Source organism: Rhipicephalus microplus, chromosome 4 (assembly GCF_043290135.1).
Source record: "Rhipicephalus microplus isolate Deutch F79 chromosome 4, USDA_Rmic, whole genome shotgun sequence".
Lineage (NCBI taxonomy): Eukaryota > Metazoa > Arthropoda > Arachnida > Ixodida > Ixodidae > Rhipicephalus > Rhipicephalus microplus.
This window is the reverse complement of record NC_134703.1, coordinates 78,573,971-78,646,059: the sequence shown is the minus strand read 5'-3', so window position 1 is coordinate 78,646,059 and position 72,089 is coordinate 78,573,971. Positions and strand designations below refer to the sequence as shown.

Genomic DNA, 72,089 nt, shown 5'->3' with positions numbered 1-72,089 from the left:
CTCTCCTCGTTGCTCATTTATATTGCATTTTTAATTGCCCTTTTCGTCAGCCAACATGCCGCCAAATTCTTGAATCGATTCCGCTAAGCGGGCCACCTAGAGGGACACCGAAAGCATATTTTTGACAATGACCTTCCCCATTAAACACGCGCTCTTCAGACCCCATCCGCAATCGTATACCTTCGATATCTCGGAAGTAGGCCGCCCGCTTCTACTCCTGCTTGTAACTGCCTTCTCGTTGAGCGTCCCGTTCATAGGTGTTCGGGAACTGACGTATGCCGCTGTCGTCGGCGACCCTTTGTGGTAGCCGGACGTGGCGACCGTCTGACCAAGGAGGATTAAAAGGTATTGCATTTTTTTTTAATCCTCCTTGTGTCCGATGCGGCCACCACTTTTGCAGCACACCGCTTCAACTTTGCGTTTTTTTTCTTTTTTTCACTCTCCGAGAACAACTTTGAATCACTACCACCTGACTTGAAGGGAAGAGAGAACTGCACTACTCTGCCTCATAGTTTTTTTTTTTTTTTGCTTTTCAGACGCCGATTATCAACAGGGACACGCGACACCGCCAAGAGATGACGTCACCACTAACCCCTTTAAAACTAACACGCCAAGAATGACACGGTGCCTTTGAAAAAGATAGGTCCTCCTATCAGAACTTCGGCCAGTTAGTCTGAGGCACTTCCACTGTTCACCCATATTATCCCACTGTGTGTTAGAAAGGCGTGTTGACTGTCTTTAAGAGGGTACTAAAAAGAGTCAACGTGCATCTCTGAAGGGGCTGCTACAGATGCGACTCCCACATGTATAAAAGGAGAGTCAAAGGACAGCTTTTTAGGGGCGAAACTCCTATTTGTCTAACGTTATATTGCGTAAGGCGTAACCGAAAAAAGAGATGAGAAAAAAAGGAAGGCAGTATCTCCCGAACAGTATAATAGACGGCACTGACTCACAGAAGTACATACAAACTGCTGTTGAGTGAGGATATTATAGATGGCATTGTAACGCTACTCTCCGACTGGCTGCTGCGCGGGCTGTGCCTGGGTGCGCGAGGAAAGAGTGCCTCTCTTAGCCTCCTGGATCGTCACCGTACGTGGTGTATCGTTGATGGAACATGGACGAAGCGGAATGGGGGGTCTCGGCGGCTCGTTCTCGTCGCCAAACAGACGTTTCGCCTCACTCATCATCATTCACTCCGTCGAAATGATGCGATTTTTTAGGGGCGAAGCTCCTTACGCCATGGGTCGTATGTCCCGTGCCGTAGTCATAGTAGCCACCTCTCATCTGGTCCTTAGAATGTCCGCTGGATGGTGGTAATTGTATATGATGAATATATGAAGAAAAGATGTTAGATGGTGGTACTTAGAGTGTTCACTAGATGGAAGGACGGACGGACAGACAGACAGAGAGATAGACATACAGATGCACGGACGGACGGATGAATGCATGGACGAACGGACGGACGCTTGACCCCACTCATCATCATTTACTCCGTCAATATGCTGTGATTTTTTCCCCCTACAGTGCGCTACGCTCTCGTTTCGGTGGTTGTCTCGCGTATAGTAGGTGGTGCAACTAGAGTATATACACAACGGGATGTGCCGAGAGTCTGAGCTTTCCACCATGAATGGAAGTTACTCAAGCGCTGCTCATCAGCGTTGCTAAAAATTTGAAACGTATTCAAACACACATTTGCATGTACACGTAACATTTATGGGGCTGTTATATTGCACTGTTAGGGAGTCTTGGCAGTAACTACAGTTACTAGTAACGTGTTACCGGTAACTGGTTACTTATTTCGGTAACTTGTAACTGTAACCAGTTTCGGTAGCTTGTAACTGTAACCAGTAGCTTATAACAACAACTTGTGACTGTATGACTGTTACTTTTTTACTGAGTAACTGTAACGGAAAATGCCGATACAGTTACTTTTGTTTCCATAAAAAAATATCCAACAGCACTCGTTAAAGGCCTATGATAAACGCTTTTCACTTATTCGAACATTTTCTTTACCATGTCTTCTACGCCTTTCACCTTTCCACAGTAGTGCTTCCCTCGAAGTTTAGAAGGTGTCGCTAGGAGGAATATCTTCGGTGAAAAAGACCGTATTTAGGGTTCACTGGTGAACCGCGTGCCGCAAATCAACCACGTTGCAACTGAACAGCTTCCTGAGCTCCCGCCTCCCCTACCCTTCTTTTTTTTTGGGGGGGGGGGGGGAGGGAGCACACATACATATTTTTAACACTTGAAGTTCTAGCTCTGTTATTGGTGTGCCGGAGGTTCATTCCTTCATCTGAGGCTCCTGGGTAATCGTGTTTAACGCCGGTGATTAGGAAACAGCAACGTGAAACGGCTGTAAGGCAAAATGCCGTGATCTGACTAACTTTTGAAACCTTTTGAAACCTTTTGATTCTAGTAGGTCTAGTTCGACTTAACAGAACAATTATTTACGAAATGACAAAACTTTTCTCGTCTTATGCAGGTGGCATCCTCAGTGTACAGCGGTGATAAAACAAACAAAAAAAAACAGGCTTCGATCGCTTCAGCAGTCGTAGATGAATTTACAAAGGTTCCCCCAAGTAACGCCCTCCTCACTATCGCTTCCTTTCGTGAGGCATTATCGTCGCATTGTTTAAGTCTAGGATGTCTTGTCCAGTAGCATTCAAAGCTCCGTCTAACATGGGCGTATCCAAGGGGTGGGGATCCAACCTTCCCCATTTTTTTTTTTAATTTTGCTTGCGTACATATACGTGCACACATGCTCACGCACGCACATACCTTCTTAACGCATACTTGAACCCCCCTCCCCTCCAAAAAAAAATATCTGGGGCTACGCTTCTGCCGTAAAAAAGCGTTGCGTATAGTTGACATTAGTAACTTTTACTTTTGTGGTCGTTTCCTGATCCTGTGCTGCCTGTTTCACCGATATAGTTGTGCCGCTTCGTGATCCCCGCGTCTTAATTGAATATATTCGGGAACTGATCGGGCCCAGGTATGTAGACTTTCAATTTCGCGAACACGTGTCGCAATGGTTTGTACGCTTAGCGGACGCAATACTCTGTAAACAGGTCTGGTACGCCGTGAGAAACACGGAATGAACGTGAATGATCAGTGTGCTTCGTATTGGCTCTCTACGCACTTTTAGTGCCTCTTGGTACGTTTTTATTGAATTAATACTATAATTTGGCATGTAATCTATGCCTTACTTTGTACGTTAACGTAAAAATAACGGCGTTACTTTTTCCCGGTAACTGTGACAAGTTACTTTTGCAAACTCGGGAACTGTGACTGTAACAAAAATGCATTTTTGGCTTAGGTAATTGTAACTGTAACAGTGTTACTTTTTACTGGTAACACGCCAATGACTGCTGTTAGCGTATCGGATTTCTACCCTCAAGGCTTCTAGTTCCTGTCCAGTATTCCGAACACTTCATATTCAAAGCATCTGTTGGCAAACAAGAGGTACTTTGACCACACCTACCTATCTGGATACTTATTAATGCGAGAAGGCACCACAGATGCACCGCCATTGGAAGCCTTCACGAAGGCCGGCGGTACAGAAGAGCAGCCAGATCCGTTGACTGCAGTGCAAACAGTACAGCGAATCACAATGAAGTGCCTCTTTGAAGTGAATGCCTATGGGGAGACAGGCTTTGTGGAGGTGATGACATATACGCACTGCAAATCTACTCAGTCACATGACAGTGACATGAATACTTTATCACTGAGAATCAGACGCAAAATGCGCGATATGACAACACAATAAAAATCAACAGCAAGAAAGATGGAGGGCCTTCGTCTTCTTATCACTCTTTACTTAACAAAATCATTTATATGGTGTACGAGGGAGAACACTTATTTTGTTAACTTTACGTCTGAAAAAAAAATGGGTATGATATAGTAAACACAGGTTTTTCTTGTCATAACTGGTGGTTATAGCTACTCATGAACGTGGATACATTTGGAGAAATAAAAGCAAATAATCAACTATACCTGGATAAACATGCACCGTACGAGTCACAACTAAGATAAATTAGGGAGCCTGGTGCAAGCAGGGCTCCGTCTGAAGAAGCTGCTATAGCAGAATGAAATTAGAGTAGGCATGCGTCAGTTTAGTCGGACGAACGATACTTTGCTCGGAGCAACGATGAATAAGAAAAAAGAAGCTTTCGAGACACACTGCTCGCATACATTACGAGATTAAAATGAACAACATATTTAGCTCGTGATATGCACTACTTAGTAGTAGACGCGAACTTAACTCACGTGGGCCGTCGAACACCCAAGAGCATGCTTAGAAGAGCTTAATGGCCGAGCGTCTGCAGATCTTCGGAAGCCCTACCAACGGTCATTAACATAGCGCTGCCTAGGCCGTGTAATGGATCACGCTCCTGCGAATGTCTACACTACAACTCACGAAATGCGTGCAGTAAAGTGATCAGTTACGTGTTTCCTAAAAAAAACTATTCACCGTCAATCTAACCAGCCCCACCGAGGTGCGCGGTGGTCTATAGTGTCTAAGGTACTCCGCTGCTGACCCGCAGGTCTCGGGATTGAATCCCGGCTGCGGCAGCTGCATTTAAATGGAGGGGAAAATTCTGTAGGTCCCTGTGCTCAGATTTGGATGCACGTTAAAGAACCCCAGGTGGTCAAAATTTTCGAAACGCACCACTACGGCGTCTGTCATAATCATATGGTGATTTTGGGACGTTAGGCCTCACATATCAATCAATCATATCAATCGTTAATCTAACTATGCGCAACGACTAGAGTGGGAGCATTCCAGAAGGATTTCCAAAGGACAGAGGGCACGTACGTTCTTTACTTTCATAGATGGTCCCCTAGGGTTCTCACTGCGAAATGAATTAAAAGCTGCAGTGTCTTACTTTCGCCGTAGTGCACGGAATTCACAAAAAGGAGCATGTAGCTCGCGAGCGGTGCATTGCGCGGGGCCATTAGAGCACTATATGGGCCATACCAAACGGTCGTTCGCCGCACATTGACTTCGATTTCCGGTGATCGAAGCGCAGTTCGCCAATCGCCGAACGGTCATGCTTACCGGAGCGATTGGAGGGGGTATACATATATACTATACTGAAGTACAGCCGTGGTTAGCATGTAGTTAGGGTATATCAAGAAAAAATAGCCTTTTTTTTTCTCACACAGTGAAGGGGAAAGGATCACAGGCCAAAAAACTACAATACTGTAGCTCGAGTGTGCCTGAGGCCTAACATAATGCATAATTCTACATATATGGCATGAATAATGCTCCATATATGGCAGAGACATAAAAAACACGGTCAGCAATTGCAGTATTAACGCTGTACAAACATGTATAAGACTACATTAAAAATAAAAGCATACGTGTTTCAACAAAATTAACTTGCTCAGTGGTATAACATATATAAAACAGTAACAGAAAAGGCTATTTATTGGCTCCTATGAAATATTCTTTATGTCCTTCAGGTGTTAGGGTGAGTATTTCACTATCATTTGTTTCGTATCGCTATCATATCATTGGCGATGGGAAAGTAAACTGGTTGTACAAGGCCAGGTTCTTCTTTTGCCAATGACCAGTCACTACTGGTAGCGATATATCCAACAATACAGCTACTGGCACCTGCTTTATCGTCATGGTTCAAGCGCTGTAACATTCTTGGGGCCACGTCCATAGAGCTGCTATCACAAATATGAGCAACTGTGCACATATTGTTGGTAAGGTCATGTGCCAGGCAATTCAGACGTTGGACGCTGTGGAGAGTGCCTTCGTAACCTGTGCTTAGTCGATGACATTGCATTGCTGAGTAACACAGGGAACTAACTGCAACCCATGATTACTGAATTAGACAAGGAGGGCCGAACGGTAGATCTTAAAATTAATCTGCAGGAAATGAAAGTGATCTATAACAACCTCGTAAGAGAACAGTGAGTGCTTCGGTATAGGTAGCAGTGCTCCGGAAGTTGTAAAGTAGTACGTCTACTTAGAACAGGTAGTACCCACGGAGCCAAACCACAAGATTGAAGTAACTCGAATAATAAGAATAAGGAGGAGCACATTCGGCAAGCATTCTCAAACTATGAATAGTAGATTGTCACTATCCCTCAAGAAGAGGGTATGTGGCAGCTGCATATTACCAATACTAACCTACAGAAAAGAAATTTGGAAGATTACAAAGAGGGTTCAACTTAAGTTGAGGACGACGCAACGAACGATGGAAAGAAAAATTATAGGTGTAACCTTAAGAGATAAGAAGAGAGCATAGTGGGTGAGAGAACATACTGGGGTTAAGGACATTACAGTTGAAATAAAAAAGAAGAAATAAACATGAACCGGGCACGCAGCGTGTATAGGCAGGATAACCACTAGTCATTAATGGTAACTGACTGGATTCCCAGAGAAGGCAAGCGGCTGAGGGGGAGACAGAAAATTAAGCGGGCAGATAAGATCAAGATGTTTGCGGGTATAGAGTGGCAGCAGAAAGCACAGGACTGAGTTGACTGGTGAAACATAGGGGAGGCCTTTGTCCTGCAGTGGACGTAATTATGTTGATGATGATGCTGTGCGTAGCAAATTAGCGGCCCAGCTTGTACATCCATACATTTCATGTGGCATGAACACGCTGACAATCAGGCGCTCGGTACAGGCCTGAAACACTGTTAGCAACGCTTAAAACCAGGTTGCGATAATAACGCTTAGAGGGAGAACAGGAACAGCTGATGTGTATAGCTGGCCACTGAGGAGTGAGAGGCAACGAACTCGCCCACGCACGGCCCAAGAATTGTACCCCGCCGTACCTGCGACACTGGCATACCTCACCCACCATCATCTATGCGTATGGACCCGTTTCTAACATAAACATAAATTATGCAACACCAAAGACTAGAAAGACACAAACTTCCACACCCGGGTACAAACCTCACGCCTGCAGACACAGTCCTACCCCAGTCCAGTGTAAGATAGATTTCGAGACACACGCACCACAGTGCAGTTTCGGTGCCAGTAGAACAGTAACCCTGTACCACATAGTATGTGAATGTGCACACAGTCCACCCATGCAACCCAGGACACAAACTAACATAAAAGGTACCTCTGTCCAGCTTGGATCCGAAAACTCTAGAGTTCCTCGTTAACAGTGGAGGACAGCGGCCTGCGCCAATGGGATCTTGGATTAACACTCTCCGTTCCTCTCACGAAGAACACCGAATAGACGTTTCGTTCTTAGATCCCTCAGTGAGAAACACGAGCTTATGTAACGCAAGTTATAGGCGTTTTTTTTTTTTGTTCCAAATATTGTATACTTAACAGTAAGTGACATCCAGAAGTTTTCTGGTCCCAGTGCAAGTTTTGTGATGAGGTGGCAAACTTGGTCCACATGGTGGTGACATGATCGAGTCAGAACGATTAGTTATACACTGTAGAATACTGGGAGGCCCAGCTCTGCAGCCCAGACCCCAACGTCCAGCAAGACATCATCAGTCAAACCTTCGCTGCTACCTGTGTCTCAAGGGCTTCCGGCCAACGGCTCGGGACGATGGGCTATGCCTGACGCGATCGTCTGTTTTTTTTTAATAAAGATTCTTCTCTCTCTCTCCATCGAAACTCTTGAGACATTATCAGTAAAGTTGCATCTTACTCCTGGCGTCCTTTACGTGTTTGCGCGCCAAGAGTCGTCCAGTGCTTGCTTAGCCAGGCAGACCACTCTCCACGAGAAATAAAAAAATGACGTAAAAAACATATATGCGCCAGGCTACCAAAAGACATACACACGATGTTCATGTGATGCGCGTGCACACAAACAGAGGCGATGCCCACGTATAAAGAAGGCTACGTGTCACCGGAAGGTGACAGCCTCAAAAATTACTTTGAGCCACGCGTCAAAACTTGAGCACGGTCCTTTTCTTTTTTTGTGTGTGTGTGTCATATTCGAAGCTGGAAATCAAGCTGGACGTCCTCGGGTTGTTGTTTTTTTTTTTTTTTGTCATACGGCGCGTGCCCTATACCTGTATACATGTTGCTACGTAAAACATATAGAAAATATTTTCCACTGTAACGATACGTGACACGTATAGGAAGATAAAGGAAATGTAGGAAAGAATTAAAGTAAGTTACAACCTCAAAAAATAAGAAAAAAAGAAAAAATAAAGATGTAAAAAAAGGCCTTCTTATAAGATCAGTGTATAGGACTTTCGACATACGAGCCGCATCCATGAGCAGATCTTTACGTGCGTTCGCCTCACTGGAATGATGTTTTATTTCTTGCTCAATAACGTTCGTCTTGTATATCGATGTTCCTACGCAAAGGCGAGTGACACTGACGTCAAGTACGCAGGGAAGAGAAAGAAAAAAAAAAGTCAGAAAACGTCGTTGGCTTGGCGGTGGGATACAGGCCAGACCTCCCCGCCACGTGCGTCAAAGACCTGTCTAGCTGCAAGCGTTTCGATCTGGCTGCCTTTGTTCTCCGAGCGGCATATCGATCAGAGGCCGCGGGATCAAGCCTTCGGGCCGCCGAAGTTATTCTGCCATGCCGCTCCAGTCATAACCACGCGGCAGAAAGCGAGTTGCCGGGGGCAGGTGCGTGGTCCCCGCGCTGGGATCGTACCTGCTTGCTTCATGCCGTGTGCTCAGATCTGCGAGTTTGCTGCTATTTTAGATGTAACAAGATTAGGCATAGAGATGTAGCAGCAACCTTGTCGCGTCCTGAGATGGTTCTTGAAGCTGTGAAGTTCGTCCCAACTTGATCCTTGCGTCTATGCGCGGGCGTCGAGTTGAGAAGTCCGGATCAAACAACATCCAATGTTTATGTATATCGGTGTCCTGCAACGTCCCGCCGCGGTATGTTTTAATGGTGTGCGCAATCAGCGGTGCAAGCTACACCGGGGTCTATATCCACTGGCGTCGCGGCACAATGAACGTGAATAAAGCTGTATGACGGTGTTGGCGCAATGGTAATCTACATCCTCCTCTCATAGGAGAATACTGTGTGACTTTGAGAAGGTTGACCAGTATAAATCAATCAATCAATCAATCAATCACTATTTTATTTTTACATGATAAAATATAGAAAATAAGGGTATGCAAAATGAAGTTCCATAGTGTAAACTGAATTGGGGCTTCTTGTAAATAATTTACCTAAATATTTTGTCGTCAACAAGAGCAGCGGAATTAGTACGATTGCGAAAATACAAATATAAGCATGATATACAATGATATACAAATATAAGCAAATGAAAGAAATCAATGCACTGAAAGTAAGCTTGTCTGCAATATAGTGGCAGTATAGTGTTGAAAGCAGCGTGTGGCGGTACTAATGACAGCTGATAAGATCAGGAATTTGACAACATGGCGCGATTCGAGAATGAACGTGCGTTTGCCCCCGGTCGTACCAGTTACCGCATGTGGCTGATACTCACTATCGGTCAGCTCTCAACACTTACCCAGTTAGAGCCCATAAAATGCTGTGAACAATTACGTGCATACTTGTTGTATCCCGTATCTTTCGTTATAACAGCACGCACAAGAAAAGAAGGGCTAATTCAGTTTGCATTTTGCCATTGAAATATGAATCGAATTAGACAGTTCTTTGCACAAATTACCACGTCGCACGTTCGTTTACTTATTATTTGTCATATTACTAGTTAGCAATTTGTAATTTACATCGTATACAATATTGAAATTGAATTATTATGCTAAGCCTCTTAAAAAAGTATACGGGGTTATAATATGAGCTCGCTGTATTGGGGTACTCAGAGTGAATTTTAGACGCCTAAGGTTTTTTTCTGTCACATTCCTAAACCTGAGCACAGCGTTGTTTTTGCACCAAATCGTTGCGTCTCAGACTAAGGTCACAAAAGTACACGGTGGGTCTGTAGTTGCTCCTGCTGTATCTCGTGTAAATACTCTTCCTTGTTTTTCTCGTGTTCGTCTATTTACTCGGTATCGATATCGCGATCATGTGAGTGTCAGCTCCAACTCAACTTGCCATCTTTTTCCTATACACTTAGAAACAAACATGACTGCAATATTTGTATAGGAAGTATGTTCCTCACCGTAAAAATTTCTGGCAAACAAATTTTTAAGAGACACACGATATTTACTTCAGGCCCAGTTCTCTATAGGCTCATCTCCTCTCCAGTCCCCCCGTGAAGTATAGTGAAGAGCAGTGGCAAGGTGGCCTTGCGAAACTTCAAACCCGGCATCCAGGAGGCCATCCAGGTTTGGGAGAAATACCGTGCAACCTGCCCTCTCATGACCCCTTTGTCCACTGTCGTTGAAAAGAAAACTTTTACTAGCTACATAGATAGCGAACACAGATATGTTACATCAGCCTCAGGCAAGTGATGTGGTTAGGTGGATAAAATAACCCACTTTGCTATCTTTGTTGTCCACACACTCGTTGAGAGAAGCTGATGCGCTCTGTCGCATAAAGAAGATTAGAAAATCGACCGCCACGCGGCATGAGCCAACAGCACGACCCAGGGACACTGAAGAGCCCGCGTGACGGGCCATCGCCACCTAGACGGCGTGGCCCGGGCTGGATAGCCGCACGTAATTGCGATATTCTGGATCAAAAGGGACGGAAATGTTCTGCAGGGATCTCGGATGGCTGCAACAGCGTGCCGCTACCCTAACGACAGCCTTTTCGCAAGCTTCACTGTTGTGGCCAAAGGTCCAGTGCGCCATGTTTACTATAGTTCTTTTGGCTTTCAGCTTGTAAAACAGAGATGTGGTGCAATGATCATGCGAACCTCGACGCAGCTTGGATCGCACGGTATGTTTAAGCGAAAGCGCAGGAACACAAGAAGAAAGCCGCATGCTGCAGAAAAGAGCAAAGGGGGCGTATGAGACAACCCGGCTCTGCCAGCCGGACATAGAAATGATGAGTGGTCGGCTCTTCCCGTTTAAATTTATGACAAATTGTGAGTCCAGGCTTGTTGGTATTCTGTGTTAGTTTATTAATAATACATGTAATAAACGCGAGGAGAATGCAATGAAACATCTTCTCAACGTGCGTTTCAATTTTTTGTGTGTGTGTGATCGTTTGCTCAACCACATAATATAAAATGTGCCTGCTGCCTTCATTCTTACGGGAATACGAGAACATGTTTACATATGCGCAATGTGTTGATTCTTAACACTGTTATCTGTTTTCCATTCTATTAATAGTATCTGGAGTTTTACATCCCAAAACCTAGAAATGATTATGAGAAACGACGTTGTGGTGAAACCGAGAACTTGGACCATCTGGTGTTCTTTAAGGCGCACTCACACCGCACAATACACAGAGTTCAAGGCCTTCGCCTCCATAGAAATGCGACCGGCGCGGCCAGCATCGAAACCTCACATTTCGGGTGAGCAGCTGAGTACCATAACCGCTATACCACCGCGGCAGACGATATCTACACAATACATGTGGATTTACACAGGTGTAAGAAGGAGGCCTTGGCTGCTTACTGTTTAGTAGCACACGTATACAGATAGCCATGGTGTTGGTAATGTATGTGTGGCCAAGATCACCTAACTAATGTCTTGAAATTTGTAAAAGGTAACTCCGTTTGTTTGATCCTTTACTAGTTTTTACAGAACCGCGAGTATCGCAATCGGTGAAATTGGATATAAGAGTTCGTTTGTTGTCTTTTCGACGAAGAATAGCCCGCTGTGGTGGAACAATAGCTATGGTGCTCAGCTGTCGACCCGAAGGCCACGGATTTGACCCCGGCCGCGGCGGCCAGATTTCGATGGGGGCGCAATGCTTTAGGCACGAGTACTGTGCAGCGAGTGAAGTGACCTTTGTGCGCTCGGTAAATACAACTGAATCGCTCCGGTAAAAGCCCAAAGCGTGTGATTCTCCCCACCGCGAGATAAGCGCGCGTACGCGTGAGCGTCTACCCCCCCCCCCCCCTTCCGCGGGACAAAGCATACGTGGGAGATGAACGCATGAGCGCGCGTCGCCGCGTTGTGATGATCTGGCGACGCGCGCTCATTGAGCCATCTCTCTGGTAATGCTAAAAACACGATAGTTCCCTCGAGATTGCAATTACCAGCGGCGAGTAGTAGATATAAATAGGTTGCCAGTTTCAACCTCAAAGCAGGCGCTTTTCTGTGGTTCAGTGGCTAACGCCATGCACTCACAAGCAAGAGGTTGTACATTCGATTCCGCGTGCCGGAGTATATATATATATATATATATATATATATATATATATATATATATATATATATATATATATTGTTAAGACGTTTATTGGCGGACACTCGTTGATGCTTCACGACAGCGACAGTCAATGCGGGGACCGACTCTCTGCACGAGCTGCTCTTCTTCTTATGAAAAGGGCGACCCACTAGAAGGCACTCGAGAGGACGACCCACTGTTCGAAGGCTTTGCCACAACTTCCTCGGGTACGAAAAGGGAGCCGCCTGGCGACCTAACAGGTGGTTACAATGAGCGGGTCATGGTAGGCCTTGAGGCGCTCCACGTTAACAATGTCGCGTCCTCAACGGCGCATGTCCGAAGATGGTTCGATTGGTTCAATCAAGTAGTTGACAGGGGAAGTGCGTTTGACGACACGGTAGGGGCCTTCGTATTTGGGCAATAGTTTTGAAGATAGGCCAGTTGCAGTGGTAGGGATCGAGAGCCAAACGAGCGCTTCAGGGAGGAACGTGGGCGCAGTAGTGCTGGCGTCAGCGCGAATGCTTTTTTGCCGCTCTTGATCGTGCGCAGTAAAGGTCTTTGCAAGCTCTCGACACTCTTCAGCAAGCTTGGCTGTAGCAGAAATAGGCGCCCACTCAGACGGATCTGGCCTGTACGGAAGTATCGTGTCGATGGTGTGCGACGGGTGCCTTCCATATAATAAAAAGAAAGGTGAAAAGCCAGTAGTGCTCTGAGGGGCGGTATTATATGCGTAGGTGACGAAGGGTAGAATGGAATCCCAATTTGTGTGATCGGCGGCGACGTACTTGGAGAGCATGTCGCCGAGCGTACGGTTGAAGCGTTCGGTGAGGCCATTCGTCTGCGGGTGGTAAGCAGCAGTTTTGCGGTGAACAACGTTGCACTCTTTGAGTATGGCTTCAACGACTTCAGACAGGAAGACGCGGCCTCGGTCACTGAGCAGTTCCTGGGGTGGACCGTGTCGCAGAATGAATCGTTGGAGCAGAAAGGAAGCCACATCGCTAGCTGTAGCCGCGGGAAGAGCGGCCGTTTCGGCGTATCGCGTGAGGTGGTCCACAGCAACAATGGCCCAGCGGTTACCAGCCGACGTTAGTGGAAGTGGCCCATACAAATCGATGCCAACGCGCCCAAACGGCCTGGCAGGGCAAGGTAGACGTTGCAGACCTACCGGCGACAGGTGCGTTGAAGTTTTGCGGCGCTGACATTCTATGCAGGAGCGAACGAATTTCTGCACGTAGCGGTACATGCCGCGCCAAAAGTACCGTTGGCGAATGCGGTGGTAAGTCTTCGATACCCCGGAGTGCGCACATTGCGGATCGGAATGAAAGAACTCGCATATGTCAGAGCGCATACTGCGAGGTATGACTAGTAGCCACTGGCGGCCGTCACCGTTGTAATTGCGCCTGTGGAGGAAGTCGTCGCGAATGGCGAAATGGTGGGCTTGACCACGCAACGCGCGAGTGGATGGAGTGGATGTATCAGCCAGCAAATCGATCAGTGAGGCGATCCATTGATCCTTGCGCTGTTCAGTAGCAATGGTATGAATGCTAATGGAAGAAATGGCAGGGTAAGACGCGGAGTTGTGGGCATTGTCGTCAGGCAAGGGAGAACGTGACAGGGCGTCGGCGTCAGCATGTTGCCTTCCATTGCGGTACAACACGCGGATGTCATAGTCTTGCAGGCGAAGTGCCCACCGGGCGAGACGGCCTGAGGGATCTTTCAATGACGACAACCAGCATAGTGCGTGATGGTCGGTGATGACATCAAATGGGCGACCATACAAATAAGGTCGGAACTTCGTAAGGGCCCAGACGATTGCCAAACATTCCTTCTCGGTGACGGTGTAATTAGTCTCGGCCTTAGTAAGCGTACGGCTTGCATACGCCACGACACATTCCGGGAACCCTGGTTTGCGCAGCGCAAGGACAGCGCCAAGGCCGACACCACTGGCATCCGTGTGTACCTCTGTAGGGGCCGTAGGGTCGTAGTGGCGGAGTATGGGAGGCGACGTCAACAAACGACGGAGCGTTGTGAAAGCGTCGTCGCACTGTGATGACCACGAATGGAGAGGCCCGTTACTTCCAAGGAGCTTCGTCAGCGGCGATATGATAGTCGCGAAGTTTCGAATGAAGCGCCGAAAGTAGGAACACAGCCCTACGAAACTGCGCAGTTCCTTGACGGATGTCGGCTTGGGGAACTCGGCCACGGCCCGAAGCTTAGCTGGATCGGGAAGAATTCCGTCCTTGGACACGACGTTGCCGAGTATTGTCAGCTGCCGAGCTGCAAATCTGCACTTGTTTAGGTTCAGTTGCAGACTGGCGTCACTCAGACGCGTTAAAACATGCCGTAGTCGCTGAAGATGCGTCGAGAAGTCCGGAGCGAAAACGACGACGTCATAGAGGTAGCACAGGCACGTGTGCCATTTCAGGTCACGCAGAACAGTATCCATCATGCGCTCAAAGGTGGCGGGCGCATTGCACAGCCCAAACGGCATGACGTTGAATTCGTACAAGCCGTCGGGGGTGACAAAAGCGGTCTTCGGTCGAGCGTCCTCAGCCATAGGTACTCAGTACCCTGAGCGCAAATCGAGGGATGAAAAGAATTCTGCTCCTTGCAGGCTGTCAATAGCGTCATCTACCCGCGGTAGTGGGTACACGTCCTTACGAGTGATCTTGTTGAGGCGTCGGTAGTCCACACAGAACCGCACAGAAACGTCCTTCTTCGTGACGAGAACGACAGGAGACGCCCAGGGGCTGCTAGAGGGTCGAATAACATCACGGCGAAGCATGTCGTCGACATGCTCGTTGATTACATGGCGTTCTGTGGGAGATACGCGATATGGACGCTGTCTCAGTGGTGGCTGTGTGCCTGTGTCGAAGCGATGCGTATTGGTGGATGTGCAGCCGAGAGAAGGTTGGGCGACATCAAAAGAAGACCGGAATTCTTCCAACAGGCCCAGAAGCTGGGAACGCTGGGCGGGCGTAAGGTTGTCGGGAATGGAGGGACCGAATACATCATCGGATGATGAAGCAGATGTCGGAACAGCACTAAGCGTACTGGAACTTGAGAGGTGCATGTCATCGGGTTGATCCATAACTTGTTCCATAACTTGTTCGTCTTCGATGGGTTCGACGCTGCCGAGACATTCCCCTCGCACCAACGTAACGCTGTATGGGGATGAGTTCACTACAAAAATAGTGGTGCTGCCGTGAGTGAGTTGCACGGTCGCGAAAGGAACCAGCAAGCCTTTTCTGATGAAAACACGATGAGATGGCGAGAGGAGTGCAGTGGTGTCAGAAAGGCTTGCGCAGTAGACCGACACCATCGCGGACGAGTTTGCAGGCACTTGGGTGTCATCTCTGACGAGTAACTTGCTTGCAGCAGATGGACTGTCGGCCGGCGTCAAAGAAGAGGATTGGGTGAGTTCTATTTCTGCTGGTGCGCAATGAATGACGGCGTCATGGCGGGAGAGAAAATCCCATCCTAGTATGACGTCGTGAGAGCATGAAGGAATTATGATGAATTCGACCGCATACATCACGTCCTGAATCATAAGGCGGGCTGTGCACATCGCCGTAGGGTGAATGCTTTGGGCGCTGGCTGTACGGAGGGAGAGCCCGGAGAGTGGCGTGGTCACTTTGCGCAGTAATCGGCTAAGTTTTGCGTCCATGACGGATACGGCTGCTCCAGTATATACAAGGGCAGATGCACGAACGCCATCCACAAGTACGTCTATCACGTTCGATGGGCTTTCCTGAGGGCTTCCGCAGTTCGACAGCGTCGCAGTCTTTGCCTCGTGGACTGCGACGACTAGTTTTCCTGGTCGCCCTCGAGTGGACGTGGCCGCATCGGCGACAGTGAGCGACGTCGCGGAGATGGTGAACGGCGGGTAGACGGAGCGGGGCGGGACGACGGTTACATAGGTGGCGGTTGGTCATAAGAGCGGCTTGATTGGCTGGTAAAGTTCGAGGCGACCTGCGGTTGCTGCACACGATTGCAATAGCGTGCTACATGACCGACGCGACCACAAGCAAAGCAGATGGGGCGATTGTCAGCAGTGCGCCATCTGTTCGCGGGTCCCATCCATGTCGCAGAACGCGTTGGGCGAGCCGGTTGCTGATATGAGTGCATGGTGGGCGGCACTCGGGGCACGTGGGTGACGTCGGCGTATGTAGGCGACACAGTTTCTCCGAAGGCCTGGGGCCTCGCGGTGGTTTCGGTGTAACTTAGAGGGCAATCCACAGAAATCGGTGGAGGCGACCTGGCTACAACTTGGGCGTAGCTGAGTGGCGCAGATACAGGAGGCGGCTGGTGGTATTCTGGAACGACCTGCGCGATTTCCTGCTGAATGGCTCGGCGGAGCGGAGGTACAAGTGTACTTGATGGCTGCTGAGCTTGTTGCGACGGAGCGAAAGCCAGTAAAGAGACCTGGCGGGCAACTTCCTCACGCACGAATGACTTGAATTCGGCGAGCAAGGCTGTGTGGTCAGGAACCGCTGACAAAGCCGAGAGACCAGCATCACTTGGTGGCGATCGAGGGGTCATCAAGCGCTGCCGCCGCAGCTCGTCGTAACTTTGGCATAATGTGATGATTTCTGCCACAGTATGAGGATTCTTGGCCAGGAGCATGGTGAAGGCATCGTCGGCGATGCCTTTTAGAACATTTGTGATTTTGTCAGCCTCTGACATGTTCAGGTCGACTTTCTTGCACAAGTCAAGGATGTCCTCGATGTAACTTGTGAAGGACTCACCAGTCTGCTGTGCTCGTTCACGTAAACGCTGTTCGGCTTGCAGTTTACGAACGGCAGGGCGGCCGAACACGTCAACGACAGCGGTCTTAAAAGCGGACCAAGTCGGGAAATCAGATGTGTGGTTATTGTACCACATTCCGGCCACACCCGCAAGGTAGAAGAACAGGTTACCGAGTTTAGCTGCCTCATCCCAATGATTGGGGACGCTCACACGTTCGTACATGGCAAGCCAGTCATCGACGTCGGTGCCATCCGCGCCGGTGAAGACAGGAGGGTCGCGGATGCGGGGGACACCGGGACATGGCGTCGGTGTAGGAGGGAGCGTTTGCTGAGCGGCGTCCTGGTGCATGGTAGAAGGCATGGTACGGGATCGAAGCTCGAAGGGCATCGAATGCGAACCAAAGATGTTTGAAGGGGACAGCACTCTCCACCAAATTGTTAAGACGTTTATTGGCGGACACTCGATGATTCACGACAGCGACAGTCAATGCGGGGACCGACTCTCTGCACGAGCTGCTCTTCTTCTTATGAAAGGGCGACCCACTAGAAGGCACTCGAGAGGACGACCCACTGTTCGAAGGCTTTGCCACAATATATATATATATATATATATATATATATATATATATATATATATAGACGCGTACACATCTACTGTGAATGACGGCGGTTGCTGATGCCGCCGGCAAACTCCGGCCGAGCATTCCCATATAATTGATATCGCATTAATATAGGTTCCATCCACCATGCCGCATTGCACTTATTTTCCATGCTTCCACTCCACGCTGCGGAAACGGAACGCGATGAAGTGTTGCAAAACACTCCGAGCTTCTGCCACTTCGGTGGACGTCAAACGTGGCGCATGCATCGAAGGACGACCAGCAAAGATGATGCTGTGTACGCGTGGATAATAGTTACGTTTTTATTGTTTCGTCCTACCCATTACGTTATAACAAAGGGCAGCTCTAGTTCGACGCGCATAACATACATGGATAGTGGTACAGTTTTAATTCTTAACTTGTCACCGGCTATAACAGCGCAATCACTGAAGCCATGTAAAAACTCCTTTAGAGAAACAAAGACGATGGGTACATACATACATACATACATACATACATACATACATACATACATACATACATACATACATACATGCATACATACATACATACATACATACATACACACACACACACATACATACATACATACATACATACATACATACATACATACATACATACATACATACATACATACATACATACATACATACATACACACACACACACATACATACATACATACACACATACATACATACATACATACATACATACATACATACATACATACATACATACATACATACATACATACACACACACATACATACATACATACATACATACATACATACATACATACATACATACATACATACATACATACATACATACATACATACATACATACATACATACATACATACATACATACATACATACATACATACATACATACATACATACATACATACATACATACATACATACATACATACATACATACATACATACATACATACATACATACATACATACATACATACATACACACACACACACACATACATACATACATACACACATACATACATACATAAAGAGGAATAAGCGATCATTTCATTATTTGCAGGAAGTTCAGCCGCGTGTACTTGTGTCATTATCACGTCAGCGGCGTTTCGGCGCCTCACTGCTGTAATTATGCGCTAAAAAGTGGAGCGTCACCGCCTACATGCAGCAGCCCCAATGTATTTTTTTTTACAGGCACGTATCATTAAACGGGCCGAGTACCCCGGAGAGGGACACGAGCGCGCAGCTGTGGCCCACGAGCTGCGTATAGGTTTTTACGAGCGTCAAGGACCGGCAAATTGTTCATGAACGAACAGCCAGCTTCTTTTTTATCGCCAGTGCATATACAAAGCTTTTTTCCCATTTTTTTTGTATTTGGACTTTTCTCGATCATTTCTTGTCTCTCTGCAAAAGTCGTATTTTTCTCTTTTCCGTTGTGCTTTATACCTTTATTTAGTTTTTTTGCCACCTCTTGCCATAATCTCGAAACTTCGTCCACTAAAGCAAAAAAGATAAATAAATAAATAAATAAATAAATAAATAAATAAATAAATAAATAAATACGGAAAGGAAGCCGAGACAACCACGCAAGAAGTACGCACGAGAGAAAGAACAAACACTCATAGTCGCGTTTAAAAGCGCGCATACAGATGGACCGAGTTGGGCGATCGTCACCGGGAACCATCATTTTCAACGTAAACTTGCGGACATCTTAATCAAACGCACCTAACTCCTGAATGGTACTGTAAGACGACTGCGTGACAGTGACAATGGCGTCACAAAGCACCTTGGCCTGTAAGCCAATACAGTGAAAGGATGGCGATGCCGCTACAGAGCTAATCGAATAAACGATCACGATGTTATAGGGCGACGAAGCTGCGATTAAAGAATGACGACCACGGCACATTAGCGTCTGAGCTTATAACTTGTCGCCCCGGGTGGCTTCGGTTTTCACCGTTTCCGGTGCGCGTTCACGTCACATGATGTAATGGTCTTAAACTCTAAAAAAAAAAAAAGAGACAGTGCTACTTACCAACTTTGAGGTAATAAGATGTCACAATATTCACTACCTAAGTATACCACAAAAGTTCACTGCAGGTAGTATACTACAATCACTGCAGGTAGTATACCACAAAAGTGTACTACCTTAGAAGAAACCAGAGGTTTCTTCTAAGGTAGTACACTTTATGTCTGTGGTCTACTACCTGCCGTTACAACTTATGTAGTGAATGTTATGACAACAATTTACTACCTCAAAATTAGTAAGCAGCACTGCGTTTTTTTAAGAGTGTATCAGGTTCAGAAAAGTCAGCAGACAGAAACAGGGATGCTTTGAATGTTAGCAAACACAACGCGCCGAGACTATCCATGAAACAATAACACGAGGACTAGGCTGCAGTAGAGAAGCCGAAACGCCTTCATTTGTTTGTAGTAGTTATTTTAGTGTTTATTAAACGACGGTCAGTGCGCTTCGTTTCACCGCCTCATATTTTAGCCCGACCAGTCACGCTTCTGTCGAACCTTCGACTTCAGAGGCTATCCTCGAATATTTCGGCTCGAGTAAAACATGATGCACGCTCAGGTCACGTTATCTTCAAGAAATAACACGATTCACTCGAGGAAGCGAGAGACGGCTGAGTGGTGCATTTATTCAGGTGACTCTATTACAGCGTGAAATCGTTGAGTTTGCACACTCGCAAAGAAAACTGAACAGCGAAAGAACACTTTTACTTTGCCGAATGGGAAATGTGATCCACCATCAGCATTTTTCCTTTGCTGCCTTCTGCTACTTTGGTAGGTTTTGGCAAAGGAGACAACCTTTGCGCGTTGATCCGGGACAAGTGGGGTCGCAAGAACGAAAGCGTCTCCAGTCGAGCGGCGGCGTGCTGAGATTATGCCAAAGTTTTGCGAGGTTTTTGTTAGAGCGGATTCTTCAAGCTTCACATGTCCCTATTACTTTCTGCCACAAGCAAGACAACCATGGAGTAATATTACATCTGCCTTTGTTCTGCCGTGTTACTCGTCACCTTGCCCCATCTTTGGTTTCCTGAAACGACCCTGGCCACAAGCCAACGCAACGCGTCTTTATAGTGTGCCTAAGACGGGCAACGTTTGCGTGTCAATTTTTTACTGTTCATAATAAAAAAAAACTTGGCAAACGCCCGAACATTGCTAGCACTCCAGGGAAATTTTCACTCGTAAGCAGCCACCATTGCTTTGAAATAAACACATAAATGCCGCATGTAGGTGCCCCCTAATACATGCGCGTATATCTGCTCGACAGTGCTAGGTATATTGGTACTCAACTTTATCGACGTCCTGAAGAAGTCGTCTGCCTGTTTTCATTAAGGGAGGACAGCGGGCTGAGCTCATTTTGGGACGGCAAGGCCAAGACTTACCGCCGCGCCATGGGTTTTCTCAGAAGGCGCATGGCGTGGTGGTGAGGTTCTAACAACTCCAGGTTGTCCAGTGGACTGCCTGGAGTTGGAACCAGCCGTGACTCTTGAGCAGTGAATACGGTGTCTTGCGAGATCTCTGGATCTGTGTGATGCTGTAAAGAGGGGTAATCTCAGAGCATATGGTTACGGGGGGGGGGGGGGGGGGGGGGATTAAGAGCAAAGACGAGGGAAAATGCGATTTTTCAGCTTTCATGGAACAATATTCCAGCATTACTGACAAGTGCTTCCACGGGGTAGCGAGATTTTACGCGCTGTGCAAAGCATTTGAAAATGACCCGAAACACGCCTGATCGCGTGTCTGCACCGCTGCAACTCGACCTTTAAATGACGTTTTCTCCAAATCCTACTTTTTGACAGAAAAGGAACATTTTCTGTGTAACCACTGAAGCTATAAAATTCAAACTTTTGTGACTTTCTTCTGAATACCATGCGCCCTTTATGAAGCAAAAAATATTGTTGCCACCAAAATGGCATTTTTTACGAAAGTTTTTTTTTCGAGTGTACGAAAACCCTTAAATTCTAATCATAAACCATTTTTATTGTAAACTAAAGAATGGTCATGCTTACAATCATTATATTGGTTTAGAAAGATATCCAAAAAAATTCACCATATTACATGAAAAATATTTTTCACAAAGGTTCCTTCAAAAACAAAAATGGACAAGTATTCTTTCTATTTTTAGAATGTCTTTGTGTTTTCCTGCCTAATCCACAAAACGTATATTAAAATTTCCATTCAAGACACTTGAAACATTTTGTAAAGCTAGCTTTAAAAATAACACAGCGATGGACAGTAGTAGTTGCACAACTTTAAAATTGCTGTATCCACTGAACAGGGGATACGAAGGGGAGACTATCGTGAAAGGACTTTAAAAAATCTGGAATTTGTTTAGCAGTGGCACTCGCACGTCAATATTTATGGGCACTCGTGTAGTTTTTGGGTTACATTGTGTGTCGTCATGCTGCCGACGCGGATCTCAGAGGCCACGCAAAAATGAGCTCGTGGTTGAGTTCTGCTCCTCCAGGTGGTGCGAAGATCCCAGGAGAACAGTGACATCAGTGGTCTACAGGCTGGCGATGCAGATTATAAAGGAAAGACTGCAGGCATGGATATAGGATGAGGGGGTGCTGGGGGAACTGCAGGATGGGTTTCGGAAACACAGGAGGGTGAAAGACAATCTGTTCTCACTGACGCAGTGCATCGAAATAACAGAAAAAGAACACAGGCCCCTGTGGCTAGCATTTTAGGATATCAAGGGAGCGTACGATAGCGTGGTTCAAGAGGAATTGTTGGGAATACTGGACACACTAGGCGTGGAACATGTAGTGACTAATCTTATAAGGGTATCTATAAAGGTAACAAGGTAGTTATAAAGTGGAAAAAAAACAGGTATCCAAGCTTGCAGAGGTAAAACGGGGGCTTAAGCAGGAGTTTCCCCTGTCACCCTTATTATTCATGATGTACCTACAAGGATTAGAGGCCAAATTGAAGGGAAGTGAACTGGGCTTCAACCTCTCTTTAGTCAAACAAGGAAAACTTATTGATCAGGCACTACCAGCATTAATGTACGCAGATGATATAGTGCTAATGGCCAACAACAAGGAAGATTTGCAGAGATTGATGGACATCTGCGGTAATGAGGGAGATAGGTTAGATTTTAGATTCAGTAAGGAAAAATCAGCAGTCATGATTTTCAATGACAACGAAGGTAGTGAGCTTAGAATACAGGAGGTCACGCTAGAGATAACAGATAAATACAAATATCTGGGCGTATGGATAAGCAATGGGACCGAGTACCTGAGGGAACACGAAATATGCGTGACGACTAAAGGTAACAGGAATGCAGCAGTTATGAAAAATAGGGCACTGTGGAATTACAATAGGTATGATGTTGTGAGAGGAATATGGAAATGGTTCATGGTTCCTGGGCTGACGTTCGGCAATGTGGTCTTGTGCATGAGATCAGAAGTTCGAGCAAGATTAGAAATTAGACAACGTGGAATAGGTAGGCTTGCTTTAGGAGCTCACGGGAATACACCAAATCAGGCAGTACAAGGTGATAAGGGATGGACATCATTTGAGGGCAGGGAAGCTAGCAGCAAGATAAAATTTGAGAAGCGATTGAGAGAAATGAGGGAGGAGCGTTGGGCTAGGAAGTTTTTCAGCTACTTGTACAGGAAGAATGTCGATACAAAATGGAGGAAGCGAACCAGGAAATTGACTGGTAAATACTTAGAAAACAGCAGGTGGACAAACCAAAAAGAACTATCGGTTAAGAAGAAAGTGAAGGAAACGGAGACTGACATGTGGAGAATGGGCATGATTAAGAAGTCCGCACTAGAGATCTATCGAACTTTTAAGCAGGAAATTGCCAAGGAAAGGATCTATGATAATACTCGGGGTAGTTCTCTACTGTTTGAAGCCAGGACGGGAGTACTGCGAACCAAGACATATCGGGCCAAATACGAAGGGGTAGACACAGTATGCAGTGCGTGTGGAGAGGAAGAAGAAACTGCCGAACACTTGATAATGTTCTGTAAAGGGCTTCACCCTTTAGTTCAGGATGATGACGCAGAGTTTTTCAAAGCACTGGGGTTTAGGAACCTGGAGGGCAAAATAGACTTTAAGCGGGTAGACTTAACTAGAAGGAGGTTATCTGATTGGTGGTGAAAGTCAAGGCACGAGTGAAAATTAAACTCTTCACTGCAAAGTACGAATCTTCAAACTCACTTTTTAAGGAAAAAAATAAATCTAGTTTTTGGTTCATTAAGTATTACGGCTTGGTGGCGCTAGCCACCGCCCGATCTAAAGGGTACAGCCATATCCATCCATCCATCCATCCTAGCTAGAGAAACTCCTGCTCTTTAATAAACTCATTCGTTTGTGTTCCATAATCCTGCCGGTCAATAGGTTGCTTTATGCAACCTTATGCTGCAATATCGTATGCGTCCATTATGGCTCTTAACTTGAACAAGAACAATTATATTTCATGCCAGTTTTGTTTCTTAAGACCAATTTCATGAATATTCGGGAAACTGGAAATGAGTAGATGACTTGAGCTGCTTGGAAGAGAGGCGAAGGTGTCATTCGTTGGTCGTGCCCTTAAAAATGTTTCATAATGAAAAAAAGGCAGCTTCGTACCAGGAAGGTTCTAAAACCTCCTTACTTCGCCCAAGTTGTGCCAAGGCTAAAAAAGTGCGCAGCTGGACAGGCCTTGTTACTTCCTCTCTTTCTTTATTCTTCGTCTTTCCCGGTTTTCTGTGTATTTCTCTCTTTATTTCTATTTATTTCTATTTTATTTATATGTTTTTTTTTCACCCTGTTTCTATATCTTGCTTGCGTCATCTTTTTATTCTCATTTTTATACGTGGTATTTCTTGCGTTACGTCAAGTGACGACAGCATGCTACAGCCCGAGCTCCTAAAGTGACCCGCACGTATACGGGGAAATAAATACTGAAAGTTCATATAAAGTTATTCTAAGGAACTTTCTTGGGGATGTCGACCCTACCAAGCCATGCAGTTCAGCCGGTGAACCTTGATTACTTTAAGCGCTGACGTCTGGTAACCTTTTAAATTTCGCCTTCGACAAAACCGATTTGGTGATCATTCGTAAATAAATAGCAGCGTGCGAAACAGTTGGGTGCATCATTAGTTTTTCTTTTAGCGTTTTTGAGCCTTCATGCACCTTTCGCAGTGAAGCTGAAGAACAAATTTGGATGTTCAAGATCAGTAACGAAGCTATTTCGTCCATATCCAACTGAACCACAGTGCACAACTTTGGCATGCAAATGGGATACGATTTGGGATTCGAATGTCCGAAATATACGCACCAAGGCACTTGTGCAATCAGAGAGTGAAAAAGAACTGTCGCAGGAGCTACAGGCCTATATAAGCCTTTTTAACTAGCTAGCGTTTTAAGTGGCCTTTCTAAGTTTCGCAAACAGGCGAACTGGCAGTGAAGTGCAATGAATAGAATCGCACGCAGTCTTATTTTCTTTTTATAGACAAAGTACGAGAGATAGTGAGTGAGTGCAAAATAGATAATGAAAAGCAGAGAGCCCAGCCAGACTGATTGTCTGGTTGGCTGCTTTGCACAAAGAGAAAGACGACAATGCACAAAATAGGTGAATTGATTTGCAGCAGTTTTTTTTTTTTTGCCTTTTATAGACAAAGTACGAGAGAGAGTGAGTGAGTGCAAAATAGATAACAAAAAGCACAGAGCCCAGTCAGACCAATTGTCTGGTTGGCTGCATTGCACCAAGAGAAAGACGATAATGCACAAAATAGGTGAAGACTGAACAGAAGAAGAAACGAAAAAAAAAACGTTGTATTGAAAGAAATCAAAGAAAGGTGATAACGTCATCGTATTTCGTAGAATGGCGTGTATGATTCGAATGAATGAGACCCTCACATAAGCAATGCAACGTTTGTAGTACATATTTTCAGTAAGTTAAGAAAAGTATAGCATAAATTCTCAACTATGTTCTTTTAATTTTTGTGAACATGGGACTTCAGGGGGATATCGTAAAAAGCAGTCGATCTTTGTGGTGAAGCTGCTTGGGCCATTTCTGGGCACTGTTGTGCTTATAAGTCATAGTAATATTTAGTTGTAAGCAGTGTTGGATAGATACAAAAAGATAGAACAGCTGTGAAGTGAAACAAACTGGCTCTTGAAGCAATAACTCTGGGAATTGTGTTCGGCACTTTGGAGAACACGGCCCGATCTCGTGAATTGATGCGTACATTCTTGAATATGCAGCAGCTGGCAGCAATCACTCGGAGTAGTTGCAAACAGTCACGCATATGTGCGCGCCGCCCACCTACTCTCCAGTACAGAAAAAAAAATGTGAACGATTCAAAGCCTACACACTTTAGATTTACAGATTGCGCCCGGCAAAGTGCTGCTCGGGAAAATTTACGTTTACCTCAAAATACGTAATGATGCAGAAGATGTACCTTCACTTTTAGAGCATGATAGAAACTGTTGAATTAACAATCTATACCACTTCTAATGGTATTTATGCGAAACATTCAATGTAAAGTAAGCGGTTTCTTCGGTGAACCATACTGAACGACAAGTTATGGCTGGACTCACACAATCCTTTTAGACAGTGTGATTAGAGTCTCACGACAAAGTATACCCTTCTCTTTCATTCTTTCGCATCCCGTTTCCACTTTTCAGTATAGAATAGCCGACCGGAGTTCTTGTAACCTCCACGTCCCCTCCCTACCTTTTCCCGTGTCTTAAACATACATTTTCATGGCTAAGCTGTTTGGAAAGAACAGCGAAAGTCAAGTCATCGTGTGCAACAGCAAACTACAACATTAGTTTGAAAACGCGCACTCCATTTCAGGCCAGAACCTTCATCGCTCTCAAGGGGCAGCCGTGTTTGGTCATGGGCTGCAGGTCAGTTCTTTAATAACATTTTTGCCTACACTGTTCTATCACCATCAGCTGTGATGTCACAAAGCCCACAGATACTGCGCTATCCAAGGACATATGTGATAACTGCATATACTGTTAACTGATAACTGACTAAACGCGGGTGCGTTTAGCCAATGTGCGTTTAGTCACATTGGCTGGGCCACAGAAATCGGCAAACCTTGTCTTGCACGTCATCAGGTTGTCAGTTGCCGTGATAGATAGATAGATAGGCAATTGAGCAAGCCAGAGCGATTTCAAAAATTATAAGGCAGAAAATACCAAAACGTTGTAATATTCTGTTCGGACGTGATCACCTTTCACGTCTTCACGTCATGACGTTCTGGTAATCGAAACCGGGAACGACTCAGGAGCGTTAGTATATCAAAGAGAGAGAGAACGATTATAAGAAAAGTAATTGATTGATATGCGGGATTTAACATCCCCAAACCACCATATGATTAAGAGGGACGCCGTATTAAAGAGCTCCGGAAAATTCGACCACCTAGAGTTTTTTAACGTGCACCCAAATCAGAGCACGCGGGCCTACAACATTTCCTCCTCCATCGGAATATAAGAAAGGTAGGGAGGTTAACTACACTAAGTGCAATTCGCTACCCTACACGATGAGAGATGGGAATGAGGGAGTAAAAGAGAGAGAGAAAGAGAAGGAGGAGATACACATTGCACATAACACATACTCCACACATACTGTGCAGGTTTCACAGGTGGTCGCACAGTGATGTTGCCCTCAAGAATTGTAGAATGGCTTCTGTAGCTTTCTGGGCTGATGTGCTTGAAGGCCACGCACCCAAGATCTTCTCCACAGTAAAGGGTCAATCATCCAGTTTTCTTAAGGCACACTGGAGGGTCCGGCAATCTTCTTTTAAAGTCTGAAGAATGGCACAGGACATGGTCGAGAGTTTTTACCCAATGGCAGTTATCAAAGTTGGGGGAGCCAGCCATACCAATGCGATAACTGAATGAATTGTTAAAGACAATGCCGACCCACAACAGACACAGCATTGTAGCGTCACATCAGAAAGTCTTTGATTGCAGCTGTAATTCGAATAATAAAGAGAGGTTCTGTGGGCGTCGAGTAGAGTTCGGTTGAAGATTGCAATGCATAAGTGCCGTATTATGCTCGATGTGGTGAAGTTCTTTTGGGGCATTGACCCTTGACAGGGGTATGAGCAGTGTGGGTGCTCCGTTGTGGGCACATGGGGCGGCGTTGTCGACGAGGTGGTTACCATTGATTCCACAGTGACCCGGAAGCCAGTGAAAGACTATGTCATGCCATTGGCTAGTGGAGCGATGACTGATTTCATTGATCTGAGACACCAATCGACGGTGGTTGCTGCGTCGTAGACTTCGCTCACATTGAGGGGCCTTGCAGTCGCAAGACTGCAACCGCTTAACAAGAGATATTCGCATAACAAATTTTTCGCGGCTAGAAGGGCGGTGAGCTCGGAGCCCGTAGATGTCATGACGTGTGAGGTCTTGAAGATGGCAGTGCTTTACCGAGATAAAACTTGAACCTCAAAGAAGCCCATCCAACTTCCGGAGACTGAACCATCCGTTTAGATATGAGTTCGGCTAGCATACGATACATTCAAAAGGTCCAATGAGATTTGCTTGAGGGCTGATTGATTGATTGATATGTGGGGTTTAACGTGCCAAAACCACCATATGATTTTAAGAGACGCCGTAGTGGAGGGCTCCGGAAATTTCGACCACCTGGGGTTCTTTAACGTGCACCCAAATCTGAGCACACCAGCCTAGAACATTTCCGCCTCCATCGGAAATGCAGCCGCCGCAGCCGGGATTCGAACCCGCGATCTGCGGGTCAGCAGCCGAGTACCTTAGCCACTAGACCACCGCGGCGACGGCTGCATATGACAGGCCAGCCTTTTTGAATACACCCGGCACTTCTAGATGCAAATGAAGTCTTTGCAGGCACTTTTCAGGCTTCTTCCAAGAATAGACAGTATTATTTACATGGTCCTGATGTCGTGAACCTTCGATTAGCGAAATGAAATTAAGAACTCAAAATAAATGTGTACCATTTTCAGTATTTCATTCAACGTTTATTCCGCGTCTTTTAATTTTGATTTCACGTTTCGTTGAGAAGGATGGCAAAGATACGCAGTTCGTTAAAAATGACGCTGAACAAACTAAGCTCACATGTCATGGCGCCCTATATCTGCGTCATGTGTATATATTTTCTAAAAACGCATGTTTCCTCCATTTTAATGCAGCGCGTGGGGGGGGGGGGGTAATACGTTTTTATTCTTACATTGCACATAGTAGCAATACTTTATTTAGATCAACACGCATCGCAGTGCAGTTTCCAAAGAGCAAACAACTTCTTGAAGCTTTAATGTTACAGCGAGCTTTACAGCTGTATTTGAAGCAAGTCAATTTCGCAGACGCAATGTTTTCCACGCCTTGTTGCCAAGGGCTTCGCGCAAATACCGTTCATTTGGGCTGATGCGAGCACATTGTTGCCGAAGGTGTCTTTAAGAAACGAACCAAATAAAAACGAAAACCCTTACTGATCTCCAAACATCAGCTGCAGAAGAATTTTGAGCCCGCACGAAGCATCGGTCCCCAGTTGGCAGAGAGGCTTAGGCTTATCTTTCCGAGCAACGTGCAGCGTTCAGTAAATCCTACCATAGCCGCATTCCTAGCGAGCTCCAGGTAATTGACATCAGCCGCGACACGAGGAATTCACTATAGGAAGGCCGCATCTACATGGAGCAAATGTTGAACTTCCAAACAGCTGTGTTGTCACCCACCGTTCAGTCAGTTTTTTTTTCTTTATTGAATTTAATTTATCCTGCATAAGTAAGATGACACTGGTAACGTGAGCATGTTTACCTCGATGGTATCTCAGACTTCCGTTTCATATTGGTGCATGCGGAAGAGAAAGATTTCCCCCTTTTTTATCATTCTCTCCACAGTCCATTTCTTCTTCTTGCTTACAGTCCATTTCATCTTCTTGCTTTTTGAACAAAAAAAATCTCTCGACCTTTTTGTTCTCAAAGCAAATATTTTGTGGTTCTCTTGCAAAAATAAATAAAATGGAAGAAATAAGCAACGCACATAACGTGCAATCGTCTGAGATAAGTTCATCAGGCTGCAGTTTAATGAAACCAGAAAATGTCGCGCTAAAACAACAAAATATCGCTCAAGTGTTTCGCGACTGCAGCGCTTAATATCGGCAAGTCGACACTATGGCGTTCACTGGCTGCTTTGACCATTGCTTTGACTCACTATAATTTTGTCATATTTCCCTTTTGTTTCGCGATTTCGATTTGTCGAAGCCATAGCCTCCTAAATTTCCCTCGCCTGCCGGATTATCGGCGGTACCACGGAGGAAGGAAAGGTAAGGAGAGGGCATCCCCAGCCGGCGCAGGGCGTAAAAAGTGTGGCAGAAATGACATCATGGCGGCCATATTCACTAGGCACAATGGCGGCGTTGCTATGGTTACGTGTTGCGCAGTGGAGCTGGTCTGGCAGTGAGCGGCCGCGGCTGGCGGCGGAATGTGTGCCTCCCCAGGTCTCGTGCTGAGCCGTGGTGGACAATATCTGTGCTCTGCGCCGCGTTATTGGTTACGCAGTGTTCTACTGGCTGTTACATTACTCTTAGCGACGTTTACAAATCCCTTTGTCCATCACGGGGTTTCAACAGTGCGTAGAACAAGTGCATATTCATGTGTCGTGCGGCGTATGACGCGGATGAAGCAGTTAGTGTTCAGCGAAATTGCGTTGGGCACCATGACGAAGCTGAATGACGACGAACGCCTTGCAGGTCAGTGACGGTTGAGCAGTGCTTCTGCTTGTGACAACGGAGGACGCTGTTGAGCCCAGCAAGACACCGTGAGGACCATGTGCACATACGTAGTTTCGTGTTTTGTGTGTACAGTAACAAGTTGCATGTGCGTATTAAAAAACCTTTTCTGTTCCGCTTGGTACACTCTCCACCAGCATTGCATGTAATCTCAACGTAACAGCTACCACGTTCAACTGTCACTAGCACCGTGCTCAAAGTCACCACGGTCGCAGAATGCTGACGCCGGTGAGTTTCACGCGGAGCACGGGACACAGTGGCAGGACGCTGCGTCGGCCGCGTGGCGGAATGCAACCGTAGAAGGCGCACGACTGATCGTGTTGTCTGTACAGTTGCTGAATTAATGACGTGAAAGCACTCGCCGTTGTCAGTGCATCTAGCGCGCGTTCTCTCGTAGTTGCTTCGTTGTCGGCGAGTTGTTACTCCCTGTTATTACTCGGACGAAGCGATTTCGCTGACGGTGTCCCGCTGGCTCAGAGTGATGAGCCCAGTTCCATTAGTTTCGGATCGTCACGACACACGCGCTGCGCAGCCCACGTGCTTTCCGAGCCGGAGAGGGAGTCGCGCCTTCTGCTTCGCATTCATATGTGAACAAGAGAGGAGAATTTGCCTAGTCAATATGGCCGACTTCCGGCTTCATCGCGGCTTCACAACGAGTGACGTCAGGGCCTCTCCTTACCTTTCCTTCGCCGTACCTTGAAAACAGCTGTCATCTGAACTAAAGTGGTAGCGCCACCTAAGTAGAAATGGTTTCAAATAAATTTTTACGTTTTTAAAAACTATGTGCAACAAAAACAACGTAAAAAACTTTTAAAAAACGTAATTATAATTAACTCTACGTAAGTGACGTCGTCATTCAACAAGCAACTTCTTCAACACAAGGCATTGCCTTTAAAATTAGTAGCAAACGCCAAAACTACAGATCTCAAAGGCCAAGTACAAAGGCACTTACCCCTACGTAGGCAGCGCCGCCATAGATTACCGGCGTTTCGCGCTCATCCGGCAGCGCCGGCAGGTGAAGATTTCGTCCTTCGTTCCATCTCACGCACTCGCGTTTCGGCGTGACGGGCTTGCCGGGGCATTCAGCTGCAGCTGTTTCGTTTGCATCCCGTTTCAAGTTGCTGCCGTCGCACGAGCGGCCGGACTTTCGTGGTAGGCATATTCGGTTTTCTATTCGCCTCTTGGAAACTATACAGTTGTCTCTGCTGCAGGTTTCTTCCGGAGAGGTTGCAGTTGCTGATCGGCGAGGATGGCTGGTACGACGCCTGTGACGGTGGCCGTTGAGTACTGGTAAGTTCTGCGACCTCCTGAGCCGCAAACTTGAAGAATTGTGTAGCCGAGGGAAGGTAGAAACGTTGTTTGCTCATTTAAAGTATTTAAAATACTGGAATGGGCGAAGCGGTTGCATTTGCGTGTTATTTTCCGACTTTGGTTTTATAGGGTATGCGAGAGAGAGAGAGAGGTTAAGGAAATGGAAAGACGCAACTTCTGCAGCCCTAGTTAGGAGCACGGCTCAGGCCGATACTTAGCGTCGCATTTCCTCGTACCCCCTCTCACCTATCATTAGATACCTTGTTTTTTTCCTTCAGCGTCGTGGCTGCTCGACAGGCACATCTAGCTGGCCACTGGTATTACATTAATCCTTGTACCACGAAGCCGTAAATTTTGTTTAAGATGCATGCATATTGCACATAATTACAAAAATAATGTAAACTATCATCAGTGCAGAGGCTAGTAATGAAAATATTTTGCCTAATCTGTGCGCAATTAATGGACGAAAATTACATGCGCAGTTAGGTCTTGGAACATAAGTATAGGAATGTTATTTTTGCCGTGGTATCATCTGGTCTGCGTAGGAATGTTATGGTTGCTTGTTATTTGCCGTCTGATGTGCTAGTGCTGACTGCTTGGCACATATGCTGCCAAATGAAATTTGGGTTATTGAAGAGTAGAAGCATTGCTTACCAATGCTCTGATTTGCATATGACAACACTGTTGTTCTGCAGAGTAATGGCTTAAAATAGACGAACTGCTTGCTGCCAATTATACATTCGTGATTTCCTGTGTATGACTGCATGGACGTCATCATTAATAAAGGATTTATTCACCAGTTCCCGCAGCCGTCATTCTCATTCCTTTAGTAGCGGTCTCTTTTCATGTACTACATCTTCTTTGCAGTATGCAGTTTTTTTTTCAACAGCAGTCGCCTTTTTAGTATTTATGGTTGATAATGTGGTTGACAGAACTTTCTCGTAGCTGCTGAGAGTAGTATTCGAGTTTAGGTTATGTTATACCTCTTGTATTTTAGTTCATGTTCACCCAAATCTACACAGCATAGTTGAACATACTTCATTGTGAAGTGGCCACTGCGGCAAGCGCTTACTTCCGCAGGTAAACACCGTACATTGAGCCTACTTGGTTGAATTCGATCACACCCTTGTATCGTGCTACAGAAGTTCAGTACCCATACTTTCTCGCAGAGTTTCCAGACTGGCTTATGGCACGAAGGGGTCATTAAACTTGACCATGCAGTAAAACCAAAGACATAATATTGAGCCAAAATAATGCAACATGTTCTGCATGTTACAAATAAGTAACTGGCATATGCAATAATCCTTGGTATCTTTGAAAGATATCGGATCTAGCTTTGTCTGTGTGTATGTGTGTGCACGTGCATGCACGTCTGGGCGTGATTGCGTCCAATAAGGGAAAAAGAAAACTCGTTTCAACATTCTAATTAAACTTCAGTGCATGCACGAAATACTAATGTACCTTTTCTGAGGGTTTAGCATTATAGTAATACTCTCAAAAGAAATTGGTGGTTACGAATACACCGAACAGTTGCCTTCATAAACATTAAAGTGGTAGGTTTATTCATGTGAGTAAACTCGGGTAGTTCAATGATACCGAAGTCGGCCTTCTTTGCAAACCCAAATGCATGAGCGCATAACAATTGACAATGTTTTTTTTCCTTTGACTCATTTCTTTATACATTTCATTTTTGTTTTACTTTTCAGGATTTTTTTTGCTTATTTAGATATGCACACACACTAACAGAAAACAAAGTATGCTTCTAAAGTTGTAGCACACTTCACTCTTGGTTGCATTTCATTTCATGGAGTCCTCACTCCAAAGTTTTCTTGGTGAATAGGAGTTTAGTATTTAGAATGGCTACTGCATTGCTGTACTGTACATATTAGGTCCGCGTAGGAATGTTATGGTTGCTTGTTATTTGCCGTCTGATATGCTAGTGCTGACTGCTTGGCACATGCTGCCAAATGAAATTTGAGTTATTGAAGAGTGGAGGCTTAGCTGCTGAGAGGAGTATTCAAGTTTAGGTTATGTTTTACCTCTTGTATTTTAGTTTACATTCACCCAAAACAATCAGTATGATGGCCTAATTATAACATAAAAATATTTTATAAGTGTCATTTTGGAACAATGCTTGAGTTATTATCAACTTGTATTTGTTCAAGTAGAAAAAAATTAGATCAATTATGCTGCTGTTTGACAAAATAAAAAACAGGGCACTGCTTTTATCTCTTTTTTCCCCCCGTAACTAAAGAGCTTGTTTCATAACTGAATTAATGAGTCTTGTCTGCTCTGGTCACACTTTTTCTTGTAAATCTTTAAGTAAGTGAACTTCTGCGGAATCTATGAAAGACTTGCAGTGCTGTGCTCTTTATAAAAGGAGGTCATGTTTGTGTTCTGGCTCATTATGAAGGGCTGCAAGATGGAAATTGACTGGCATATGTCGCATGTGACATTGGTCACATTGGACTGTTGCATTATACCAAACAAATGTTTATGTTATCTTGGAAACTAATGTCATTGTGTATATCTGCCCTTTATGAATGATTCAGTCTATGTTTGTATGAAGGACCACAACTTTTGCACTTCAAAATCAAGCTACACTACTTGTGATGCACTAGACCACCTTACCAAGAGCCTATCCACTCTGAAAATGTTGTTCAAGTGAGCTACTCTTATTGCTCGATATGCCGAATATTTGTTCAGAACATACCACGTCCTTCACATTATATTTATTGTGAAATTTATTCAATGTGTGACTGGTTCTGGCACATGGTGTTCTCTTCCTAACACTTTTTCTTTCAGTGGTGGATGAGGTTACGCCCCTCGCTTCGAGGAACTGAAGCGACAGATCCTCTGCCAGATACCAAAAGCCACCGTGACTGGCACAGTAGGACGCAAATGTGAGTGCAATTTGTCGGCCATTATGGCAGCGAAGTGGACCTTCCTCACATGCAGCTGTTACATGTAGCTGTTCGTCTGTGTAAATTGAAGGCATCAATCATGACAGGAAGTGGAGTTCGCTTGCCCTATTCGCTTTTGTTTGTACTGTGAACGCTGTTAGAGTGAAGGCTACTACACCAATTTCGCCTTTGCGTGAAAGAACTTGCATGTCCTCAGATGCAGTTGTTACTTTACAATAAATGCATTTCGCTGCATTGCCACTGTGTTGCTCGTTGCGTAGGAAGCCCTCATTAACACCAAAAGGAATGCTGTGCAAAAGGGCAGACAACAGTAAACAATCTTTCCGTTAATAGTGTCATCTCATTTCATGGTCTGAGAGGTTAGTCTAGTGGCCATCGTCATCTCTATCGGCTGCCTATTATGGCACGCTCAGGTGCACGTGCATGCCCATGTGCCTTATTTCTTCTGCGGTGTGCTTCGCGGTTAGCAGAGATTAAAGAAGTTCTGCTCCTGGTTCCAACGGTTCCATGGCTTTTCACTTACTGCTGCACACATTGTTATAAAAAACCTAACGTCAGTCCTTATAGTGAGAGGTTTGATGTCCTTTTAAGGATTGTCGCTCATCTCAAACGAGATATGTAAAGTCTTTAAAAATGTCTTGCATTTCACTGCTTATTATTGCTGTCTGGCAGTGCCTCAAGTTCAGCTGCATCTGTATAGACCTCTCGGCCTTCCAATAAATTATCTCTCTCTCTCTCGCAAGCATTCCAAACTTCTGAAACAGTCAACGGGCCATGCAGTTCAAGGCAATAACAAATCCATCTGGAGCCAGTTTTATGCCCGGTGACGCTGCTCCCTCCAATGTGTGGGGCAGGTCTCCGTTCCAATTGAATGGGCACACCAGCTGTGCTTTTGTGCCGTGTGCACCATTAAGCCACAACTGTTTTGTGGGAGAACGTTTTAAAGCTGCGGGAATGTTGTGTTGATATTAATGACTGTTTTATGTTAGAGAATATTACAGTGATTTATAATCTAGTTTTTATACAAATATGTAATTTAACATTATTTTGTGTCAGTCTGTCGCCCTGTTTCTTGTCAAAATTAAAAAATAATGGTTGCTCATTTCTCATTGCGGTGTGTAAGAACCACCTCGTTCCTTCAAGGCCAGCGTGTCTTGCCAGTGGAAAGGTGGTCACCATTGTAAGATATGTATATAAATGTTTGCCTTATGCTAAGCGTGCCTAGCCTTCTTTGGTGCTAGCAGCATGGTGCTCAATCTTACTATGAACTGGCCTGTATAATATCAAATTTTGTCGATTACAGCCTTTTTATCTTGGAGCTAGTTAATTGTAAGAATAACTTCTTTCCCAACATGGCTTCACCTTTAATATGCCAGTTCTGCTGTTATCTTTTCTAGCTAGTTCAGCAAGAGGTGTGAAAAAGGCACTCCCCCCCCCCTCGCCACTGTCCTCCACCCAAGTTAAAACAGCTCTCCACCCTCACTCAGCTGATATGTGACATCAGTTTGCAACCCCCACCCCACCCCCAAAGACAAAATCCTGCAGACACTCATGGCCATACATGTTCCCACGCTGAGCTAATTTGGTCGCCTCTTTTGCAGCGTCCTTTGAGGTTGAAGTAAATGGTGTCAAGGTGTTCTCAAAACTTGAAAAGAATGCATTTCCAGACTTTGCAGAGGTAAGTTCTTTTTTTTTACTCACTTGCACTGTTGTTTGTCTGCTGTAATTTAGGATAACAAATTATCTCCTTTAGCACTTCTCTCAGCCGTTGTTTCCCAGGTGAATAATCTTAATAATTAAACTTTACTTGATTGCTTTTATCTCCAGCTGCTCATCTAATGGTCTCAGATTAAGTCAATGAGGGTGACAATTTGGACTTGCTGGTACGATAGTATGATAACTGATGGTAGCGCAGACTGGAACTTAGACACAAAAGAAGGCACATGCAAGAAAGACACCGCAGTGCTGTGGTGTCTTGAATGTGCCTCTTTTGTGTCAAAGTTCTAGTCTGTGCTACCATCAATTATTATGCTCAGATTAAGGTTACCCTTAAACTGTATACATTCTCAGCAAAAGTAGTAGTGAGACCAAGTCTTCATTACAGTTGTTACATTTGAGAAAAGTACCGTGTATAGGTTTTTATCGTTTTTGCTTTTCCTCTCAATGTCGCACCCCTATGAATCAATGCAGTTCCCGTTTTGGTACTTAAGAAGGATTCTTGCACATGGCATGTATTTCCATTTGTTAATGGTAGATTTACGTGTATGTTTAATAATTACAGTGTTGAATTAACTTAGATTTTCACCACTGTGGTGTGCCTTCTGACTATGGTGGTTCATCCATGTTTAAACTCGGTGAACATGGAAGTTCGAGATCAGCTGTTACAAAACTTCACCTTGGCAAACTCTTCAAATGAGTGGATACTGTTATTATCTACTATTCATGCAACCTAGCCAAAGATTACTATAAACTTCAATTTTCTTAGTGGTTTTTAAGTAGCAACTATACCCAGTTTTACCACTTTGGTTCAGCACTACCAAAGCTATGGGGTGTAAGAAAGCCACACGCTTGCGCAGTGAAACATAGTCCCAGTCATAAGTGCCTTGAAAATGGCTGGTTTGTCTAAAATTGGCATTTGTTTCGTGTCTGTTGTGCCACATCAATACGCAATATGTTTTTCTTCAACGCATTTATTTCCTATGCATTTAATTATTTGTGTCATTACTCGCAGTAACTATGGTTACAAATTAACATGGCAGCCCCAAACAGAAGCGACCGCCCACTTCGATCTGAACTTGCTCCTGCTAAACGCCCAGAGCGCTGACAGCAACAAATGAATGGGGAGATCAGCCATTGAATTGTTTCATCTTGTTTTGAGGATGAAGCATCAGGTATGTTTGGTCGCTATTAGCAAAATATGCTGCTTGCATAGCCGTCTCACATAAGCCTAACATGATGAAGTCAGGACTTGGGCTGTGTCTCCAGACCAATAACGCTGCCATAACTCTGCATCTCCAAATATCGGACATGCAACCTCGCACAGCGTTCTGCGTGCGTTGGATACTCCTTCGGTGAAACAAAAAAAAGATAGAAAAGGAGCATCGCAGCGAGAGGCGGAAGAAATTGCGCTGACAGAGAAGCAGTCATGCCAGAGCGACGAACAGCGCCAGAGAGCCGCAAAGTGAAGTTATTCGCCGGCATGAGCGGCTGCCGATCTTCAGTAAAGCCGAAAATCATATTGTTAAGACCCAAAACATTCAGAAGTTGAAGTGTAATGGCTTGTTTGACAGTTTTACTTATTTTTTAATGTCAAAAACCACCCATGCTACATGCAATGAGCATGCAAGGACAATCAAGCGAGCAGACGCCGTAGGGACGGTAAGCAGACAACATGGCACGAATGAATACATGCGGAGGAGCTAATCGCCTTTACTATTGGCTGGAGGCCCTCTGGCCTCTACAGTGCTGAAGGGAACTTCTGGAACAGAGTATAGGTTGGCTGTGCTTGCACATTGTGACCAGCAGACGTATAGTAAACAGCAGCATATTATTGGAGGTTTTGAGTACTTTATGGTGGCTATCTATGCTCGAGCTCATACCACAGAGCTGAGCTTGCTCTCTAAAACGAGCTGAAATTATTTCTGGCAAATAATTACAGCAGTGTCTTTTCTTGGTAGTTTCTGCGTAACAGACAGCAGTGTCTGTGGTCTTTTCATTTTGCCATCGCGCAAATTTCTGGCAAATAATTACAGCAGTGTCTTTTCTTGGTAGTTTCTGTGTAACAGACAGCAGTGTCTGTGGTCTTTTCATTTTGCCATCGCGCAAATTTCAGATGTTGGGTTTTGCATGAAAGTTGCTCTGCATGAATCTGAATTCTGGATCTAGGCTTTTTACATGCAATTTCTAAAGTCTCATTGCTGTTGTTGTTTTTTTCATATTAATGGTCTTCTATATCTCACTGTTGTGGCAGTGAACTTCCTTAAACCTTCTGTCTGTAGACATAACTGTTTGAATACTTCGCTTTTCTTTTTCTTAAAAGTTTGACGTAGTTTGCATACAGGCACACACATTTTTTTCGCTCATGAGCAGGGGTTTGACACAGGTGAAGCAGACCCCTCTGACCAGTGATCAGTAATACATTGAAATATACGAAGTGCCTCAGCTATCTCTTGCCAGAGTTTAAAAATATGCCATTGCACTGTATTATGATGTGACAGAATGTATGTTGTTGACTATTGAATGCAGTTGGCTGTGCTATTGTTTTTTAAATTGCCTAATTAATAATTTTTTATTTGCAAACTGTTGAAGTAACAAAGATGGGCAAAAAAATTTCAATGGCGAAGTTGTAGATTGGTTTGCAAATCATCTGACTATAAACGTTTTAGCTTCCTATCTATTAAGTATTGGTGTTTTCCTGGTTACTGTGCACGACCACAGAGTAAAAAAAGAAAGTCACAGCTTTGACACAAAGGCAAAGCAATGAACGAAATAGCATCAAATTGGAAAGTCATATTCAGAATTACCAGCAAATCGAAACGGGCCCCGCTTTTTCATGCACAAATGACGCACGAAACATACTCTCACGTACAGATAAACGTGAATAAGTGTCTCGGTTGTTTCTTCGGTGTGTCTGAAAAGTGCGCTCTTTTCGCAAATGTAGACTGTGCAATGATTGCAGTGACCTTTGTGCACCCGGTAACTAAAACAGAATCGTTCCGGTGAAAGCCAAACGCCAACCAAGACATAAGATCCTCCCTAAAGCGAGATAAGGGCGTGCGAGCAGCGTCGACCCCCTGCTCTTTGCCGGGCAAAGTGCGCGTGGGAGATGACAGCGTGGTTGCCGCCTCGTGACGATGTTGCTACATGCGCTCTTTGCGCCATCTTGCTCGTAATGCTGAAAACAAGATAGTCTCCCCTCAGGATGCCCATCAGCAGCTTTAAGTGATAGGTATAAATAGCTTGTCGTTTTAAGGTTGATGGATGTGCTCTTTAATGTCTCCGTGGTTAACGCTTCGCACTCACGATTCGGAGAACCCAAGCTCGATTTCTCACGCCGGAGTCTTTTTCTGGATTTTTTTCTTTCTTGCATTTTTATATACATAGATAGTATGCATATAGATTGGTTTGAAAATCAAACGATTATAAACTTCTTAACTTCCTACCTATTTAGTATTAGTGTTTTCCGGGTTACTATGCACAACCACAAAGTACAAAAAATATCACATGACATGCCCATTTGTATGCCTAAGCTCATGGTTTCATGTGCAAACGACCGTAGCGCTTGGCCAAGTGTGCTGCCTCGACAGGACAGGGACAATTGTGGTGGCTGTGGGATGACGCACATTTTGGTGGCGGCAACACAAGGGATAACTGTCGTGAGGGAAGCATATCGTTTGTACATAAGACATTGGGGAGCACTGCAATCGCAACGTGCACAAGTGTGCATGTCATCTGTGTTCTTTTGTATTTTGCTACGATCTGTTGTAAGCAGAACAACACTAGTACATAATAGATGTGAAGCTAGGAACTGTCGAATAGGACATTTGCAAACCGAACGACAATATTTGAAAATGGAATTTCTTGACCAGGTTTGTTGCTCCAAAAGTTACTTGAACACGCCAAATTATGCTTAATTGAGAAAACAAAAACTACAGTCTTGCTCCATGCAGTAGTCAGCAACATGCATTTGGTGGCGTCATCATAAAGTGTGTCAGCATGTATTAAACTCTGACTAAAGATAGCTAGGGCACCTTGTATCTACCCCCTTTTACATATTTATGCATAATGTATGCATAAGCACCCCCCTCTCCCATTGTAGTTAAAGATAATTGACAAGGTGTAGAAGGGGCCCTTGCTCGGGCACCGATCAAAAGTCAACATGGCAGTGGAAGAGCTGTGGGCGTCTCCAATAAAATGCTTTATTGACTAGGCATGCATTGAGTGTCATTATTAGCCCTCATCGGGTGAATAAAAACAGTGAATGGAGCAGTAAAAGTCGTGGAATGACAGTGGGCAGCACTCGTTCATTCATTAGAGGATATTTCATGTCTCCCGAAAAATGGAGAGGGTGCTTGCTTAGCATTTTACATTAAATTCACACATAAATGCACACATGCATGCATGCAAGCTGCCCGTGCAGGTTGGGCCCCTGTGAGCTAGCAGAGCCTTCTTCGAACTGTAGGGCAAATGAAGCTCTGCTTAGGTGTAAAAACTACTCATGAACAGTGGCACAATTTTTGGAATTTATAGGGTGCTATGTGGGTCTGCAACTTGATAGGCAGAACCTAATGAAGTCCTTGAAATGGGCACTAGGGATTGACCAATATTGACTGCTGGCTTTCTGCAGTGTGTCATGTAATGACATATGCCTCTGCGATAGTGTCAACGTATGAAAAACATTGCCAATGTGTTACAGTGCTCCTTTGATTGATATATGGGGGTTTAACATGCCAAAACCACCATATGATTATGAGAGACGCAGTAGTGGGGGGCTCCAGAAATTTCGACCACCTGGGGTTCATTAACGTGCACCCAAATCTGAGCACACGGGTCTACAACATCTCTGCCTCCATCGGAAATGCAGCCGCCGCAGCCGGGATTCGATCCCGTGACCTGCGGGTCAGCAGTTGAGTATCGCCGCGGTGGTCCAGTACCTTAGCCACTGGACCACCGCGGCGGGTGGGGTACCGTGCTCCTTTATCAATCGTAATAATTGTATCGAGGATGCAAATATTGATACAAGGTTTCATGGGACTCAGCACCAGAAACAGCACATCTTTGGCTTATAGTATTTCTGACTATGTACCAGGTTGGACGATTTTGAGCTGTGCCAGAATTGTTTTCGACCATTTACATGTTAGTACTGGGGCTTACAAAAGCCTGCAATGTTGAAAGCACTGCCTTAAGGAGGCAGACTGGTCTTAGACATTTTTTGTTTATTTCTTCAGTGATCTTGATCAGACTGCACAGGATTATCAGTTTTTTCTGCTGATTTCAAGTATTTAATTAATTTTCTTGTCACATCTTGTTCCTGAGATGACATAACTTCGTCCTCTATCGTTTAGGGCTGCCATACGGAAAAAAGGCTTAATTAAAAGTGATATTTAAGATATGCAACTTATACTAATTAGTAGGGATTGAAAGTTTGCAAGAGTTTTGTTTTTATATATAGGTTATATTTTATATATAAGTTTTATAGGTTATGTTACAGCAAAATGAACTATTCATTTTCAAAATCAGTTTGAATTGTGTTACAATTTTGATGAGTAATTAATTTAAAGAACTTGTTCTCTACATTCTGCTCCCTTACTTGCATTCTACACACATACAGGTTTTCATTGCATTCTACACACATACAGGTTTTCATTGAAAAAAGAATTATTGTGGTACCTGCCCTAGCTGCAGAGGTATTGAGGCCTCAAAATTGAACAGTCGCAAATTTGGAAAAAACAAAAAAAAGCAGAAAACACACAGCTTCTCCGAAAAGTAACAATCATGGTGCGCATGTTTTGCAATCCTCATAAAGGTGCTTATAAATTTGTAGTACAGTTTCTAACACAGGTGCTGGCAAGTTATAAAGAAGGCTTGAAGTCTGTTCCCCATTTTTTGCTCGTTCCGCATGTTCACAGCACCAAGAATCTGGACAGTTAGAATGACATTACAAAAAAATTGCCCCTTCCTGGTGTGTGAAAATTTGCAGAGAGATGGAAAAATGCTTGCAGAAACGAAATATGTCAATTTTAAAAAATGAATTTTTTTGTCGCTTATTGGTCCCAAAGACCAGTCTGCCCCCTTAAGTAGTCACTCAAGGATATTGCCCTGCGGTAAAACCAGTCATTGTTGTGTAAGGTACACCACTGAGGTTGATGAGCTATATTTCTTTAAGGACATGTCTCATGAACAAGATCATCACTCTCGATATTTGTGATTTGCTGCTGTGAGTGACCAGCTTAACAAAGCTTTGCTTAAAGAGATGTTCACAGTGTAGCGATTTGGTGGGTTAGGGGTGTAGGTATAAGGCCTAAGGCCCTATGATGCCCATTCTCTAATATCATCCCTTTAATGATAGCTGCAGTTGGCATGAGATTGATCAACTTATCTACGTCAGTGTTCTAGGGTGCAGCATAACTGTTCCTTGAATTCTATAATGCATGTAGGCTGCATTGTGCGCACCCACAATGCCAAAATTATTTTACTGAACTCGTGCGAAATTTAGGATCAGTGGCATATATTTTGAGTTCTCAGCCATCTAAATATAAGACAAAAATTTTTTTGACAACATTTTAAGAACATGCAATATGCAGACAGTTAGCAGGAATTGCTGCACTTTTTGTCGCTATTGGGTACTTTTTTTTTATCGCAGCTTTCAGTTATTTTTTACTACACTCACAGAATCTAGTGAGACTAGCGTAAACATTTCTTCCCTTAATTTTTTTTGTCTTACTTTCTCAGTTGTTGCTTGCTCACTCGGTAATTCCAGCCAACTTTAAACTTTTCAGGTTGTCCAGAAAGCACTCGAAGCCAGCAATGGCAAAGAGGTGAAGCCTTGCGAGGGGGTTGGCAGCAGGTGCACCATATTGTAGCATGACACCTCGTTGGACATTTGCTCTGCTGGACGACCGTGCAGTTGGCATTCCTGGACAATAGTCGAAGGTTCTGGAAATACGCAAAAATGATGGCTTGGCCCCAAACCTTGAAAAGGGTCTTGCCTGAAGAACCAGCGTCTTCCTACCTGGTCCTACTTGCTCTGTGGAAAGCCATTCATGTATGGACTATGCTGAAGTAAATGAATTGTTGTTGTTTCTTTTTTTATTTTGTGTTTTTCTTCTGGAGGTTTGTAAGTTCATGAAATAAGAGCCAAGTTGGGAGTTGCTTGACGATCCATACTGCTGAAGGCTTCTGTAATAATATTTTCTAGATTGAAACCCGTTCGCAAAACCAAGGCATGTTAGGTGACATTATGTAATATATTGTTAAATCTTGACAGCTGTCACTTAGCGTACGGAGCAAATAGGAAGACTCTGCGAGCTATCAAAAGGGTGCAACTGTTTAGTGGCTTGAGATTGACATGCCGTGGGCAGCATAAACGTTGTTAAAGCGTAGCTTTCGGTGCTTAACAATGAAGCAATTTTCCCGCTAGGTCGCATTATCACAGCTACTGCACAGATACCTCTGAGCGCAACAGTGCATGGCTGTCTCTTCACCAAAAGCTCTGAAGCAGTGCTATTCTTTACTGAAACTTGTGTCTATTTCATAAGTGATGCATTGTGCTGCAGAAACTATGCAAGAGTGTAATGGTTAAAATTTTGTGATTGGTTTTTGTTTCAGATGCTCATGCTAGCCTAGCGCTAACGTGCATGTGAGGTGCCTTGACTGGCTGCTAATAAAAAACCCAGAAAGGAAAACAGTAAAATGCAATACGTTCAGAACAACACATTAACAACTGCACATGGTTTGTTTCTTCTCCAAGGCAAACATTCTTCTAAGAACAGTTCCTCATATTTGCTGGTTAAAATACCGAGCTATTCTTTGCATCTGCCACGAGATGTCTGAACGGCCTCCACTATATTGTGCACCATGTATCAAGTGGAGTTTAGATGCAATTATCAGGCTCTATTGCAACTCCTTGTTATACATTGGTAGACATGTGAAGCTTTCTAGGGAGCATTCTGTCGATAGAATTTTTCAGATCAGTGTATTATACGAGGTGTGAAAAATTGAAATGCTGCTTTGCCAAGTTCTTGACTATTCCACTGCCAAAAAAGATGCTGCTTTTTTTTTCTGCTGAAATAGTCTAAAGTTTAAATGCTGCACCCCCGCCACCCATTGATCAAGCCCGAAGGACAATAGGTTTTCACTATGGATTAAAAAAAATGAAAATAAGGCATTGACGTGCTTGCCGCAATGACCTGTCTTTGGTCCCTGGCTTTCCTGAAGTAAAGAGGGAAAGTAAAAAATATTTAGAATGTAAGATCATATTAGAACAGAAGATATAGAACATTACTGCCATTGTGAATGGACTGCTATTGTCGAAATCCTGCATGGCCGTACCCAAGTATAATCGCATAGGGAAGACTATGCACCCCTGACTGCTAGGTGACTGGAAAGATGGTCACCCCCTTTGCCACCCACGTGAGCATGCCTATGATCATCATTACGAACTGGCACTTCTTCCTCTTCTGCTCGACCTCGGAATTACAGTGCTTGGAACATTATGCTGATTTGTCCAGACAAGGAGGCACTAACTCAATGTTCTTAGCGAAAGAAATTGCCGTAGCTTGCATTGGAGGTGCAATACTGAATTGGAGCAAAGCTGATGAGCATCTATGGAATCCCGGCTTTTGTGGTGTTACTGAGTATTGCTGATTTTCTGTCTTTCTTCCTGTGTTTCTCCTCTTATTTCTCATTCTCTCTCGCACTAATTTTCACTTGCTTCCTCCTTTTTCTACCAATTTCTTTCTTTGCTTGGTCTCTATATATTTCTTGCTTTTTCTTTCTTTCTTTCTTCATTTCTTTCTATTAATCTTTCCCTTTCATTTTATACTATTCTTTACTCTCTTGCCTCCTCTTTTCCCCCTGCCTGGATGGCTGAGTGGCTCAGACACTTGTTCAAAGAATGCCACCTTTTGAGGAGTTAGTTGGTGTTTGCTGCTTCTGTGTCTTCAGCTCGCCTCCGCTTCACAGTCATTTGTTAAGCTTAGTGCTGCCTTTTTATTTTTTTTCTGTTTTGTGAACTACTGTGGGGAGTAGTAGGATTTACCCAATTTCTGTGGCGCAAACCCATTTAGGCCACACAGTGCCACATAGCTGTTTTTCGAAAGGCTTCATGGGTGTAGCAAGGGGGGGGGGGGGGGGATTCACCCTCAACCCCGAATTTTTAAAATTTTGCTTGTGTGTATATATATAAACACATACCAATACTTGCATATCGACACAACCCCCTCCTCCTAGAAAATAATAAATTTCTGACTGCACCCCTGATAGGCTGCACAAATTATGGCTAGCGTGAACAGCGTCCCTGTTAAATTTTGGAATTCGAACCTGCACACCTATATTCTGCAGGTAATGGTCAAAACCATTTGGCTATCTAGACTCTAGCAGAGAACATAGCTTTGTACAAGAGAGTGGCAAAGGAAAGTAAAGGTGAGGAGGAGAGAGTATAGCGGATAAAGAAAGGAAAAAAAATGACAGATAGAAATAAAGTAGCTCAGCATAAGTAAGAGAATTGAAAAGGTAGGGTAAAAGAGGAAGTGAGAAATGTAGAGGAAGGGATGAAAGAGACTGAAAGAAATAGACTACAAATGCATAGAATAAAAAACAGATGAGATAAAGCAAAAGAATGAAGGCTGCACACCTCCACCCTTCCTTCAGCTTTCGCATCGCTAGTGCAAGTCTGCCTTACTTTTTTCAGTATTAGTTTATGATACATGAGTGATTCTGGGTGAACCTGGCTCTCGCATAGCCTACCTCACGTGTTTTTACATGTCAATAAATGGTCATTTTGAAGGACTGCAAGTGAGGATAGCAATGTTTAGAACGTAAGAATAGTAACGTTTAGAAGGGGATGAACTGTGTACATAAGTGCATTGCTTTTGTGACACTGCACACAAGAGCATCAGCACGAGCAATACAAAGCATTTGCCTGTGTTCGTCCACCCAAACTTAGTGGCAAGGTTACATGAGCAGTTAAAGGAAAGCATTTTTATAACACTTTTTTGTTTAATCTGGTCGGTGGCACACCAAGAGCAACACTCCAGATACTCCCGATCTGCACTAGTTTTACAGAAAGTACACGCTGTGGATGATACCCGAGGAAAAGTTCCGGTAGATAATTTTTTTCCCGTGTGTTAATATAGCTTGTGAAACGAAGAATCTGACATGCTGATAAAACTGATTACACATTCGTCTTCATTTATTCATGGAACAATAGGCGACACCACTAGACTGCATTGGCAGGTAGAGATTTTCATTGCAAGAGGCTCCTCGGGGAACGATCTGGTTTCACCGATGAGAATAAATACGTCTATTTTCTGCTGGCACGGGTGCACAAAGGCTGATCATTGCCTCGGCATTTTTTTTTTTTTTTTTATTGTGGGGAGGGAAGGGGGCTCACGACGTTTATTTAGCGTAGCCCAGAGAGGATAATGGCGGCGTGCTTTGCGATTTAAACATTGAAATAAATTAAAGGGGATGTTTGTAGTTAACTGAGTCACTGCAGCACAGCGATTAAGGTTCACTTCCCTGCAAAGGCGGCAAGGATGAGCTAAGCGTTATGACCGACATGTGTGTTTTCCGTGCGCCAAGGCTAATCTCGGGGATCTGCGGCAGCGCTACAGTGAGCTGCACGTACCTGGGCGTTGCCCATTCTACTTTGTGGGTGAGTGCCATCATGAAGAGGATGCCATCATCATCAGCCGTTTCTCTTTCGTTCCACCGCACGCATATGCGCGTATCGCATCGCTCGGGTACCACGAGAACACTTGCGCGTGACTTGCCGGGCTCGCGTTCCGCGCTGTCTTGCTGCGGTCGTTCACTCGCTCGGCCGAGAGATTCGAGGTAGGCCTGTCTGGTTTATGGATCCCACTTTTGTAATTGCGACTTTATTCTCTGCAGGTTTTGCCCGGAAGTGGTGTACTAGCGTGGATCGGCAAGAATGGCTGGAACGAAGCCAGTTAAGGTCGTTGTCGAGTATTGGTAAGTCGGCCGGTACTGCTAATGCTTCGTTCTAAGGCAGCGGGTATGATTCCGGTCGCATTACGAACCGAAGTGCGGCTGCTGGATAGGACATTGTTACTTTAGGGGAAAAAAAAATCGAGATGAACGTGTTGCTTTCTTAATTTCGCGCTGTAATTCCGTCGTCTTTACGTCAGTGTGACGTACACCATGGGCTTATGTTCTTTTCTTCTTTACATGGCGACCACATTCGCTCAACGCGAGTCAGTCACGTATATATCGGCTTTGCCACGTGTCATTCCTTTTCGGGATTTTTTTTACAGTGAAGTGGTATAGTCAAATTATGTATGAAGGCTGTCGTCCGGAAAAAACCACCAGGCCTTGCCGCGCCTCGCTATCGTGACGTCACGTCAAGCCGCGCATGCGCCGTATATTAGTGTACCGAAAACTAACGGAGGAGCCGTCGCGCCTGACAACCGCGACAAATGGGTAGATGTCACGCTTAGTCGTGCAGTAGCTGTGCATATATATATATATATATATATATAGGCCGCACCATATTTGCGTCGCCAACTGTGTAAGTCATAGAGTTACGAGTACGTTCCCCTTCCGGGGGAGGGGGGGGGGGGCGAAGATTTATCGCAGCGCTTCCGTCCCTATTATATCAATGTATATTGCTAACTGACTTTGCGCCCCCCCCCCCCCCCCGCCCGATTGCAATGCCCCTACACTGAGTAAGCGGCTGGCTTTGCGCCCCTTCTCTCTCTGCCCCCTACCCCCTCGCGCGCACACGCCTATGTTCGGAAATACTATAAACGATCGAGCTGCACCCCATCGTTCCAAGGCAGTTCTAGTCGTCAATGTCCGAGTAATTAAGGTCCATACACCCAAAGGAGAGCTTTATCTTGAGACTCGGCATATGTCACCTATCGAGAATGTAGCCGTTGATGACAAACTGATTTCGAAATATAAATAACCAAGTGTCATTAGGTTAAATGGCTAACCATGTAAAATTTAATAAAACGAACTAATAAATGAACTGGCTGCACAAGACTTGAAACAGCGAAGCTGGTCGATCCAATGTCCTATGCATATTAAGCTGAGAAAAAGCCTAGCATAAACCAAGCTCAGACATAGCGTCAGACAATTTCAGACCTAACCAAATTCAAGCCTGGCAATAGTAATAGCTATAGTTCGCTATAGTAATAGCCAAGCTTGTGCCAAGCACTAGCAGAGTTCAAGCCTAGCACCAGCTAGGAAATCTCATTCGATCGGTCAGCTTTGCTGTTTCAAGTATTGTGCGATCAGTTCAAGCTTTTTCACTTCCACTTTAATTAAGCCACTCTCCGTAGAGAGTTGAAGAACTGCACAACGGGGATGGTATTGTGTGTTGCTGTGGCGCAGCATCAGTTGAATTCACTTTCGTGGGTTGTGCTGGTGCTGCCAGTGGCATTGGTATCTATATTGGCACACTGTAGCTGTAGTAAGTAATTTTTTTTAATGGGGGAAAAAGTGGAAGCAATACTTCTATATTTTTATTAAAATCACTCATTTACTATACGATATCTTGAAGTACCATGTAATAGCCAATATTTCGTTGCACCAGTATTAACTTCATGAAAACCGATGAAAAGCTTTTGTGCCTGGTGCAATCTAAACCTTGACTGTAAAGATAGCTGGAAAAAATCCTCACCGAACATTGCCGTAATGGCACACAGCAGCAATAACGCGCAATGCTGAAAGCAGCATTCTGCCAGCGGCCTTCTCAGTTTTAGATGACCAGTTCAGTGAACTTTGCATGCACTGATTTGCAGAATACATTTCAAACAAATGCAACCTCCTTGTGGTTGCACAGGGCTTCAAAATGACTTGTAAACATCACTCCTACCAAGCAGTGTTATGACAGAGATATGTATACAAATGATGCCAGCACAGACGAGGGTAGCTAGTTCTGCAGAAGTTCACTAAATTTTGCAGTGCATCTGGGACCGTTATCTAAATCATTTTTGCTTTACTTTCTTTTTGCAGTACTGGATGAGGGTACAAGAACCGCTTTGATGATCTGAAGAAGCAGATCCTCGCAAAGATACCAAATGCCACTGTGATTGGCAACGTAGGACGCAAATGTAAGTTCATTCTGGAAGCCATTCTGTGAGCTACACACATATAACTATCGTGTACCTTTTGTGCTTTCCTTGTCTTATCGCTGTGGTACGTCCTGGCACTTCCTGTTTATGGTGTGCACACTAATATCAGCATGCGAGCAAGCCAGATGGTGGTCATTGCTAATTGCCTAATAACATTTCTTGCAGCGTCCTTTGAAGTTGAAATCAATGGCGTCCAGGTATTCTCTAAGCTGGCAAAGAATGCCTTCCCAGACTTGGCGGAGGTAAGTTGATACCACCTTCCCATAAGTTTTGTCTGTTATCATTTATGTAAGAAGCGCACGTTCAACACTTCTTCAGCCGCACTATTTCCCATGTAGACATAGTTATCTGCTGCTCACCTTATGACCTTAATGGCGCTCTGCAACACTTTTTCTTCATCATTATCATCATCATCAGTATGACTATGCCCACTGCAACACAAAGGCCTCTCCCATGATCTGTTAATAAACCCTGTCTTGTACTCTCTGCAGCCGCTATATACCTGCGAACTTTTTTAATCTCATTGGCCCACTTAAGTTTCTGTCTCCCCTTCGTGTGTTTGCCTTCTCTTGGAATCCAGTCAGTTACCGTTAATAACCAGAAATCACCCCTCCTACGTGCTATGTGCCCCGCCCACGTCTATTTCTTCTTGATTTCAACTATGATATTGTAGCGGCAAGAGAAGAGAGACGTGAGACGGCGTCGAAGGCGGCCGATGGGGCCGTGCTGATCTCGCCACTTTATTCCACGCCTGAAGAGCAGCCGCGGTGGCTGTCCACGTCCGACGTGCCAGGTGCGTGAGCTCGTTCTAATCCTCGCGCAGCTCGAGCTAGCACCAGCTGCGCGAGAGGCGCGGCGCGGCGATTGAGAAATGATGATGGTGATGATGGCACTACAGGGCTCCCCCCCTAGCGCTTTACGCGATTTGAAGGCATATGAAAAAAGAAAGAGAGCGACAAATGCTATATACATGAACGGCAATCCATAAAGTGTTCATTTGGCAAGTCCAGGTTGTCAACGTTTATGGGCCATCAGTAGGCAGTGTGTCTCCGGTGGGCGACTCTGGGAGAAGCGCAAGGGACGAAGAAGGAAGTGCCGGGTCGCTGTGTTCATAGACACGTCCATCCCACAATTACGCGGCGGGACCATTCGAATGCGCACCCGCCGTTTCGAGTAGACGCGGCTGACAAACGTGCCCACAGCTGGAACTGTGGACAGGCGCTGAAGAGCTCGCGCCGGCAATGTGGGCGAAATAGTGTGAAGGATCGGAACGCACCCATGATGACCGAGCACTGAAGTTTCACAGCCACAGCGGGGTCTCGGACAGCGCACAGGGTGCCGAGCATGCTGTCGACAAGGAGCAGCGTCGCGGTCGTGCTGGTGCGGACGTCTCTGTCGATGAAACACCGGCCTCCGCGTAGCACTGCGACGGGCATGCCGGGGCGTGTGGCAGAGTCGACGGATGCGGAAACGCCGTGCATTGCGGCTAGTCATGTGCACGGCAAGTGGTTGGCCCTTGCGTCGGGAAAACCTCGTAGGTGTTTGCGCCGTCTTGAAGGCCAAGGCTGCAACACATGACTGTTTAGCAAGAGGCTTGAAAAAGGGCCTCTCTGTACTATGCCGAACGTGACGATTTCGTTGGCATACTATCAAGGGCGGCAGATATGCAGTTGGACCGCACGTCGTCGCTGTTGTTACCAACGAGCCTGTGTGGCGGACTGCATCCGGCGCCAAATGCTCTGGGGAATAGTTGTGAAGCTCAGAAGACATGAGCTTTGATGGAGGATCGGGTGGCACAACTGAAAGACCATCGGTTCTCCGCGCATGAGGGTTGGTGTGCAGGTCTGCATGATCGAGGACAACCTCTACAGCATCTGTGGCATATGTAGTCTGCAGTGCCATAGGCGCGCCAGGTACGTCGTCCTCAGCTGCGTCAGTCATAGTCGCAGCCTCTCGGAAGTTTGGCTGTGGTTGACGGCTTATGACTTTAACTTCGGCTGCGGGAGACTGAGGGGCTGAAGATGGTCGCTGCTGGCAGGACGCAGAGAGCGTCGAGGTGGGTGGGGAGGCGCCTTCAGACATCGTCGACGCTGAAGTCTCCGCGACCAAGGGGCGAATAGTGAGCGTGAGGATATCCGTAGTCTTGGCAGACTCCGGGGCATGCGGCGATGAAGCCGTCGTGGAGTCTGACATGTCTGAGAAATCGTGGTCTGTGTAGGCCGGAGAAGACATGCGGGTGGCGAGAGTGCCCGAGGGACAATCGGCCGAGGACTTCGAAAAAATGCACCTCGTGGCGACCCGGTCGTTAGCTACAGGAACGTATTGAAGAAGCTCGTCGGATTTCGTGGCTGACTGGTCGCGTGCAGCACGAATGTTCTGAACCTCGTCGGTTGGGCATTCGTACGCGGGACTCGCGTTGATAGCGGCCGGACGAGATGTTGTAGGAGACGTAGTCGCGGAAGTTAGGTCCCGGTCAGTGAAGACTTTCGGGCCGGAGGGTACCGCACGCTGCGACGCAGACGAAACCTGTAAGTCGCGGGTGAACGGCAGCGGGTGGTAGGTGAGGCCATAGCTGGCAAGCACCGCAGAGCAGAGGTCATCGTAAGGCTGCTGGCTGGAGGTTGAAGTGCCAGAGAGATGACGCAACTCTACCAGAAGGGCGTCTTGAAGAATGGCGTGCATCAGCGGCTGGTCCGTGACGCCATTCAACGCCAGAACAGCATCGAGCTACATGAACCATACCTTGGGGTAGGTCGATTGGAACGGCGGCACTGGCGGGCAGAGTTGCGGGAACATGGCAGCGGGCCGCTCGGCGAAGGGCGTGTTCTCCGGGTCACCAATGTAGCGGCAAGAGAAGAGAGACGTGAGATGGCGTCGAAGGCGGCCGACGAGGCCATGCTGATCTCGCCACTTTATTCCACGCCTGAAGAGCAGCCGCGGTGGCTGTCCACGTCCGACGTGCCAGGTGCGTGAGCTCGTTCTAATCCTCGCGCAGCTCGAGCTAGCACCAGCTGCGCGAGAGGCGTGGCGCGGTGATTGAGAAATGATGATGGTGATGATGGCACTACAATATCCTTAACCTTGGTTTGTTTCCTTACCCACTCTGCTCTCTTCTTGTCTCTTAAGGTTACACCTATCATTTTTCTTTCCATCGCTCGCTGCATCATCCTCAATTTAAGCTAAGCCCTCTTTGTAAGCCTCCAGGTTTCTGCTCTGCAGGTAAGTACCGGCAAGGTGCAGCTGATATGCCTTCCCCTTGAGGGTTAGTGGCAGATTACCATTAATTATTTGAGAATGCTTGCTGAATGGAATTCATATTGTCCTAGCTTATTCTTCTAGTTATTTAACTCTCATGGTTTGGCTTCGTAGTTACTACCTGTCCTAGACATATTTCTTTACAACTTTAAGCGTCTCTCCACCTATCGCAAAGTGCTGTTTTCTGCCGAGATTGTTGCAAATAACTTCAGTTTTGTGCATACTGATTTTCAGACCTACTCCTCTGCTTTTTGTGTCCAGTTCAGTAATCATGAGCTATAATTTGTCCGCTGTGTTACTCATCAAGGTAATGTCATCAGCGAACTGTAGGTTACTACGATACTCTTCATTGACTCTTATCCCTAACTCTTCCCAATCTAGGGCCCTGAAAACTGCCTTTAAATAAGCTGTGAATAGCATTAAAGAGAACGCGTCTTCCTGCCTTACAACCTTTCTTATTCAGATTCTGTCACTTTCTTTGAGATTTTGTTGGGATTCTGTCTTTGTTTACCTCTCTTATGAAAGTACACTTTTTCAAGTAATCATCGAATGGATTCATCCTAGGGCATCAACTGCCATAAAAATGTTTGGTATCGGTCTAGTACAAGGCGAGTTGCAGGGCTTTTTCGCACACTTCTAGTGCTTTTATTTTTCTTTTAGTATCATTGAGCGTGCTGAGAGCTATACAGGTACAAGTAGGTACAAGAAGATGCATTCAAAGCACACTGTCGTTGCTTTTTTTTCTATGAATGTGTAGTTTTCAGCATGATATACCAAGTGCATGCACATGATGACATCTGGTGGTGGCTGCGGTAACTATGTAGCTCACTATGGTAAGCCACTAGCCATGGATTTTGAGGCTATGGCAGTCATTTGGGTTTACGACATCATTTGTCAAGTCAAGAGAGAACCATTTTTAACCGACTTTAGTTGTTGAGTCCAGGTGGCATCCTCCGCCATGCTTTGCCCACATACTCTCAGTTACCAATTGATATACTTCTTTAACAATGCTGAAAAAGTGTTGCATCACCCCTTTGATTGATACTTTTATGATACATCGTCAGTTGAAGCAGTTCCAGGGACTGCAATTCTGGAGACTCTGCTTGCTGTATCGTGCTGTTACATTTTTTATCCTTGTAGTTAGGCCGTCTCTAATCATACTGTATATTATAATTTGGGGTTTTATGTGTTCATTGGGTTCGCGTCGTGTGATACCTTCACCAGTAGTTTTGCATCATGGTTCAAAATTTAGACATCGAGCCACCAACTTTGAAGCAGTTGCTTGGGGTGAGTTTTTATAATATAATACATTTTGTAAAGGCTTCTCTGTGTTTCAGTAGAACTATTTTCAGTAGTTTCTCATTGTGTATGTGGCAGTCTCTATTGTGCAAGAGAGAAATGCTAATTTTTGCATGAAAGTTGCTTTTTATTTACACTATGTAAGTATGTAGACATCCTACATATTTGAAAACTTGAACACATGCTGCTGAGTTTATTCTGTTGATCAGGTTGTTGCTCGAGCTTTGGATGCCAGCCAAGGGAAAGCGGTGCAGCCTGTAAACGGTGTCGAGAAGTAGCCTGGACATTCGCGCAACTGTGCATGTTACCCGTGAGTGGCTTATGCATCTCACATGTTGCATGCCATCTGCCTATTGCATTATGTATATACTACGCATATATGCTTCTTCCTAACTTCTGGTTACAGATGATTATAATGATATGAAGCATCATGGCTGTATAAAGAGGCCTCAATTTTAGTTATATAGAAGCATAGGAGTATAGCATAAAATTATCCCACACGTGATGTGATCTACGGGATTGATGACCAGTGAGCGTTTTCACTAGTCATATAGCAGAACCAGAATAACACTAAAGGCCACTGCAACACCCTTTGTCCAAAAAACTGCCAGGCCTGCGCGAAACGCGCAACACAGTCACAGCGAAAGCTCGAAGAGCGGCCTTTCAGAGTGTTTTTTAAATGCTGGTTGGGTAACTGCTGCAAGCACACTTGCTTGATACCCACTTCGGCATTAATAATAAACATTTTTGGGTAGTAGGCCGGCATTCGCTATGCTATTTTTCGTCATTCTCCTGAGAAGCATGGTATCCCCTAAACACGTGCAAGGAGTTTTGTGCCAATTGTTCATGCAGTGGCTGATGATGACGAATTATGCCTGAAGTCGGTATGCGCCACAGTTAATAGGGAATCAAGAACAAGCTCTTGTAATGGGTTGGAGCATTGGTCATCCAATTTGATGACCCAGTCGTTACGCAATTCGCATTGTGTGACACCTGGTTGTTCTTTTGCTGTTCTAAAACGCTTTATTACTCATATTAACTCGATTCCTTTCTCGACATCAAGCCTGCCTAGGGTCAATTTGCAACTGGTGTTTTTATTTACGGAGGTTTTTTTTTTTTTTTTTTTTTTCATTTCATGTGACTGTGGTTATGGACACCGATGGCGGTGGCAGACAACTACAGCACTGCACGCGACCCGTGTTGTAATTTCAAAACGGCTCTTGCTGTAAAATTCAAAACAAAGCCTAATAACAAAGAATGCATAAGTGCAACACTTGCTCTCTGTTCCTTGGCAACACTGCTTCAGTCAGTGCAGTTACCATCAATAGTCAGGACCTGTGTAAATTACTTCAATTTTATATTTTCTCCTATTTTTGTGGTGGACTTACAGCAACCCTTTGAGATGAGAATCTGAAAAAGATGCCTGGGTGCAACAAGAAGGAGTAGTGATAGTATGTCAAAAGATGTAAGTTATAGTATGCAAGATTATAGTTAGTATGGTGTGGGAATCATTGCTATATGATATTGCAAAATGAGAGTTATATACGCTGTATATAACATGTGTGACCTCACCAAGAATGTTTTACTTGCATGAATGTTCTTCCACATTTTTTTAAACATTTATACGAACTGTTATACCACTACTGAAGGTACTCAAAACATATAGTTGTGATATTTGTTGTGTTTGTTTGCAATCTTTTTCCTAATTTCAATCCTATAACCTAACACTATTGCATACTAGTCACTTTTTCTCACCCTATTGTGTTTTCTGTGCAAGTTTGTCTTGTCAGTAATCCTGATCATACCTTTTCATTTCAGATTGTACAACTTCCCTTCACGCACCTTCTCCAGTGGTCTGCCATGCCGTTGGCATTCCTGAACAGTAGCTGATGGTCCTGATAGGTGCACAGATGATGGCATGATCACAAACCTCGAAAAGGGTCTTGCCTGAAGAACCAGCACGTTCCGGCCCACCGTTATTTGTTCTGATGAAAGCCATTCGTGTATGGAGCCTGTAGAAGAAAGTTCATTTGTTTGTTTTCACTTTTTGTGTGTTCGTTTTCTAACAGTTTGTAAATTAAGAAATTTCTTAACCCCAAACACAAACTATGCACAGCAGTAGACCCTGAAGGGGAGCTGGCTAGTGGAAATAGGGTTAATTAAGTAGCATGCATATGCTGGGTTATTAATGACTGACATGTACAGTTCTTTCAGATATCATGGAAAGACACGGAGAGTTATTTAATGCATGCAACTATTTGGCGGCCTGCATTGCAACATGCTGCAAAATACATTAGCGTAGCCAGGCCTAAAGTTCTCATAGTGACAACGACGGTCTGGATCCTTCATGCTAAAGCTGCCAAAAAAGCATTCTGCCCACATAACAGATGAATGAAATTTTAAAACCACCATACGATTGTGACAGACGACTAAGTGGATGGCTTCAGAAATTTCTGCTAACTAGAGTTTATTAAAGTGCATCTAACTCTAAGCACACAGGCCTCAAGCATTTTTGCCTGCATCGAAATGGGACCGCTGCGGCCGGGATTTGATCTCGCGACCTGTGGGTCAGCAGCCAAATTCCTTAGCCACTAGACCACTGTGGCAGGTCAATGTATCAATTTAGAGCATCTGCAACGTTGTACCTTTTCTTTACTTAAGGACTTCAAACTCGCAAAAGCTAGTGCTTGATATGAACCCACCATAATCATTCACTGGGATGTTGAGAGTCTGTACAGCACTTGGCATGTTGTCAGAGATGCCACGAACATGTGAATTTGTTCTCCAATACTGGGAAGTGCATGCCATGCTTGGAAACTCTTGACAGACCACTTTCTAACGTATGCTGTTTTTATATACCAGACCAGCAGCTTGACAAGATTGGTTTACTAATTTGGAGTACTGCAGCTACTTTAATAAAACATTTCGTTCTAATGAACCTTTGAAACTGAACCACTTGTAAACAAACACGGTGTTACTTTCTGATGCTCTATTGCTGGCTGATGTCTTTTTCTAGTCACTGACTACGTAATGTATTTTTTGTATTTTTCTTTTCTGTTGCTGATTAAAAATAGCACTCTGCACAATTGTACTGCCTGTACGGTTTACTTCGTCAGTACATTGATGTGAACATTGTAGAATGCTATTGTCAAATAGTTTTTTCTTTTCCGCAAGAAACTTCCTTCACGTCTGGATTTATGTGAAAAAGCATTTCAAAGCCGTAATATTCCACACTGTTCTCTCATAGTACCTAGATCTAGTCTAAGCTGTAGGGTGCTATACTACTGTACACCGTCGTTCCTTATGAAAGAGAACACGCGATCGTGTGACCTGCTCTCTACAACAATGGTATCTTGCGGCGCTTGTCCAGCGGCCATAACTCGTTGTTTAGTTTGTGAATAGATGACGCCAAAAGCCAACGTCTTTTCTTTTGCTGATGGTTGATGATGGTCTACTAGGCAGCTGCCACAGAGCGCAGACCATGCGCTCATGTGTTCCCCTTCACAAAGGACGACAGTGTACCACCTCTTCCTGTCCCCATCATCATATCCTTCATCCCTCCTTCTTTCCTCCTTCCTTTATCACCTCTGTAGAATAGCAGGCTTGAGCGCACTAGCTCAAGATGACCTCTCTGCCTCCTAATAAATTCTCTCTCTGTAATAAATGTGTGCTCTCAGTACAATGTTGGCTCACACATGTCAGTGGTTTGTACTACAACATGACCACGCCTTTAATTCCAAGGTGCAATAAGGGTGCATTGTACCGCACATGTGAGCAATTTAGACTGGATTGCATTTATAGGTTCACGGTCATCTATATAAAAAGAAGGGGAAACTTCGCATCATTTTCTTAAAGATATAATTGTATGAGATCCTTCATCAGGATTTGCTGGGAAAGCATCAAAGTTAGGTGAACTGACACTAATATGTAAAACTGGAATGAAAATCATTTTTAATTTGAGCAAAAATCTCATTTTAGGCCAAGATTGCCATGTCGACGTCAGAGCCTTCAGATGAGCAAGGAAAAACGTGGGGGAGGGGGGTTGACGCCACGCCGGAGCCGCATAATACTAAATTTCTCATGGTGACAATGTAGTCTGGATCTTTCATGCTAAAGCTGTCGAAAAAGCATTCTGCTCATAGAACAGACGAATTATTAACAATGAGCCACTGTACACACCCAAAGCACCTCAATTGACTTTCATGTCTAGTTTTTTCATTCATATTTTCAACGGACCGTGACAAAGTCTACTTTACCGAGTCATGCGGGCCGCATGTTGCTGACCTTCGTCCTCTGCCGACCTCTGATGAGGTGGTTTAGCATGAAGGATCCAGACTGCCACTGTCGCCATGAAAAATTAAGACAGGTGAAAGGAACGTCAAAATTTTCAGAGAAAGGGAAATGCGACCCTCCCCGATCCGAGTCGACTCGGATCGGGGAGGGTCGCATTTCAGGGTCGCAGGGTTGTGTTCTGTGACTGGTAGGTGTTCTGTGACTCGGCCAGGAGGCCCGCCAGGCGGCGGTCGGAGAGCTTCGGGCTCTCTGTCTGTCCCGACGTGGGAGATGCCCTCTATACTTGTACGTACTTTATTGAATTTCGACAAGCATGAAAATGCAGTGGCTACATGCGCAAAATGCGCCTTATTACTGAATGCAGAAACAGCGCAACCTAGAAGTATTTACTTCGTAACTACTTCTAGATTGCGCTGTTTCTGCATTCAGTTATGTCCTACCAACTTGCCCAAGCTTCCACGCTTCATAGCGCCTTACTACTGCAGCGCCCATCGGCAGTATCGTGGGCTCGATACTGGTGTGTCGCTTTTGTCGATGGAACGTTACCCGTCGTTCCATCGCACGTGCTCGCGGGGGCTCGCCACAGAACGGCTCGCGTTATACAGGGCAGTGACGGCTGAGTCACAAGTTTTGTTGCCGCGGTCTCTGCCTCTCTCGGCCGGAGGTACTTAGGTAGGCCCTATTATATTAATAAGTTTTCGCTCCGTTGCTGGTGCCGACGCTGCATAATCGCGCCTTCGATTAATCCTGCAGGTGTTTGCAAGCCGCGAAGAGGTTGATACAGCGCAGACCGGCGCGGATGGCTGGGGCGAAGCCGGTTAAGGTCTTTGTTGAGTATTGGTAAGTGGCACGGCATTCTGAACAACATCAACTGCTAATTGACCATTTGCAGAAATCTGCAAGGCGACTTTTCTGCAACGTTATTAAAAAAAAAAAAAAACTATTGTGCCCAGATTGCTTCTCTTGCTCACGGTGCTTTTACCACTATTCCAGTGAAGGCACACGAGTGTGACAAAACGACTTTTTCACCTCGAAAAAGTCGTTTTGTCACACTCGTGTGCCTTCATTGGAATAGTGGTAAACCCACCTCGAACGAACCTTCAGATCGCATGGCGGCCCAGGCGAGACACCTGTATACGTCGTTCGTAAAGAAGGGAGTGGGGGAAGGCAAATACACAATGAGTGGGAAAAGCAATGTGGGAACGAGACCTTTTGGTTTGAAAACATTGTTGCAGGAAAGCCAGCTTGCAGATTTGCGCAAATGGTCAAAATTCGTAAAGATCGCCGGTTTGATATCCCGCGGCCACAGCGACCGTATTTTAGATTGGTTCAAAATTTAAGTCAAGTTGATAGGCTAACAAAAGCGAAACACCAAGTCAGTTTAGCCGACAAATTATGTGATAACTAACGGTATTGTGAATTTCGCAATAACGAGTTGCCAGAAAACGAAACTATGACGTAGCTACGCTGTCTTTTTTTTTTTTTTTTACTTTTGCGCCGTAAACGCGTGGTTGTTTCGTCAATGCAACGTTACGAAATTCAAAAGCGCTTTTCGTACTTGAGTTTGGTTATAAGTAACCGAAACGTGCTATGTTCAGTGACTCTGTTGAGCAGTGTAATCCATAGTTGTTGACAAATGAAGCCGTAGGATATGCCTTTAAATATAAGTGATGTAAGGTGACTTGGTGTGAAAACTTGAAGGTGGTGTCTCCATCCATCTTCCATTTTGTGCTTGTCCCTAGTTAAATATTAGCTTTTCTCCCTAGAATGCCTCCCTCCCCTCTTCTTTTTATCTAAAGCAACAGCTTGCTGCTGTCACTACACCAGCTTTAGTTGAAGACTTGAGACACTAGGTGTGATGCTGCATATGATTCTATATTGGTTGTTGGTAATCAAGTGGCTTATTAAGTGCTAATTGGCTCCAATGTATAGGCGAAAAATGATGTAGGAGCGTGTGAAAATGAACGAAAGATGTACCAGACACCCAAAAGAGAAATGACATGAACACATAACATGAACGTACACCATCCTCTGTGGTGCTCCAACTCGCCCAAAAATAACAATCAATGAACATGAACGAGCTAGTACATTCGCGCTTCTGAGTATAGTGGTAAGGCGAGCGCTACTGATAGTTGTGCAACATAGTGCTGCAAATGGGCACCTCCATATGGCGTCAGCAGGGGTGTGCGAATGGGTCACTTGCCCCCTCAAGTCACGTCAGGACAGCCCCCCCCCCCCCCCCCCAACCCAAGCTACACCAGTGATATTACACCTCCCCCACTGCGATGCAGCATGGGTTTGCACCAAGACAAAATTCTGCAAATGCCCATGGCCACCTCTTGAGGCATGCTTAATGAATTCCAGAAACCTGGATTAGGCCATCATAATTTTTTTTTAAATTCTTCGTAGTATAACTTTTTGTGTACCTGTACTAATTTTTTTATTATTTGAACACTAACTCAGGATATCGGTCAAGTTAGAATGCTTCCCTTTATCAGAATGAACGTAATGTTTTTTTTTATCTCCTTGCCTTGAAAAGCTTTTGCATTGTACTCCGGACAGGATACCAGAAGTAAGATATCTTCACACACACAAAAAAAAATAGTCAGTGGAAGAATACTACAAATAACGTTATTTCAAAATGTTTAAAGGATCACATGACAGACTTCAAATTAGTGCTTAATCGTTCCCATTCAACCCAATGAAAAATGGTAGGAAATAATGCAAAACCTGCCAAGTCATATGACCTGCAATAATGGTGCATTTAATGTCGTGTAAACATTATTATTTAGAAATTTCTATAATTCTCTGGTGCTCTTGATGGTCATTCATGCCTTGCTTTTCTTTAAAGTAATTGCGGTGATTCACTTGTAACTCTTTTTTTACAAAAGTCGTTGTTCAACTTTGCTACATCTAGGTGTCTTGTCTTACTGTTATTTACAATTAATAATTACGTTTAATATTAAAATATACACTACTTTATTATTTGTAATGTGATATGTGTGCTTAATCAAGGAAGTAAGCATAAATTTCAGGACCTGTTTTCTTTGTTAGGTACAATATTAAAGAGAACTAACCATTTTTATTATTATGCACTTGATCATGTCACATGTATCAACATACATCAAACATGGTAAAAAATTAGGGTATTATTGGTGATAATGTTTGCTCTACAAGTGAACTATAAAGATCCACTGAGACCGCAAACAAGCATATCGTTCTTAGTGTATCGTATATCCGTAGCAGGTATTTGTCTTCTTCTTTCTTTCATTTTGTTTCGTGTCTCAGTGGTGGATGAGGGTACATCACTCGCTTCGAGGAACTGAAGAAGCAGATCCTCGCCAAGGTACCCACCGCCAGCGTGACTGGCAGTATAGGACGCAAAAGTGAGTGAATTTTGCCATCCAGTGTGACTCGTATGTGACCTTACCTGGCATGCAGTAACTCGTTTGCGAGAAAATGCGTTGACTTCCTTACAATGATTGCCAAAGGGAACTCTAGGTGTATGCTGCTTTGAGCACGACGACTCTAAACCTCAAGTGGCAAACAAATAAACACGAATAGCGGACAAGTTTAAATTGCGAGAAAAAGACACGTAAAAACATAGAAATATGCACACACGTGAGGCACAGATTTCCAACTCTGTTTATTTCTTGAACGTAGAACATTTTCGAGGTATCGCAAGCAGCAGTTAAACTACAACCTTACACGAGGCTGCGAAAATATTGCGAGACCACGTGGCGCATTAGAAGCCCAGAAGGGCCCTGATGTGCCCGTTCAAGAAATCAACTGCTCTGGTTAATAATAATGAGTGCGAAATAATGTCACCTCTTTTTTTTGTGATGTAGAAACTTTTTCACACAGAATAATATTGTTTGTTCAATCTGTGAACTAGCACAACAACGACAAAACAAGATCTACATGTCGTTACGAAAGTAATAGTACCAGCTACTTTCAATTTATAAACATGTCCCATTCATGAGCTCTAAACAGTAGTCAAGCAACAATAAAGAGTATAGTTAAGTTTCATTTCAGCATGAATAGTTTGGCTATCACAAAATTTTATAAAATTACCTGCCTATTCTAGCTTTGTGCACATTAAAAATGCGAATATTTATAGGAACACTTTTTTGGTGGTTTCATGTACCCACCAGAAGCTGTTAAGACAAAATTCCTCGTAAATATATCATATTCTGAAATATTGCTCAAATTCGGATGTTATGATTGAGAATGTACTACTTTTTCATGGCACTTCTGTTAACAGTTCGTGTTGACACTACATAAAAGTATGTTTCATCGACCTTGCTTTCAGAAGTGGTTCACCTATCGAGAAGTAGTACTCGTACACTTGCTTTATCTTCATGGAGCTTTTTAGCACATTTTTATTCGTGGAATCAGCCTTTTGTGAAATAGAAATTTGTATCTTTTGCTCATAGCTTTTTATTTCATCTTAATACTTTATACTTACTGACGTGATTTCTATCACACATTGCATGCGCTATTCCGCTTGCCAAGACGAGATTTCTAAAGCAAGAAGGTTCATTAAAATATTGATATTTAAAACATATTGCATACTTCATTAACATCTATTCAAACATGTGCTAAAATATTTGGCTAAACAAGTTGGTATGTAGATGCTGGTCGTTTGTGCGAAATATGATTCATATGTGTCATGGAAAATGATTGAAACTCCACCCAAATGTTTTAAAGAAACCCGACGTTTCAGAAACGACTTGATTCCTTCCTCAGGGGGAACTGGGACTAGATCATTTCCCAGTTTAAATGATTTCCCAGTTTTTATACTCAACCAGACAGACATCGGTCGAATGTTTACATTTAAGTCATATATGTGTCATGTATTGTGGGCTTGCACTAATGGTTCTTCTTTATTTGCTAGATCAGGCGTACTTTCTAGATGACTGAATGTGTGATTTTTAAACAGATTTCTAGACGTGAAATAAGCGATTTCCTGATGTTTCACCTTTATGCTGACTGAATGTTGACATGTAAAGTTGGAAAATCAACTGAATCATTGGTAACCTTTCATCAATCTTGCAGCCATTTTTCTTTGTTGTTTTAATGGCAGAAGAAATGCAGCAAAATTAAATTCGCCAAGGGTGTAATTGAATTGCACTCGAAGAGGTAGCCATAAGATTTGTCCTCATCTAACATCGCTTCTGAGATGGTACTTATGTTGTTAGTTTTCTGGTGTTTATGATCTATCCTAGTTTTACTACCTCATTGAATTACATAGGCTAACTGATTTACCTCTCCCACAGCGGCCTTTGAAGTTGAAATCAATGGTGTCCAGGTGTTCTCCAAGCTGGAAAAAAATGCCTTTCCAGATTTTGCGGAGGTAAGTTGATGCCACTTTCACTATGAAGAAAAGCAGCGATCCATGAGCGAGAAATTTCAACAGATGCAAAGCATGAAAACCAGGGATCGAGCTCGATTGGAACCCAGGTATTCTGTGTGATTTTCAAGTATTCTATCCTAAAGTCATGCCATTGCTCAAAACCGCCTTGGAAAAAGACCCCTCAGAAATTATGTCGGGCAAGAAGTCACGTTAAAAGGTGTAACGTAGTCTGGAGGGAGTGGAGAATCGCACTAGGCATCAAATGTAATGCGAGTGCGAAACATACTTGAAAGCTGCCGACCCATTACAAAAGGGCTGCTCTACAATGAATCCTTTTCATAACTTGCAAGTGCGCTTCTGTGCACTGCATACTTGCCCATGTAATGGCAGCACCTTAATTTCGTGCTTCAAGCGGAGACGTGGTCTAAGTTGGATATGCTTGTATGCTTGAGCTTGCCTGTGTTTATATCAAGGAGAGCCAAACTCTACATTTTCCATGTTATTGCGTAAGCGAACCGGACTTGAACTGGATATTTGCAGTAAATGACTGACCGCCATTAGTTGTTCAAACTGCATAGCAGCAAAACTAACTTTACAATTTCGAAAAGGCTCTATTTGTCATGATGATTGTCCATCGCAGCATTAGCTAGCTAAGTGTGCAGCTATGTGTACCGAGTATTTCACAACTGTGATTACAGCAGCTTCCCGAGGAGAGGCTACGACCACAATGTCATTCGCATAGACGCGCCTTCCCTCGCAGCGTGGTCGAGATGTCAGCCAAGAAGTGAAGCATTGCAAGTGAATGAGAACGCAATGCGAACGGGGCGTAAAAATGATATTGCATTGCACTGTTGCGGCGAAGAAGCTTAAGGGTTTTTCATGCTTTTTCTATATTTCTTAAAAGAGCTTTTATAGTGCAGAATAGTATGGCAAGATACACATGTATATCATGACATGTTGCCTTCAGTGCTTCCACGGTGACAAGTGCAATGCCAAACTTCGGATGTCATTCACTGTGGACTCGCGTGTACTGGTACTCAGTGCTTGTCAGTTTTATGTCACAATCTGCAAAAAGTTATGGTTCTTTATTGTTTTGAGTATATATGTATTGCAAATATGTATTTTTGCTGGTTTCTCAATTGTGAACAGTGCTATACCTGTATTTCGAGCGTAAAAAATTTGCACACTCTGTATCTGTATTATCTGAGTGTAAGGCTGTTTCTACACAAGGAAAATTCATTGTAGCTATACTTAATAATGCAATCTACATATCTTGCAACAGTGGCAGTTGACAAGTGCAGTTGTGCTCATTGTATGCCTGTAGTGGTTTATGGATGCTCTATTGATCAGGTTGCCACTCGAGTTTTGGAGGCCAGCCAAGGCAAATCGATCAAGGCTGTAACTGGTGTCCAAAAATAGCCCTGAGGGTCGCACTCTCATGCATGTGGTCGGTGAGTGCCCGATTGCATGCTGCATGCTTTCTGCTTACTGAATTCTGCCCTATATACTTCAGTGCACTGCTTCCTGAACTCGGTTTATTCCTCATCATTTCATTAGTCGCACATTAGAATCTTCTTGACATAGCTGTTGCCAACTCTTTTCTTGAAAACTTTTGAGGGAGACCCAATAGCATTGGAAATGTGGTGCGTAGACTTGTCAGTGTCCACAGGTGCCACCACAGCACATCCACACATACTCTTTCAGTTTTTTTCTCCTGAACATATTTTTGGCCAGCTGATTGTCACAGATCTAGAACTTGATGTGGTGCAAAGCCCAGAGCCCCAGTAAAAGGCAGACATAGGCAACAACATGCTGTTGTCTGCATCGATCTCTTACTGGACTTCTTGTTTTTTGTGCTGTTTTAATTTCTAGTATGCAGTAGCAACTTGTCCAAGCATTCACTTCAGTTGTAACTATTCGCATTGCAGCCCCGCCGCGGTGGTCTAGTGGCTAAGGTACTTAGCTGCTGAGCTCACGGGATCGAATTGCGGCTGTGGCGGCTGCGTTTTCGATGGAGGCAAAAATGCTGTAGGCCCGTGCGCTCAAATTTGGGTGCACGTTAAAGAACACCAGGTGGTTGCAATTTCCGGAGCCCTCCACTACGGCGTCTCTTATAATCATATGGTGGATTTGGGACGTTAAACCCCAGATATCAATCAATCAACTATTCGCATTGCCCTCTCTCTATTACTTACTGACATTAGTGCTTCCTAGTTTTTTTACTACGGTGCACTTACAGTAGCCAATTGAGGTACCATAGGTGTTTAAAAAAGGTGGCAGGGTGGATAGCATAAATTAAAACTGCTGCTTCTCTGTTAGCTGAAATACTTAAAAGGGAGTGTATGCCTCAGCTTTCAGTCCAACTTATAGTCATGAACATTGAAGACAACTCATTCCCTATGGCTGGGATCGCATGGCTGTCACATAGGTTTATGATGACTGGAATTGTAGTATACAGAGCCTTAATAGCCTCTGTAAAACAAAAAAAAGCCATCCTTTATGTCATTCTGTTGACACCCTGCCAGATACGGTGAAATAATACTTGGCTTGCGTGTTCGAAGCAGCACTTCAGATGGAAAGAGAATGACCTGATATAGTTTTGAAGACATTCTGTGGTAACCTTAGTGTTCCTGTGGCCGATGAGACAAGCTCATTGAGATTATTCATAACAGTTGGCAACATAATATTCACTTTCACATAGACACATTGCCGATCATGCAATTTGACAAAGTACTTCAATATCGTGTGCTGCCCATTTGCAAATAGTTTAAAAAAGTAAAATATTTTATCAGTTGGCCTTATATAGCAGTTTGGTTTAGACTGAAATATGCAGCTACTGGTGCTTCATACGAACTGACGTGAACGTTTTTTTAAGCCACCAACATTTTTCTGTTGGAGAACATGGCAAGCAACCTATCTTTCGTTTTTTATATTCTCTCACCCCATTCATTTTAGAATCAGGAGTGATATACTGTTTCCAAACTTCACTTCTCAAGGAGATTGGGATTAGTGTCATTCTGAAAATCTGCTGTGGTCATGCAGCAGACAAATTTTTTTCGTGAAGAAAACTTGTTCCGTTTCATGGATTTACAGGGAAAAAAAGCATTTCATTGAGCCACTATACCCTATGCTTTGCCTAACATCAGTTGTGCTCAATAAAAATGGTTGTATAATGAAGGAATGTACTAGTCACCGATTTGGCTTAATTGCATGCCAGTGGTGAATGATACAACCTTTGTCAATAATTGTATAGTAAACCTGCATGGTACTTGGTGCATGTTTTGAATGGGCTGCGCTAAAATATGGTGGTGTCATTTTAAGAAAATTGGCCCGTCCTACTATACGCGATTCTAATGCCTGTATAAAAAGTAATGGTAAAAAGAGATTTTGCCCAGCTACTGCATGCATGACAGATGATGTGAATCATTTTGCTTTCCTTTGTGACTGCGTACATTACTTTTCTTCATTTTTTTACCATTTCAGCCAGTGCCTTTATACACTTAAGCATTGTAACCAGCATCACGACTAAACGTTCATATTTTTTTCTCTATCTTGCTTTTTTCTTAGTGCTTTGCCCCTGTCAATACCCCTGACCACTACTTTCTTTTTCAGGCTTACAACTTTCCCGCTAGTCTACCATGCTGTTGGCAATCTTGGAACAATAGCTGAAGGTCCTGGAAGGTGCACCGATGATGGCTCGATCACAAACCTCAAAACGGGTCTTGCCTGAAGAATTAGCACCTCCCTGCCCAATGCTTCTTGCTCTAATAATTCACGTATAGACTATGCAGTAGAAAATGCATCTATTTTGTACACCCTGTGTGTGGTTTTCTGAGGTTATTTAACTTTTTGAAATTTGGAACTGGCTTACTACGTAAAAAAGACACACAGTTATAGTCCGACTCATATCAAAACCTTACCTTCATTTTGCAGCCAGTGATGGCTAAATAACATTACATCTATGATGTATTGTTAAAGGCTGATGTGTACCTGTTATATTTTAAGTATGTATCGGTAGAATGGAATGACTCAGTTGCAAAAACATGCGACTACACAGCATGCTTACATTTGGCATGCTTGGCCTTGCACAGGCTTCACGGATATGTTACTTCTGTTATACAATAACAAACACAGTAACTTTCTTGCTAGCTTGTACAATGTGCATTTCAGCACGTAATAGAAGCCAAGTGGCATGATTAGTTAGAAGGTCAGTGAAGACAGCAAGGATAATAAGCACGTCACATTATCTGTACCTAATCGTCAATGGTTGTTTTTAAATAGCCTCAATCTTACCCAGTTTATCCGGCTCAATTGTACACAAAACTAGCTGTCAACACCTTCTACACCCTGAAGCACCTCAGGCATCAGGTTCACTGATCCCTGAGGGAATCTAGTGAGAAACGAGACACTGTTTGTCCTTAAGAATATCAGCTGCTTGAGACCATGAAGTCGGCTCTGCAAGCAGATGTGCAGCAAAAATTATTGCTGCAGTCCCACAAGTGCCAATCTGCCATCAGATATTCTAGCTGGTAGTGCTCGAAAAGACAAGCTGCAATTGTAAATCTAGTGCTACATCCCTTCATGGTGAAACAAACGCAATATGCATGAGAACTTGGAAAGAACACAGGACAGAGTGCTTACTAGCTAACGAAAATTTTTATTTCGGAAAGAACATTCTTATTATGCATCACACGAATGCACATCACCGTAAACCACCCTTACTATCATAAACAGTGTGAATCAACGAAAGATCGTTGTGATAAACGATTGCATGCGGTGGGGAAACATTTGTCAAACCCTGAAATTAACAAGAAGAGAAATTCACTGAGTCACTTTACGTCCAAAAAAGCCAACTCATAATCTGTTAGGAGATGAGACGCCTGGCTAATGCACTTATGACCTGCTTTCTTCATTAAAAAAGATTAAATTATTTTTCTCATTCGCTTCTTGTGCTTGTCGATTATTTCTTTGTCGCAATGTTTTGGCTGGCAAGTGCGCTCCTTGCAGTGCATTGCTAAGTGCGCACGGGTCCCCTTTAACAAGCTATGTTTGTGAATGTGCACATTCAGGCAACTACCTGTTTGCCTGATGTATTCCTTTCCACATGGAAAGGATGTGACATGCTGTTTCATCATGAGCTTTTACCAACACGTCCAACTGGAAGTCATCTATATCCCTTGCTGTAGAACAAACTTCCCCACTTTGGTTAGGCAGACTATCAATTCTCCATGTATAGTATCCTCACGAGCAACACTACCTTGCGTCCCACACTAAAGTAGAGAGAAAGAAGCCCTATTTTGATAGGACACAAGTGTTGATACCCATGTTGAATGAAGATTTTGGTTTGGGTGGGCCTTGAAAGCAGTGGTTGTATTTAGCCGTAATAGTCTGCCTTGACAGGTCATTCAATGCCGAGATTGTCGGCAGTCTCCCATGGCTTGCGTGTTATTTAGATAAGAGCTATTTTGACAGGCCCATGTGATGTTCTTGAAACTAGGTTTAGTGATTATGTAGTATAATCTTATCAATGTGTGTTGCTTGGTGGCAATAATAGAAGCCTTCAAGTGATGATCAGAGGGCATGCATGGTAGTTTAAATATTTCAAAAGTACATATTTGTTGCTGAGATATTTAAAATATTTGAGCAACACGTACTTTAAAAGTATCAGAGCACATATAACCCTCTCAGTAACTGGCATTTGAATGCAAAAGTGCATTGGCTGTTTGAGAAGGGAGCTCAAACTTGCCAAGATACTTTTCGTCTGAGCTGGCCCACAGATCTGGAAAAACACATTGAAGGTGTTTCCTTTGCGGTTACCCTAGGATTGAGTATTGTGCCTAGGGCAGCTTGTAGAGAATTTGGTTTATAACGAGGACCTTCATCAACTTGACCAAGCAAAGTTGAGGTGACAGGCCGAGATATGCAAGTCCCTGATCTCTCAGGATGCAATTGTAGTACTACCCCTCTTGTCCACCTTTGACGCTGAGTATGATTTTGAAATTTTTTCTCCTTAATTTAATAATTGGAAAATATATGCATGGGCACCACTTACATACAGGCATGGGAAGGGGTGCTCTCTTCTCCCTTTCATGTTGCAAACCTAGGCAGCAGCTCCAATTACCTTTAATTTGTTCTGTATGCGTGTAGAATGTACTTTGCATATGAACAGTGGCACAGTGGTGTGTGAAGGAAGATTTCAGTCATGACGTGCGTTTAGTTCATTTTCCACCACCTAGCCTGTTGGCCACTTATTTTCACCCCCTCACCATCGGAACATGGTAGAGGAGGAGGTAAAACTTTATTGAAACAAGGGATTTAGGCACATACGTCCCAGTGTCCTTGCACGACCCCACTGCACTAAGCTTTCATGAGTTCATGTAGTTCCATGACGTGGGCTGCCCGACCAGTGGCGATCTTAAGGTAGAATCTTCACAGACTGTGTGGCAGGACAAAGACCAGCGCTATGTTCTTATTTTTGCCTCTTTTTTCCTTCTCTTATCTTTTACACCCCTTCCCCCCCTTTTTTGGAGATCAGTACAGGGCAGAAAAGTAGGAGGATTGAGATTAGAAATGCACTTTCCTTGTCTCGTCAATACCTGTCCTTGTTTTGTGTACCTTATCCTCTGAGAGCTTATCTGTGCACATACGCCCTCGGCTGACATATTTCTCTGATGCTACAGAATCACATAAAAAACTATGTACATAGAAAAAAAATATAGGTCATGACTTATGTGAACATTTTATATTTGAACTGCTGCTGTAGAAAATGGGACACGGGAGTACGAGTGTAGTCGGTTGATATGTAAACCACCTGGTGCTTTTCTGCACAGCTGCAGCTATGGGTGCATGGTTTCCTGTTTGAAGGAAAGCTGACTAAATGCTTGTGACATGTCACATTGCCTTTGAAATTAAATGTACTATATTTATATTTTTTGAGTCAAAATTCATACACACTCATTGCTTTATCAAAGAGATGTATGCTCAATTGCTTTGAGGCGCAGCAGCTTTATACTAGGGGCTGAAACCCGACTTCTCACATTTCAATGAAATAAACTATAACCCATTAGTATTTGATAAATTGTCTCGATCAAACAGGATTTTATTCGTTGACACACATTGGTGGTCAACAGAACAAAAAAAAGAAGGGGGAGCGGTCAGCAGTAACCATGCAAGACAATTATGCACACACATATAAAAACCTTTATTGTACTAGAACGCAAAATGCATGATTATTCACTTCAGTAAATTAATTATACCCTATATATGAAACGTCTTACTATCGAGATGAAACATGCACCAAGCAAGAAACTTCTCCGTTGAAGCGCGACACGATCAATTAACTCGATAAACATTCGTAACTTTTGGTAGTTAAGAAAACCAGCTTATATATATATATATATATATATATATATATATATATATATATATATATATATATATATATATATATATATATATACAATGCTCTTAGAAGAAAATATTTTCTTCTAAGAGCATTGTGCTGTGGGAAGTTCTGCATAATGAGGTATGCCGTGCATGCAGTTCTTGTTGCATATATGTATTATACAGTGCCAGACCTTACTGCGTGGTATGCACACCGCACGAACCAATCTCTCGCAATGCCAGGCCAAGTCGCAAGCCCAGTGTAGGTAAATGTGCGCAAGTACGTAAAAAATTTACATTGTTTACCTGTGATACGTAAAATGCCTGTAGCCAGAATAAAATTCAGAATGATGGAGAAGCGCACACACACACACACACACGCACACACACACACACACATATATATATATATATATATATATATATATATATATATATATAAAGCCATGGTTTTATGGTGCATATGTGTATGCGATATATGCGCGCGTGTGTGCGGCGGACGCACGTGTAGGAACTTGGAGCCTACCTATCATCCTATCATGACTCACTATTGTTATCCTGTTTACAATGTATCTGCGCACGTTTAGATCGACCTTGAGAAGCTTCGAGCAGCGCCAGCTAGGCCAACGCTGCCAACACCGCGCCAGAAAAAGGGAGAGGAGGAAGGTTGCGCTCTTCGTGCTATCTCTGCGCCCTCTCCGCTTCATCCGCAGCGGCATAGGTGTTCTCTGGCGGCATTCCGTCGCGTTGCGCTGCTGCTGACTCGCTCGTTTGCTTGCGGACAGACCTGCGGTAAGACGGTAGTATAGGTGTTCCGTGGTAGTACTTTTACTGCATCCACTTTCTGCAACTGGTGCGCGATTTTCTCGACAGGTTACCGTCTACGATGGCAGGACAAGCGCCAGTCAAAGTGCACGTTGAGTACTGGTGAGTCGCGGGTTTCGCCTGCCTCATTCCCGCTTTTTCACAGGTCTTCGTCGCCATGTGGTCGGCATTGAATGTCTATATTACATGTCCCTCTTCCGCCTGAGATATGTGACTAGGAATACAGGTGTTGCACTTTATAAACTACTGAAAGTTTCGGACAGCCTGCGGGCGTATGCATGCAGTGTTGCAGCGACCCAATTAAGGGTCGCCGCGAGAATAATCGCATACGTTTG

The 72,089-nt window shown here is 44.2% G+C and overlaps 2 long non-coding RNA genes across 2 annotated transcripts; both read left to right on the top strand.

The window, feature by feature from the left end:
* The first annotated feature begins 31,303 nt into the window (after window positions 1-31,303).
* On the top strand, window positions 31,304-55,940 carry LOC119172155 (uncharacterized). The gene is made up of 10 exons (XR_012894925.1): window positions 31,304-31,441; window positions 31,501-31,579; window positions 34,406-34,503; window positions 36,126-36,202; window positions 43,023-43,305; window positions 47,137-47,217; window positions 49,225-49,322; window positions 49,509-49,585; window positions 54,107-54,207; window positions 55,716-55,940. It is a non-coding gene; the product is annotated as an uncharacterized LOC119172155 (long non-coding RNA).
* Window positions 55,941-58,726: 2,786 nt separating this feature from the next.
* On the top strand, window positions 58,727-67,366 carry LOC119172156 (uncharacterized). The gene is made up of 6 exons (XR_005109923.2): window positions 58,727-58,862; window positions 58,944-59,030; window positions 61,479-61,576; window positions 63,470-63,546; window positions 64,897-64,997; window positions 67,159-67,366. It is a non-coding gene; the product is annotated as an uncharacterized LOC119172156 (long non-coding RNA).
* Window positions 67,367-72,089: the final 4,723 nt, after the last annotated feature.